We start from the raw sequence: 72,089 nt of genomic DNA on the forward strand, positions 1-72,089 counted from the left end.
CATTCAAAAGGGAATTAGACAGCTATCTATGAAGGAAGAATATGTAGGGTTATGGGAAGAAGGTGGGAGAATGGCACTAAGCGAATTGCTCAGTCACAGAGTTCGTGAAGGCATGATGAGCCAAATGGCCTCATTCTGCACTGTAACATTTCTGTGTGTCGGATAAAGAGGTTTCTCCTGAATTCCCTGTTGGATATATTAGTGCCTATCTTATACATATGATCTCTGGTTTTGGAAAATGGAAACATTTTCTCTATATTTCCCCTTCCATAACCTTAAACACCTCGATCAAGTCACTTTTAAGCCTTTTCTTTTCTAGCGAAAAGAACTCCAGTTTGTGCAGCCTTTCCAGAGAAGTATATCCTCTCAGCTCTGGTATCACCCCTTGTGAATCCTTTTTGCACCTTCTCAAATGCCTCTATCTTCTTTTTACAATATGGAAACCATAGCTGTGCACAATATAACAACAGAAAGTTGCTGGAAAAGCTCAGCAGGATCTGGCAGCATCAGTGGGGAGAGAAACAGAATTAACGTTTCGAGTCCATACTTCTCTCTCCACCAATGCTGCCAGACCAGCTGAGTTTTTCCAGAATTTTCTGTTTTTTATTTCAGATTTCCAGTATTTTGCTTTTATCACTGTGCACTGGTGTGGTCTAACCTAGGTTATACAAGTTTAGCTTAACTTCTTTGCTTTTCAACTCCATCCCTCTAAAATTAATCCCAGTGCGAGGTTTCCTGTTTTTGTGGTCTTGTTAACCTGTGTTGTTATTTTTATTGATTTGTGTAACTGTGCTCCTGTAATCATTTGCTCTTCAGATTCTTATTCAAAGTTTAGTAGTAGAAGTTGGTTTAAAGAAGCCACACTTAGTCTATTTCACCAAGTTCCACTGTTCAGTCTATTGAAGGTGGTAGCAGGAGCAAAGAGCAGTAATCAGAAGAAACAGCTAAATGTGAAAATGTGATGGAAGTATAGAAACCAACCTGCATGGGGGTGGGGGTGGGGGTGAGTTGGAATAACTGCAATTAATCTGAAGCACAACAAACTTAATAATAAGATTAGCAAAAATAAAAGTCCTCAGCTTTAATTTCTTGGATGAGTGCATGCAAATATCTAAATGTTTTTAATCGAAAAACACTGACAAGGTGGAATGTTTGAGGTTTCTTCTTGTTTTAAAAAGCTATTAATGTGATAATATAAATTCAATGTAAATATGTGTTTTAAGATGCACTTCAATGCATCTATTTCATTAGCGATAATAATAAGCACTGGGTTGCATTAATAAATTGTCGAAATTAAATCCATCCATGCTCCAAATGTGGATGTGAATAAACAATGTTTAACTGAGTAAAATGCGGTGAATTGCATCAAGTTCATTTTTTATACTCAGGCTGTCAGTTTTAGCTTCATCATTCCTCTAAGTTTGTGTTTAAGTTTTATCAGAAGATTACCAGGAACTTGAATGCATAATTTGAGCTGATGGTCTACGGCAAGACTAACCCAGTTGTATGTTGTCACAGGTGCCACCCTCTGGTTGAGGTATTAAGCCATGATTAGTCTGCATTTTATGTGAATGTAATGCGTCATAGCGCTATTCAAAGAGTAGGAAGCTTCTCCTATTGACCAAGGCAACAGTCATTTCACAAGTATTGCCGCCAAAGCACATTAATGGGTCTGCCCTGATTTTATTTGCATTTTGCAGTGTACCATTGCAGCATTTTGCTAATTTTGAAGTGCATTTCGAGACAAAACCCACTTCTGTGAAATTTCCACCCCATAATTGCTGCTTTTCTTATTCAAGTCAGGGATCTTCTATTTGTGTTTTTTTTTTAATTCATTCATGGGGTGTGGGCTTGTCTGGCTGGGCCAGCATTTTATTGCCCATCCCTAGTTGCCCTTGAGAAGGTGGTGGTACTAACAGAGGCACTGCGCTTCAGAACTGAGTTTTCGGAGGGGAAAATTACTGGAAAGCACCTTTTCACATCTGAGCGAAAGGAAGAGATCATCAGAAGTGCAATTGATCGTGCAGGCAACCTTATTGGTACAGGTGCCTTCTTGAACCGCTGCAGTCCATGTGGTATAGGTACACCCACAGTGCTTTTAGGGAGAGAGTTCCAGCATTTTGACCCAGCGACAGTGAAGGAAAAGTGATATATTTCCAAGTCGGGCTGGTGAGTGACTTGGAGGGGAACTTCCAGGTGGTGGTGTTCCCATGTGTCTACTTCCCTTGTCTCATGACACCGGGTCAAACATGGGCAAGGAAACCTCCTGCTGATTACCACGGACTGTCCTCCCTCAGCTGATGAATCAGTGCTCTTCCATATTGAGCACCACTTGGAGGAAGCACTGAGGATGGCAAAGGTGCGGAATGTACTCTGGGTAGGGGACATCAATATCCAACACCACGGGTGGCTCAGTAGCACCACTACTGGCTGAGCTGGCCGAGTTCTAAATGACATAGCTGCTAGACTGGGTCTGTGGCAGTTGGTGAGGGCACTAGCAAGAGGGAAAAACATACTTGACGTAATCCTCACCAACCTGCCTGCCGCAGGTGCATCTGTCCATGTCAGTATCGGTAGGAGTGACCACTGCACAGTCGTTGTGGAGATGAAGTCCCGAAGTCCCATCTTCACCTTAAGGATGCTCTCCAATATGTTGTGTGGCACTACCACTGTACTAAATGGGATAGATTTTGAACAGATCTAGGAATTCAAGACTGGGCATCCATGAGGCGCTGTGGGCCATCAGCAGCAGCAGAATTGTATTCGAACACAATCTGTAACCTCATGGCCCAGCATATCCCCCACTCTACCATTACCATCAAGCCAGCGGATCAACCCTGGCTCAATGAAGAGTGCAGGAGGGCATGATAGGAGCAGCACCAGGAATACCTAAAAATGGGGTGTCAACCTGGTGAAGCTATAACACAGGACTACTTGCATGCCAAACAGCATAAGCAGCAAGTGATAGAAAGAGCTAAGCGATCCCACAACCAACGGATCAGATCTAAGCAGTCCTGCCACATCCAGTCGTGAATGGTGGTGGACAATTAAACAACTCACTGGAGGAGGAGGCTTCACAAATATCCCCATCCTCAATGATGGGGGAGCCCAACACGTCAGTGCAAAAGATAAGTGTGAAGCATTTGCTACAATCTTCAGTCAGAAATGTCGAGTGGATGGTCCATCTCAACCTCCTCTGGAGGTTGCAGATGCCAGTTTTCAGCCAATTCAATTCACTCCATTTGATATCAAGAAACGGCTGAAGGCACTGGATAGCGCAAAGGCTATGGGCCCTGACAATATTCCAGCAATAGTACTGAAGACTTGTGCTTCAGGACTTGCCACACCCCAAGCCAAGCTGTTCCAGTACATCTACAACACAGGCGTTCTCCTGGCTATGTAGAAAATTGCCCAGGTGTGTCCTGTACACAAAAAACAGGACAAATCCAACTGGGCCAATTACCACCCCATCAGTTTACTCTCGGTCATTAGTAGAGTATTGGAAGGGGTCATCAACAGTGCTATCAAGTGGCACTTGCTTAGCAATAACCTGCTCACTGACACTCAGTTTGGGCTCCATCAGGGCCACTCAGCTCCTGACTTCATTACAGCCTTAGTTCAAACATGGACAAAAGAGCTCAACTCCAGAGGTGAGGTGAGAGTGACTACCCTTGACATCAAGGCCGCATTTGACCCGAGTGAGGCATCAAGGAGCCCGAGCAAAACTGGAATCAGTAGGAATCAGGGGGAAATCTCTTTGCTGGTTGGAGTCATACTTAGCACAAAGGAAGATGGTTGTGGTTGTTGTAGTCAGTCAGCTCAGTTCCAGGACATCGCTGCAGGAGTTCCTCAGGGTAGTGTCCTAGGCCCAACCATCTTCAGCTGCTTCATCAATGACTTTCCTTCCATCATAAGGTCAGAAGTGAGTATGTTCGCTGATGATTGCATAATATTCAGCACCATTCATGACTCCTCAGATACTGAAGCAGTCCATGTCCAAATGCAGAAGACCTGGACAATATCTAGATTTGGGCTGACAAGTAGCATGTAAGATTCGTGCCACACAAATGCCAGGCAATGACCATCTCCAACAAGAGAGAACTTAACCATCGCTCCTTGACGTTCAATGGCATTGCCATCACTGAATCCTCCACTATCAACATCCTGGGGGTTACCATTGACCAGAAACTGAACTGGAATAGCCATATAAATACTGTGGCTACAAGAGCAGATTAGAAGCTAGGAATCCTGCAATGAGTAACTCACCTCCTGACTCCCCATAGCCTGTCCACCATCTACAAGGCACAAGCCAGGAGACTGCTGGTATATTCCTCACTTGCCTGGATGAGTGCAGCTCCCACAACACTCAAGAAGCTTGACATCATCCAGGACAAAGCAGCCCACTTGACTGGCACCACATCCATAAACATTCATTCCCTTCACCACCGACGCACAGTAGCAGCAGTGTGCACCATCTACAAGCTGCATTACAGGAATTCACCAAGGCTCATTAGACAGCACCTTCCAAGGACAACATTTAGATGAGAACACCACCACCTGGAAACTTCCCTCTAAGTCATTCACCATCCTGACTAGGAAATACATCACCGTTCCTTCACTGTCGTTGGGTCAAAATCCTGGCACTCCCTTCCTAACAGCACGTGGGCTACAAGCAGTTCAAGAAGGAGCTCACCACCACATTCTCAAGGGCAACTCGGGCTGGGCTATAAATGCAGGCCCAACCAGTGAAGCCCACATCCCATGAATGAAAAAAAAAGGAAGAGCAAGGCAACTCAACCGGTTAGACCCGGCAGCAGTCTAATAGAGCCATTCAGCTTTACTCCAATGCTGGGCTTCCCACAGGGCTGGGTACAATAGATGGCATGCATGATAGAATGAGGGCTTTCACAGGTAACCTCCTCAACTTGTGGAAAAGGGCTATCTAGTTGAATTTCTAGTTATGTGCAACCAGATGCAAAGTTTTAGGGATGTCCTCAAAAGCATCCCTGAAGAGTTCAAGCATCCCTGCCAACTCATAGGAGTCCATGACTTGTTACAGACCAAAGTGGAGGAGGTTTATTTGGGAAGACACTGAACACATCAAAAGACTTTGTCTAGAGCATGCAGAGGCAAAGCTGATGGGCCAAAAAGAGCACACAAACCTCCAAACACCTCATCAGCCAACCCTTCAAGCACCAAATGGTGCTGAACATTATGCAATCATCAGCGAACATCCCCACTTCTGACCTTATGATGGAAGGAAAGTCATTGTGGCAGAGTCTGCAGATCATGCATTGGACATATCAGCTATTTCAGAACCCATCAAGTCGGTGTGGAAGCAAGTCATCCTCAAACCTGAGGGACTGCCTTTGGAGAAAAAGATACATCCTTTTAAAACAACAATCTAATTCTCTTTTAAATTAATGGAAAGGCTCCACTTCTCTCTTGAAACTCTCATGTTCCTGTTGTACCTATACCCTGCACTTGTCAAAGTATTCTCCTCAGTGCATGGACTACCAGTGGTACCTCTATATTGAATTTTAGTCACCTGGCATGGAATCAAAACCACCATTCACATCACTATAGTCTGTGAATATGTCTATAGGTGAAGTATTGGTAGCTCAATCTATATTTACATTTCTGGTTACAAGGCTAGTCCCATACAAATATTCTAAAGAGTCACTTTAATGTTAGGATTCACCATTTGGAATTTCAAAACATATATTTCCTCTAAAGATAACAGGCAATTTTTCTTGTCCATTGTTTTTGTGTTTGGTGAAAGATGCCACTTTAATAGATAATGGTTCTACTCTTTGTTGGTCTGCATTTTGCTGTAATAGGAGGAAGACATTGGAACATAGGACAGGAGTAGGCCATTCAGTCCACTGAGCCACATGCTCTGCTATTCAATTAGATCATAGCTGATCATCTAATCCAACATCACTTTCCCGTGCCAATGCCTTATCCCTTGATGTCATTTGTACCCAGAAATCTATCATTTTCTGTTTTGAAAATGCTCAATGATTGAGCTTCCACAGCCCTTTGGGGCAGAGAAGTCCAAAGAGTCACAACCCTCTGAGTGAAGAAATTCCTCCTCATCTCAGTCTTTAATGGCCCATTCCTTATCCTGAGATTATATCCCTTGATTTTAGATTCACCAGCCAGGGGAAACATCTTATTTACATCCACCCTGTCACGCCTTGTAAGAATTTTGTAAGTTTCAATGAGGCCACCTCTCATTCTTTAAAACTCTAGGGAATACGGACACAGTCTCCCCAATCTCTCCTCATAAAACAATCCTGCCATCCCATGGATTAATCTAGTGAATCTCCATTGCACCCCCTCTATAGCAAGTATCCCTCCTTAGTTAAGGGGACCAAAACTGTATACAATATTCCAGGTGAGGCCTCAGCAAGGCTCTATACAACTGCAGTAAGACAACTTTACTCCTGTACTCAAAGCCCTTGTGAAGGCCAACATACCATTTGCCTTCCTAATTGCTCGCTGCATTTGCATGCTAGCTTTTAATGACTCATGAACAAGGACACTGAGGTCTCTTTGGACACCCGTATTTCCCAACCTCTCACCATTTAAGAAATATTCTGCCTTTCCGTTTTTTGTACCAAAGTTATTAACTTCACACTTATTCACATTATATTTCATCTGCCATGTTCTAGCCCGTTCACTTTGCCTGACCAAGTTCTCTTCATACCCGTTTGAAGCCTCCTTGCATCCTCCTCACAACTTACATTCCCATCCGGTTTGGTGTCATCAGAAAATTTGGAAATATTACAGATCCAAGTCATTCATATCGATTGTGAACATCTGTGGACCTAGCACTGATCCTTGTGGTACCCCAATAGTAACAGCCTGCCATCCTGAGAATTATCTGTTTATTCCTATTCTCTGTTTTCTGCCTGTTAACCAATTCTCAATCCATCCTAGTATATTTCCCCCAATCCCATGCGCTCTAATTTTATTTACTAACCTCCTGTATGGGACCTTATCAAAAACCTTCTGAAAATCCAAATACACCACATCGACTGGTTCTCTTTATCAATGCTACAAGTAACATCCTCAAACTATTCCAACAAGTTTGTCAAACATGATTTCCCTTTCATAAATCCGTGTTGACTCTGCCCAATTTTACCATTATTTTCTAAATGTCCAGTTATCGCATCCTTTATAATAGATTCTAACATTTTTCCTACTACTGACTTCAAACTAACAGGTCTGTAGTTCTCCATTCCCCCTCTTCCTTCCTTCTTAAATGGTAGGGTTACATTTGCTACTCTCCAGTCCACAGGAACCTTTTAAGAATCTGTTGAATTTTGAAAGATAACCACCAATGCATCCATTATCTCCCTAGTCACCTCCTTCAACACCTGCCTGGTTCTCTTGGACTGCGTAGTGTCATCCATTTCCTTTCTGTCTCCATGCTTCTATTCTGCAGTGTGACCACCTCTCTAAATGTGCTATCTCCCACGTAGATCTCAGCTTTATGGATGCACCACAGTGTCTCCAGCCGTCGCTCAAGTTCCGAAACCCTGAGCTCAAGTTTCTGCAGCTGGTGCCACTTCCTACACATGTGGTCGTCTAGGTCATTGGTAGCATCCAAAACTTCGCACATACTACAGGACATGCAATCCATGCGAGCGAGCTCCGCTGCCATGTCTTCACTTTACTTCACAGATGTTAATTTTATTTCCTTTTGGTTTACTTATATTAATGTTACTTGGCCTTAACTTAATAAATCTTACAACTATTGATAACCTTACTAGTACTGATAAATTCGACTAGTACTTAACACACTTTATGAGCCACTATAAAACTTACTTAAGCCACCTTTTTCCCTGTGCCCCTCTTGCGTCCCTTACTACCATGCGTTTTGCAAAGCCTGCCTCTTATATAGGCCCCCTGATGAGTCACTAGGTAGTTTAGCTTCCTGCTACAGTAATTAACACCCATTGAACCAACTACTTTCTAGTGATTGACAGATAACTGCCACAACCGGCAGTTCCCTGTTTAACATGGTAGTTTAATTTACTTGAAGGTTGTTAGTTCTATGTCAGAGCTTGACTCTTAATCTATGTTGGAAATTTTATGACCCCGTTGCGTTGGGAGTGGGGCCATAAAATGAGTTATGTCATTCAGAAGTCCATTGACTTCAGCGGGATGGTAAAATCCTGCCTGCGTAAAATTCCACCCTATATAAAAACCTGAAAAAGACTTACCAGAACTTACCACATGAACCTAATTCACTACTCCCTCAGTCTCTGTCTCACTCGGGCATAGTCTCCTGTCTCCTTGTGTGCCCCTTACTCAGCTGCTTCTAATGTCATGACATTGACATGCGCTGAGCTTAAAGTTGATGTTAGTATTACAGACCATAATATTCCCCACTTAATCATCATCATCATCTTCCATTAAAATACTAAAGAACTAATATACAGTTCATTTGGAGATACTTCCTCTTTGTCATAATAATTTTCGAGATTGTTTAGCATATGTAATCTTTGCTTTTCATATATGTACTTGTGAAACATCTGGTTCTCTCGCACATTAGATGGTAACAGGTGGGAAGTTCTCCCTGTTGTTACATTAGTGGACTTATTTAAATTCTTTGAATGCTAGCAATTATGTGTTTTGTCTGTATACTCGATTACATCGACAGGTACTATGACTTATGGTACACACAATGGATCACCTGTTTTGAGCAGTGACAATTTTTGCCTTGTTGCTTCTTTCTGCATCACTAGAAAGGCTACATCACTGTCTCTAACGTTAGATTTAGGTTTAATTGCAGGCATTCAATCAGATTGTCATCTAATATATCCATTGGTAGTTTGTCATTTATCATTTCTTCTTTGGGCACAACTTGTCAACACTTACTTGCAGCATTCTGCTAATCCATGAAGCTTAAAATTTCTACAAGCTCCCAATGCTGACATTTTACGTTAATGAATTTTAGCCACTTCATGAATCAAATGTTCCTTGATGGTAAAATACCCCATTGAACTTTCCCATCATTATCGTGCTTTTTACTCTCATCATCTGTTATAATGAATGATTCAAGAACACACAAAAATGGCAGTCTGTGAAAGGCCAGCAAGTCTTTCAAGCCTGCTCCACACTGATGATGGCTCAAGCATTATGACTCGACACTTACCATTCCACACAACCACAGGAGAAGTAAAAAACTAGGATAAAAATCCAAATCCAAAAATACTCCATAAAATGACTCCCCTCAGTTGATCCTCTGCTTTATTGCCTATTCAATTAGCGTTTTTACTTGTCTAATTTCAGCTTTATAGGTCAGTCCCTAGAATGAAACAATAGTGTTTCAAATGCTCTATCCAATCCAACCATTCCTCCAACATGGCAAAATTTCATTTTGTTAGAACATCTGTAACATGTACCAGCTTCTGCTTCATTTAATAAAAAAGCAAGATATTGTGAATGCTGGAAATCTGAAGTGCTGGAAATACCCAGCAGGTCAGGCAGCATCTGTGGAGAGGAAAACGGCTAACATTTCAGGTCTGTGACCTTTCATTGGAACTTATCTGCCTTGCTTAAGTTTGCTTGATTTTGACTTGACAGTACATTTTAGAATGTCATAAGTGTTTTCCCCAAATGCACAAGTCTTTTATGTTCCCATTTATTGCTTACCTTGGATTTTCTTTTGCTCTCCTTTTCCTCTCGCATACTGTGAATATTTCAATGGCTCAAATAAACAATTTTGTTTAAGGAAGATAAGATCCAACTTCTGACAGCATGTAAGCTTTTCAATAATTCAAACAGACAGACTCAAGATGACGAGCATCCATCAGGAAAATGTTCTGGCCTTTGTTATAAGGGAAACTAATGGATTATACAGGCACAAATTCACGTATATAGATCCAAGATGAAATTATGCAACTTCCTGCCATGAAATCAAATCAAACTGCAACAATTGAAAAAAAAAGTCAGGGCCAAAATGTTGTACTAATAATACTGCATTCTGAAATTACTGTTTTTCCTAAGCATTTATATTAAGAAAGAGACAAAAACAATATTAAATACTCTGTACAGTAATTATTAAATTGCTTTAATACATAACAGTATGTGTATTTTTAATGTAATTCTGTAATAATGCATTTTTGCAGAATGTTTATCAGTGTTTGAAATGAAATATTTGCATGCCATGAGCACACTGTAACCTGGGTTGAATTCAGCTTAAAACAAACTGTTATGATCGATGCAGTTGGTAAATCGGAGTTATTTTTTTAAAAATCCCAGAGAGAAACTTTAAACAACTGTTATAACCAATAATCTTAAGTGTTATGTTTGAGATGCGACTCTAAACTCAGGAATCAGACTACTAGTTCTCAAGATAAAAGCAAAAACTGTGGATGCTGGAAATCTGAAACAAAAACAAAAAATACCTGGAAAAACTCAGCAGGTCTGACAGCATCTGCGGAGAGGAATACAGTTGACATTTCGAGTCCATATGACTCTTCATAAGTACTAAGGAAATAGAGAAATGAGTTGAAATATAAGCTGGTAGAGGGGGGTGGGACAGGTAAAGTTGAATAGGGAGCCAGTGATAGATGGAGGCAAAGAAGAGATTGCCAAAGATGTCATAGACAAAAGGACAAAGGGGTGTTGACGGTGGTGATATTATCTAAGGAATGTGCTAATGGGGACATTAAGGGTAGCAAGCAGGTCAAGCTAGTGGCAGATGGCCCTAGTGGGGGTGGGGTGGGGGGAAGGAATCGAAATGGGCTAAAAGGTGGAGATAAAACAATAGATTGAAATAAATTTTAAAATAGGTGGGAAAAGAAAAATATATATACTTTTTAACTGGAGGAACAGCACCTCATCTTCCGACCAGGCACTTTGCAGCCTTCCGGACTTAATATTGAGTTCAACAATTTCAGATCATGAGCTCTCTCCTCCATCCCCACCCCCTTTCCGATCCCCCTTTTTCCAATAATTTATAATTTAAAAAAAAATTTTCTTTTCCCACCTATTTTAAATTTATTTTGATCTATTGTTTTATCTCCACCTTTTAGCCCATTTCGATCCCTTCCCCCCCACCCCACCCCCACTAGGGCCATCTGCCACTAGCTTGTCCTGCTTGCTACCCTTAATGTTCCCATTAGCACATTCCTTAGATAATATCACCACCGTCAACACCCTTTTGTCCTTTTGTCTATGACATCTTTGGCAATCTCTTCTTTGCCTCCATCTATCACTGGCCCCCTATTCAGCTCTACCTGTGTACCCCCCCACCCCCCCCCCACCTCAACCAGCTTATATTTCACCTCATTTCTCTATTTCCTTAGTTCTGATGAAGAGTCATACGGACTCGAAACATCAACTGTATTCCTCTTCGCAGATGCTGTCAGACCTGCTGAGCTTTTCCAGGTATTTTTGTTTTTGCACTAGTTTTACATTAAACTAAATGAAACATTTTATTAATTTACACAGGTTAAAATATATACACATGGCTACAAATTACTACGAGCATAACTTTTAACAAATTTCCAAACTAATCTCCATTAAGGCAACAGCAGCCCATAGACTTAACCAAACACCAGGCAAAACATTTTCACCTTACGAATTCAAAATGAGGTTTTTTTCACGATGGAGCCAGTTGGAGGCTTGCAGCTGCCTTTTGATCTTACATTGCCTCTGCCTGCACACCCGAAAACTACTGAAGTTATACTCACCAGCCCCATTGAATGTTAATTCTCATTGTATTAACAACCTCTTTGAACTTCACCTTTTAACAATAAAACCCCTTCCATAGTACCAATTTTATAAGTAATATAAACATATGGCTTGGTAGCTGCTAGAAAGGCACCAATTTTCACCCTGCTTCTTGAATGCTCTATTCAAAAAATGCAAATGCATGCTATCTTTCTTACATATCAAAGGTAGTACATATCAAAGCACCCAGACTAGCTGGCTTTAGTTCAATTAAGACATTCCTGCAGACTAAATTTCTATTTTAAAAGAAAAATATTTCCCAAAATATTATATACATTAATAGCTTCATGACACATACAAAAGGAAAGACTGTTCACTCTGCCATTATAATTGTGAGTTTAGGAGGCCCCTGTCCAGTACCTAATTTGTAGCAGGCAATAATATATTTTTGTCTATAATTTGGCTCCAAATGTGACTAGAGGTAGGCTTTTCCTGGGCCGATGGAGGTGAGAACAGAGGTGGGCGGATGCATAATTCTGCACTGCCAGCCAGAATGTCAGTTTATTGACAGCACAATCCCTCCCCGGGCCATTTTCTTGGCGGCAGAATTGGGGGTGGAAGGCCGGGCTACCCACCTGCAAGCAGTGGTTTGGCAAATAAGGTAAGTGAAAGGTCGAAGGCCAATTATCAGAGGTTGAGTGGAATTTTCCAGTCGGCGTGAGGGCTCTCCATAACATCAGGAACAGGCCAGCTGCTTGCATGCTGTCTCTCAGTGGCACACCATGGGGGGGCCTGTGCTCCAGGCAGGCTTTGAGGCCCTTGCCAGCAACCTGGCTGCAGCTGCAGTCCACCTTGTAGAGGGGTTCTCGCTCCACAATGGTAGGCTGGCAGCTATGGCCATTTTTTAGCTGGAAGTTGCTGAGAGGGTACAAAGGTGGAGGAGCCCTCTCTCTCCCTCACCTGCTACAGCCAGCTGAGGCTTCTTCTATGTTTGAAGACCTGCTACTGGCCCTCGAGCTTTGATAACCCACCCGCCATCCTTAGTTGTATGACTAACTCACCTTCCAGCCATTAGTTGGCCAATTCAGGAAAAATCATTGCCAGGTGACTGTTCCTAACATAGGGGTTGGGAACCCCATGGGACCCTAACCCAAAAGGGAAAATCCCGCCACAGGTTTTTAGTCTCAGGAGAGGGTCTAAAAGTGGCTGACATAGGAAGTGGAATTGTTATGGTGTTGTAAATGTTGATTTTCTGATTCACATTGTTTTGGGAGAGATCAATGGTTTTATCCTGTAACTAGCCCATGCTGTATATGGCCTTAAATGAAATGATCCTGCAATTTAATGCAATTAACATCCCTCATCATCACAAACAAAATAGAAAAGTCTATTAAACACTGACATGTCTGTGTTTCAAAATGTGACTACAAGATTGATTGTATCAGACAAAATCTGAGCAAAATCTCACTGCATAAGTAATTGCAGATCAAGATGCAGTACAGGGCAAACACTTACTTCTATCTACATCAATATTGAGTATGGAATCCCTTTATCCTTTCCACTCGGACTACTGCGTTCTCTGGGGTAGAACATGATAAGCATTTTTGCCCATTTTCAGACCCAACACCAGGCATAATGTCTGTGCATGAGGTCCTCCAGATGATATACAGTGGTGACATGGCCCTCGCCATATTGGACCACACTGCTTTCAGGCATCTCTAGTGGTCACCTGAAAGCAACGCTGGCCCAATTTAAATATACAAAGAGGAATCCTGTCCCAGTTGTAGAAATCTTCTGCCATATTAGGCAAAAAAACATTTAGAGATTGTACTGTTTCTATTGTGGCCTAACTATAGCAGGAGTGCTCCTCCTAGCTCCCCCATTTAAACTGGGCAGTTGCAGGGCTCCCTCCTGATCACCACCCTCATGATTCCAGATCTACTGAAAGTCCTATTATGAAAAGCATCTTCAGATTTCATATAAGCCTTTTTATCTATCAAATATGAATAAATTATGAAAATATTTTATATTTATATTTATATTAAATAGAGCACGATATTGTGAGTTTTCAATTTATGATTTATATTTCAAATATAAAGCCAATAAAGATTCAGCATTGATTGCTGGGGGTACTGACCAAATCATCAGCTCCAAATCACAGTACAATGAATGCAGAAAATTGGGGCAGATGTTTACGCCACATGGGCAGGCGCGCGCCCGAGTCAATTGGGCGTAAAATAGCACAAGAAGATGTCGGACAGAGCGTCTCGATGTCATCCCGCACACGTGCAACCTTCAGGTCGGCGGGCGCAAGCGGGTGTCAGAGCCGCGCCCACCACCAATTAAAAGGCCACGAAAGGCCATTAAAAACCGAAATGATCCAGATTTTACGCTGCCCATGAAATTTCACACTTGTTACATGGGCAAAACGGGCAGGTGGGAAGCCCACTTTTTGCAAAATCTCATCTGCAGGGCGGGATTAAAAGGGTTAGCAGCATTGTCATTGTGAGCAGTGAAGAGTTTAGGAGATAGTTTGCTGCTGGTTGCTTATTGGAACTTGACAGCTTCATCGCTGTTCTGAGCTTCATTCTTAGCATTTCCAGACTTCATTTCAGGACTTATAGTTGTCTCCAAGGCCCCTGGAAGATATTGACCGTGTGGACCCTTCCAGGTATCAGGCAGTCTTCTGTAACCCTGGTAATGGGGATTGTGGCCTGAGATCACCCCCAACTGTGTGGGTGGAAATCCCACGCCAGTGGCTCTGAAGGTCACAATGGCCCTCAACTTCTATGCCTCCAGCTCTTTCCATGGCTCAGTGGGGGATCTTTGTGGACTGTCCCAATCAGCTGTCCACAGTTGTGCCAAGCTGGTGACAGCAGCTCTGTTCAGGTGGGTAATGGCGTTTATTCATTTCCATACCAACTCTCCATGAGAGTCACCACTCTCTCAATGGAAGAGGCAGTGCACTCATCCATGAGGGTCAACGCAGTGCTTATGCTCCGCATGGACTCCTCCACAACAGAGACCTTGGCACGCAGCCCCTCATGGATCTCCACCAGATCCTCTTGCACATCCCGCTGGACATCCAGCATCTGCCACCTAATGGACGACTCCAGATGCTCATCATCTGCCTTGGACTCAGCATCGTCCTGGTCTCCAGCAGCCCTCCGACTGCCGGTGCTCTAGGAACTCTCTGCCTCTGCCTGCACCTCAAGCAAGTGTGAAATGCCCTCACTGCTGTGAAATGACAATCTAGCCGCCGATCTAATACCTCCCAAGGTGCTGGTGGTATCTGCGCTGGTGATTGGTTCAGAGTGTGGGTGTAACGCAGGTGCAGCTGAAGCCTGGCGGTCCTCTGGCGTCAGGGGTGGCTTTTCGAGTTCCTGAAAATGAGTGCCTACTGGCGAGTCTAAGGGGGAACAATGACATATCATTAGTTTAAGTCATCGTACTGTTACTGTGTATGCCAGGCACTCTGTTGTGACAATGCAAATCTGCATCATGGTGTCATTGTCTTTCAATGATCAGTGGGGACTCTAATTTTGAGGCTCCCATTAATTAAGAGACAAACTAAGAATGTTTACACCATCTGAAACTCTCACCTCTGTGCACTGCACTCTTACTTTCCTCCGATACCCGAGTCTCTCCACAACCGGCTTAGTGAGGCAAGGCCTCCTGCTCAAATATGGTCAATATTTGGAGGTTTGGGGGGCCTCTGCCTGCCCTTGACTTCTCAATATGGTTATGGCCTGTCTTCCCCTGAATGAACAGAGGAGCATTGATCAGTCCACTCTTTACCTGCAGCACCATTGCAGCCTGGCCAATCCCACCTGAGGAACACCTCACAGGGCACATATGAGTCGTGGCCCTTGAGCCGCAAGGCACTCAGTTCAAGTAGGCAGAGCTCACCCCCTTGGCCAGCTCCGGCGTCATTGACAGTTGGCACTCAGACTCTAACGCCCCTGAGCTTCACGGGGGGAGAGCCAGCCCTTAACACTTCCCCACACTGATTCATGCCAACACAGCACTCATCCTTGCCGAGCACAGCAGTTTGTTGGGCCTTTTGCGACACTGCACCCAAGTGTGTTGCACAACGTCATGTCTACTTACCTCGGTTGACACCTCCTCCCAAGCATTTTTTGTCTGCTGCGGAGGCCTCCTCCTTCCATCTCTGGGAACGAGAGTGTCCTTCTGGGCAGTCACCTCCTCTAAGGGCACCGTGAGGCACTTGTCCGATAAACGGGGAGGGAGGGGGGGTGGGGTGCGAGTGCCCACCAGACCTGCCCTCTTGCCTGGTGTCTTCAGCCACTGTTGAGGCTATAGCTTCACTCTCCAGAATGCAGAATACATGATTCTTCCCTGGAAGCCTTCAAGAAGCTGCCTGTGCCCTTTTTAAACTGGCTGTCGGGTCACTATTGGACCCGGCGCTCAACAGGCACCCGCCTCTGCCCACCACATCCTGACCATTGGGAAGACGTGTTTCATGCTGGACGGGCATTGGTTGGCCAGCCAGTGTGAAATCATGGTCGTGGGCCGAAGGTGGTTGGGGGCCTGTTTCCTGCCAGGTCGTGGGCCTGCTGATCACACGTGCCCACCAAGGGTAAAATTCAGGCCTTGGTAATTGTACCTTACTGGAAAGAACAAAAGCTTACACTTCTAGAATGCTTTTAGATTATAAGTATAACAGTGCATAGGGGCTTGTGCTTTGAACCAGGGGTAAATTGTTCAGTGTAAATCCAGAGCTTTTTTTGTGGTTTCTAATAGTTTTATCGTATGTACGGAAGTTACAGCAAAACCTAATCCCATGCCATGAGCTTTTGTTTTTTCAGCTTCTTCTAAAAGAAAACCTTTTTTCTTCTGAACAACTCCTCCTCTGGTTTCAAAACAATCTGCTCCTTCTCAGTAACGATCAGCTCCACGTGGCTGATACAACCGTGGACACTTATCTTATGAGCCTTGTACACTTGAATATACTCAATCACTAAGGACGCCACATCCAGTTCCAGAGTCAGGGTTTGACCTGGCTCCAGTAAAAGCAGAGCAAGGCTTCATCCTCCTTGGGTTTTCAATGGGCATGATTTTCCGGACCGCCTACTGCCAAGATTGTCCGGTCCCACCAAAAGTAAATGGACTTTTGGCTTGGCTGCCGAATCACCCACCACAACGGGGCTGGAAAATCCAAGCCAAAGAATTGAATGGTTACGGCACAAAAAGGCAATTAAGCCCTTCAAGCCCATGCCAGCCCTCTGGAAGAGCAATTTAGCTACTCCCACTTCCTGCCCTTTCCACATAACCATGTAATTTTTTCCTTCAGGTGTTTATCCAATTCCATTTTGAAACTTTCATTGAATCTGCCTTCAACCCCCTTTCTGGTAGTGCATTCCAGATACCAACCACTCACAGCGTGAAAAACATTTTTCTCATGTCACTTTTGATTCTTTTGACATTAAACCTGTGCCCTCTGATTTTTGACCCTTCCACCAATGGGTACAGCTTCTATTTATCTGCTCTGTCCAGATGCCACCCTACCCTGCCTCTCCTGTGATTTTGAACACTTCTGTTAATTCTCTTCTCAAACTTCTCTTCTCTAAGGAGTACAACCTCTGCTTCTCCAATCTATCCATGTAACTTAAGTCCCTCATCCCTGGAACCATTCTCGTAAATCTTTTCTGCACCCTTTTTAAAGCCTTCTCATCCCTTCTAAAGTATGCTGTCCAGAAATACACCTGTCGGGGCTGAGCCAGTGTTTTATAAAGGTTCATAATAATTTCCTTGCTGTAATGTACTCTGTGCCTCTATTTATGAAGCCCAGGATCCATTCTGCCTTTTTAACAACTTTTTCAACTAGTCTGCCATCTTCCTTGATTTGTACATATATATCCCCAGGTCCCTCTCTTTCAGAAACCTCTTTAGGATGTACGCTTTATTTTAAGTTGATTCTCCTCATTCTTCCTACCAAAATGTATCTCTGTGCTCTTCTCTGCATTAAATTTCACTTTGCTATCTGTCCACCCATTACACTAGCCTGCCTATGTCCTCTTGAAATCTATCATTATTCTCCTCACAGTTAACAATACTTCCAAGTTTTGTGCTCTCTGCAAATTTTGTAATTATGCTTTGTACACCTAAGTCATTAATATATATCAAGTAAAGCAGTGGTTCTAATATGGACATCAGGGATACTCCACTATATACCTCCTCCAGTCTGAAAAACAAACATTCACCTCAATTCTTTGTTCCCTGTCACTTATCCAACTTTGTATCCATGCTGCCACCATCCCTTTTATTCCATGGTTTCAATTTTGTTGGCAAGCTTATTATGTGACACTTTATCAAACGCCTTTTGGAAGTCCATATAAACCACATTAACCGTAGTATCTTCATCAACCATTTCTGTTACCTCATCAAAAAACCCAATCAAATTAGTTAAACACAGTTTGTCTTTAACAAGTCCATTCTAGATTTCCTTAGCTGATGCACACTTGTCCAAGTGACTCTCAATTTTGTCCCGGATTATTGATTCTAAACCACCAAGGTTGAAGTGATTGGCCTGTAATTGCTGGGTTTATCCTTACATCCTTTTTTGAACAAAGGTGTAACATTTGCAATTTTCCAGTCCTCTGTCATCTCTCCCATATATAAGGAAGGTCAGAAGATTATGGCAAGTACCTCCCCAATTTCTACCCTTACTTCCCTCGGAATCCATGGATGCATCCCATTTGGTCCTGGTGACTTATCATCTTTAAGTACAGCCAGTCTTTCTAATACTCCCATTTTGTCTAATTTTAGCCCATCCAGTACCTCTTCTTTCACTACGACTTTGAAAGCATCTTTTTCTTTGGTAAAGACAGATGCAAGTATTCACTTACCACCTCAGCCATGCCTGCCGTCTCAATATGTAGATCTCCATTTGCATCCCAAATCGACCTGACCACTCCTCTTACTGCCCTTTTACTATTTATATGGCTATCGAAGACTTTTGGATTCCCTTTCATTTTAGCTGCCAGTCCTTCCTCATACTCTCTCATTGCTCCTCTTAATTCCTTTTTCACTTCCCATCTGAACTTTTTTATATTCAGCCTGGTTTTTTCATTTGTATTACCAACCTCACAGCCATCATATGGACCCTTTTATTCTGATTCATCTTAATCTCTATTTCTTTCACTTGTTCTAGGTGCTTTAGTTGTTCTACATTTCCCCCTCATGGGAAAGTATCCTAATTGTATCTGAACCGCTTCTTCTTTAAAGACTAGCCTATTGTTCAATTACAGCTTTACCTGCTGACCTTTGATTCCAATTTACCTGTAATAGAGAACATTCCACTTTGTTCCTGACTCTGGGTATGAGCCAAATGTATAGAACTGTGTCTTTACACCAACATCAGTGTAAATGCACCCTTAACTCGCCCTTATTGAAACGCCAGGTTATGGTAAACGTGAAGATAAATGGTCACCCCTTCCTACTCCAATGCGCTTCTGCTCAATTTGTCTGGCTAAATGTTCTCAGGCTGTTTATGTGGCCAGAGTTCGAATTACATTAATGCAGAGCAGATTGAAATCTGTACCCTAGGGTGACAATCATTTTCCTTTAGCTTTACCACAACTTTGCACTGTGTATTTGGCCTTAACTTACTCAGTCTAACTGCTAATGCAGCACAAATAGAATTGGCAGTTTTTGTGTAAATTGAGTTTGTTTCTCCCTGAGGAGGTTAGACCATAATTTCTTTTTCAAATTTGTAAGCAAAAGAAGTTTTATATAACAGTTTAATTAAAGATATCAATCTATCTTCTCTATTTCTTTCATGCTCTAGCCTCAGAAACTGCAGCAACAACTGTTCACAATCCCAATAGAGGCCAGGACTGACCAAAAAAGAAAAGAGGGAGAGAACAATGACCCCTCCTACAGGATACTGCAAGTTATTACAGATGGATATGTGGTTATTATGTTCTAGTATCCCTTAGGCACCTGTAGACGTGCATGAATAAATGAAATGAAAGACTTCAAACTCTGGCCTGTATACTGCAGTCTTTCTGATGACATTGCTATGAATCCTTTGCTTTTATTACAATCCCATTAACCAAAATCCAACAAATTCAGCTATTGCCTTTTGGTCATATATCTGAAAACAGCAGCAGCAGACACTTTCAAAAATATTAGCCCTCAAGTTATAGTGCTTCTTTTTCTGTTATAACACCAACATATTCATTTAGATTACTTTGAATGTAATAATAAAAAAGGAAATCATACACCTAATAATAGTGGTAGATGGTGCAACTCTAAAGTTTGTTGTTTCTGTTCATCCCTCAGAAAGTTAAAAATCCCCAAATAAATATAATTTGTGTTTTGCAGATAAAGAGATAGTGGGCTGTAGGGCCTCAAGGGCACCTTTACTATTTTGCTGATCAGCATTTGTTGTAATCTTGCTCAATGCAATTTGTTGTAATATGCCATCAATTAAATATTGTGAAGACTGAAGCCATAAGCTATGGTCTCCAACACAATCTCCATTCCCTGACCACTGTTTCCATCTCTTGGCAGGTCTCCTAACCTGAATAAGATCATCCACAACTTGGTGTTGTGTTTGACCCCAAGGTGAGTTTTCAACCACATTTCTGCACAATCAACAAATTTGCCTAAATTCCACCTACACACCATCACTTGAATCCGACCCTACTTGAGCTCATCTCTCATTGATTGTTGTAAAAACCCAACTGGTTCATTGATGTCCTTTAGGGAAGGAAATCTGCCATCCTTACCTGGTCTGACCTAAGTGTGACTCCAGATCTACAGCAATGTGATTGACTCTTTACTGCCTTCTGAAATAGTCTAGTTGCACCAAACTGCTACAGAAAAGGCAAAAAGGAATAAAACCAGAGGGACTACTTAGCATCGACTTAGGCACTGGAAATGACAGCGGCATACCCAGACTGTTAACCTTCCAATGTCCTCCTTACTAACTTCTGGAGGTTTGTGCCAAAATTGGGAGAACTGCCCCACAGACTCATCAAGCAACAACCTGACATAGTCATCCACACCAAATCATTCCTTGCACCCAATGTTCCAGAAACCACCATCCCTATTTCTGTGTATGTCCTGCCCCACCAACAGGACAGACCCACCAGTGGTGGCAGCAAAGTGGCATACAGTTGGGAAGGAGTTGCCCCGGGAATCCCCAACATTAACTCCTGACCGCATAAAGTCTTGTGGCATCAGGTCAAACATGGACAAGAAAACTGCCTACTACCATCCATTGCCCTCCCTCAGCTGATCAATCATTACTCCACCATGTTGAACACAACTTGGAGGAAGAACTGAAGGTGGCATGGGCACAGAATGCACTCTGGGTGGTGGACTTCAATGTCCATCACCAAGACTGGCTTGGTAGCATCATTACTGACCAAGCTGGTTGAGTCCTTAAGGACATATCTGCCAGGCTGGGCCTGCAGCAGGAGATGAGGGAACTAACAAGAAGGAAAACCTACTAATCCTTGTCCTCACCAATTTACCTGTTGCAGATGCATCTGTCCATGACAGTATTGGTAGGAGTAACCACTGCATTGTCCTTGTGAAGATCAAGTCCCATCTTCACACTGAGTATACACTCCATTGTGCTGTGTGCCATTGCCAACATGCTAAATGGGATAGCTTCAGGACAAATCTAGCAGCTCAAAACTGGGCATCCATGAGGCACTGCGGACCATCAGCAGCAACAGAATTCAACCACAATCTGTAACTTCATTGCTACAACACAGGACGACTTGCAATTCAGCAGTGAAATAAGTATCCAATAGACAGTGCTAAGCGATCCCACAACCAACAGATCAAATCTAAGCTCTGCAGTCCTGCCACATCCAGTTGTGAATGATGGTGGGCCATTAAACAACTCACTGGAGGAGGAGGCTGCACAAACGTCCCCATCCTTAATGATGGGGGAGCCCAGCACATCAATGCACTCACTCATAGGAAAACTGGCACTATCAGGTGCCCAATTTTTCTCTCCATTGAAATCAATGGGAACAATATTAGGCGGGATGTGAAACTGGTGTACCACTGATCCTGTGCGTTTTCTGCACTGCAAGTTAAATTAAAATCACCCCCATTCATAATCTGCTCTACCGTTTCTTGTGGAATGGTAAGTTTTATTCAACAGTAACTTCTAGAATGGTATGGATTCTAAATCAGGAGGTATGGTTTAATTTGCTATGAAGACTTGGTCTCTTACTATAAGAATAACAGTTACTTTCTCTACAATACCCTCTGAAATTTTGTGTTAGCTGCTTAAGCCAAGGTTAAGCCCATACTAATTTTCCTTTCCCCAGGTTAATTTAATATTACTAACAGGGCCTTAACTGATATCCTCTTGGTATTCATGCCAGATTGCATGTCTTAGATGATAAACATTCTTATTAGGGAATGTGTTCTGATGCCTGATTTCCCAGGACAACACATGAATAATAACAAGCTGATGTAATCCCTATCAAATAATCTATCAAACCTTGGATGTTCTAAGTGGCTTGAATCCATTTTATATTCATCATATACAGATTTAGCTCTGAGGTTTCCTACCTGTAATGAGTAATTCTTCAACAAAATGCATGATTATATGATTATTCTACCATTTTGTATCTAAAGGTGTTTATTCTCCAGTGATCTGCAATCCATTTCATCCTTCACCTTTCCTTTGAAATCCATATTTGCATTTTGGATAGATTCAGACATGTCTTACCTAATGTTGTAATGTTACCTTACAAAAAAAATGACCTTGCATTTACATAGTGTGTTTCACATCCTAGAAGTCCAAAAGTGCTTTGCAGGCTATGCAGTGAATGGCAGCCAATTTGTGCACAGCAAGGTCCCATTAACAGGAATGGGATAAGTAACTAGATAATCTGTTTTAGTGCTTTTGGGTGAGGGATAAGGCTGTTGGAAGAACTCATCTGCTCTTCTTCAAATAGCACCATAGAAAGTTTTATGCCCACCTGAAAGGTCAGATGTGACTTTAGTTTGACATCTCGTCTGAAAAACCGCACCTTTAACAGTGTCAGCATATGGTAGGTGCGGAAGAGTGCTGGAGTGGGGCTTGGACCCACCATGGACAACCAGAGGTTTACATTGTTATTGAGCTGCCATGTAGTCATGGAACTGAAAGTATTTCCCCTTTTCAAGGGTCAGAGGCTAGGAATCATGCAGCGAATAACTCAGATCCTGACTCCCCAAAGCCTGTCCACCATCTACAAGGCACAAGTCAGGATTGTGATGGAATACTCTCCACTTTCCTGGATGAGTGCAGCTCCCACAACATTCAAGAAGCTTGACATGGTCCAGAACAAAGCAGCCCACTTGATTGGCACCACATCCACAAACATTCACTCCTTCTACCACCGTCGCACAGTGTGTACCATCTACAAGATGCACTGCAGGAATTCACCAAGGCTCCTGAGACTGCACCTTCCAAAGCCACGACCACTACCATCTCGAAGAATAAGGGCAGCGGATAGATGGGAACACCGCCACCTGGAAGTTCCCCTCCAAGTCACTGACCATCCTGACTTGGAAATATATCATCGTTCCTTCACTGTCATGGGGTCAAAATCCTGGAACTCCCTCCCTAACAGCACTGTGGGTGTACCTACACCACATGGACTGCAGTGGTTCAAGAAGGCAGCTCACCACCACCTTCTCAAGGGAAACTAGTGATGGGCAATAAATGCTGGCCTGGCCAGCGAAGCCCATACACCGTGAATGAATAAAAAAGAACTTTCTGCAACCTTGTACAATTAGTCCTATACACTGTTTCATAGTTATTGTGCTGCTGTTATATTTATAACAATCAGTATGTGGAAGCTAAATACATTAGAACATTATTGCAAATTCTGGGCACTCTTTTCTTACTCAGCAACACGCTTCACAATTTCACACCTGGTACAATACCTGCTGTCAAATAATAAGGAACTACCATTTACTACATCCTTACCTAAGGAAGGATATGCTTGCCATAGAGGGAGTGCAACAAAGGTTCACCAGACTGATCTCTGGATGGCGGGATTGTCCTTTGAGCAGAGATTGAGGAGACTGGGCCTATATTCTCTGCAGTTTAGAAGAATGAGAGGTGATCTCACTGATGCATACAAAATTCTTACAGGGCTTGACAGGGTAGATATAGGAAGGATGTTCTCCCTGGCTTGGGAGACGGTGGGGTGGTGGTGGGTCTAGAACCAGGGGACGCAGTCTCAGAATAAGAGGCAGGCCATTTAGGACTGAGATAAGGAGGCATTCCTTCACTCAGAGGGTGCTGAATCTTTGGAATTCCCTACCCCAGAGGGCTGTGGATCCTCAGACATTGAGATTTCTAGATATTGAAGATATTAAGGAATATGAGGATAGTGCAGAAAAAATAGCATTGAGGTAGAACATCAGCCATGATCTAGTTGAATGGCGGATCAAGCTCGAGGGGCCGAAAGGCCTACTCTTTCTCTTATTTCTTATGTTCCTATGTTCCTATTTGCATGTCATTGACATCTACTGAAATATTCTTATTAAGATGCACTGAAAGGTTAGTGAATGTGCTGCAGCGATGTTCAGCAAACTGGAAATGTTATGAACCCAATTACATTTAAGTTAAATATCTTTGCCTAAGGTTAACCCAGTTTTGACCCTTGGCAATATCTTTAAGGATCATGCCAGACCAAAAATTTTGGCTGAATATACTGGGTTCGATTTTCATGGAATTGTGGAGATCCCATGGAGCGGTGAAATGATAGGCAGGACCCAATTCAGTGATTCCCAACCCAATTCCTGGGCTTTCCGATTTTCAGCAGTGCTGTTTAAGGGCATGGGCTGGTTCGGGCCACCTGCTTGCACCCTGCGTTCCTGATCCGACTGACTCTATTGCAGGGATAGGCATGTCCTAGTCCCCCACAATTTTTATTGAGTCAGCCCAGCTTTTCAAAGAGTTGTGGTTTGTGGCATCTCAGAGGAGTTTTGAACCATAGCCTGGGTGATGGAACCTTTTGAAGAGTAATTTCAAAAGGGTCTTACCCATAGCCCTCACACTAAGCAATGCACCCTCCCCCAACTCACCCCCCTCCCCCACCATGGCCCTTCATTCCCTCCATGTCAATCCATGGCACTTGCATTGCCCATTCACCCACTGTACACTCTGTATAGAACCAATGAACCCTATCGTGACAATAGGATGTGTTAAAAAAAAGCTTTAAAAACATTCATTCATAAAAATTGCTTTTACCATAGTCAATAAAAGTCTCAATCATCCAGATCCTTAAATTATTAATAGCAGAAAGAGTAAACACTTGAACCTTCTTTATCTTATGTAAGTAAATATTGTGAAATTGGCATAAGAGATCAGAGAGTCAGATCGGTCATTCAAGCATTTTTCTTCTCTGGGGCATAACTGTTTCATTGGGCTGTCAGCCAAGAATGCATAATGAGGCTTGGCTGAGAGCCTAGATATCCATTAGAGTTATGACAAACCTGCTCCCCAGGAAAAGCATTGCTTTATTGACAGGTATGGCTCACCGATGTCTTCAGTCAATGGCACAATGTTATTTATTTACACAAGCTTAAGAGGTTTCAAGTGCTTTCAGTTTCTGTAATTGATACTTTAAAGGGTCTGGATGATGAACACTTTTATTGCCTGCAGCAAAAGCAATTTTTATGAATGAATGATTTTTTAAAAAAAAGCTATTTTAAAACATCCTATTGTCACTTGAGGATTCGATAGTTATATACAGAGTGTATGGTGGGTGAGGGACCATGGGGATGGGTGGAGGGCATGAGATGGCATGGGAAGTTTTCAAGGGTGAGAGGTTGCGAGGGCTGAGAGCTAGAGGGCCTTACTATTTTCATTACGACCAGGACAAAGTCCCAAAGCTCTGAGGCAGGCCTTTTAGACAAGCTGTTTCTGCACCTGGCAGGCCCTGTGGCTGCCTCCAAATTCTTTCCAGTGATGGCGGGCCTAGCTCCAGCATGTCCTTTCCCCTGGAATGAAAATGCAATCCTTGTGGGCACGCCAAGCTGGAAAATTTCCCAATCTCACCCCCCACCTCAAAGATAAAAATTTTGCCCATTATCCCAGTTCTTATTTAGTTTCATTTGGGAATTGTTAACATGAGTATCAGTAGCTGACACGCTTGATTAAAAAATTCTGTTAACTTGAGAGATATTTTCAGTGCATAAAAACACTGACTTAGCATCAACCAGAGAAAATTGGCAACTGAATTCCAAAAATATAATTAGCAAGTTATCAGATCAATTAAATGCTGCATGTACTTGTCATCTGTGAAAGATATGCTTTCCATGTTGTGGTGCATAAATATTGATGACTCATTGCTGAACTAGATGAGATCTATGTTAATAGATTATTTTTGTTGCTGAGGCAGTTGATGGCATGGTCAGCATTTGGCAATGTAGGAGTTTATCTGTATACAGAATTACATAGAAATTCCAATAGGGAAACATGCTGTCCAGCCCAGTCAAGCCACATTGATGTTTGTCCTTTGCATGAGTTGCTGTGTTCCCATATACCTTGTTTACTTTTTCTTCACCAAGTATCTAACCTATTCTTAAATGTTGACATCTCTGCTTCAATTGTGAACCATGGTTACACATTCCACTGCCTTACAACCTTCTGTGCCTTGGTGAACTTAGAGAATATATAAGATTTTACTTCACTACTTTTAAACTCTTGTTGCAATTCCAGCTGCTGTTAATACTGAACAAGTCAGATCCTAGAGTGAAACTTGGCTTAGTAGATCCTAACTTTTTTTTGAAACTGTGGAGCGAAGTTACTGAACAAACTCACAGGAGTCTGCTGATTAACCTTTCATACAAAGAATAAAATATTCATTAAAACAAGAAAAATGAACTATATTTCACCAGACAAAAAGGCTGGAAATATCTCAATACAAGCGGAAGAAGACAATTCAAATCCCCACTATTCCTTTACCCCAGCAATATCTTTACAGACACATAAACCAGTGAAGAGTTACCACTAGCTGGGGACAAAGGCTTCTCACTTGGGACTGGCACAGTGCAAATGGTTTTCATACGGTGAATGCCTGAGTATTCATTTGATACTTCTCATTTAACTCATATCTCTTCCTGGGACACCCAAAAAATGTACTCGAAACTAACTGTTGCTTCAACTGCAGAGCAAACAAATTAGTTTCTTAAACTTGATCTTCTACTGGCACCTCTGCTAAACTGATCACTTTACTAATTCCTATAACTGATTATTCAGTTAACTACTGTCCTACTAGCATTGTAGTTTTTCTTCTCAGAGAGCCTAAAATCCCTGTCTTATCTCTCTGACACATTGAACACTCCGTCTCCCAACTCCTGTCTTTTCTGTGTCTGTGTCACTGGATCACTGTTACTAGGCCCTCACAATTTCTAAGAAAACAAAAACAAACTGAGGTTTGGAAACCACAACTTCTGCCAAACTAAACCTATGTAAAAGAGATAATAGGATGCAGATCAATCCAAGCTGAGCAATAGTAGTTGATGAGTCCACTCGTGTAGTAGAAGCAAGTTGAAGAAGACTTAAGAAAACAGAGGCTAGATCCAGAAACTGAGAATAAGAAAAGATATAGGTCAGGATTTTCAAGTCTCACTCGCTGGTGGGATCTTCCATTGCTGCCAAAGTCAATGGACTTTTGGCTGGCTTACCACATCCACTGCAGTGAGCTGGAAAATCCTTGTCTTAGTTTCTGCAGCTGTTTCTGTTACTTCAATATAACATTGGTGGATCTACACCATCCAAACAGAGTTGGAGCAGGTTCTGCAGATGTGTGGCATTGGTAGTGAAGACTGTGTCTGTGGAACTCTGGTTGGTTGTACGCTGCCATCAGTTGGGGATCAGACTACCTCCTAGAAAGAGAGGAGCTGAAATTGTTTGTGAGGAAGACAGAGTTTGAAGGGCTTTGTGACTGACTATGATCACAAAAATCTGAATGGATTGCTGAACCAATTCGTAAGGTCTGACTTCGTTGTATCTGCTATTTAATGTGCAATTTATAGTTTATATGCAACCACATTTTGCTGATTAATTTATGTTCAACTCATGTTAATTTTGGATGTTAAAGTATAGAGTCGATGGTATTTAGTGTTTGCTTTGTTGACTCTTGTATAGTTTAAAAAAGTCTTCTGTTTTAAACCTTGGAATCTTGTGGCTTCACTCTTTTAGTAAATAACTGGGATTTTGAATTTCATCTACTTAAAAAAAAAAGTTTCTGGTCTCTACCGAGATCGGAACAATGATCAATTCATTGATTTTGAATGGTTAAGGAACATTCAGTTGTTTGCTTATATTTACACTGGTCCCACATGCCCTGCGCCATTTTTCTCACTCACTAACAACAACTTGCCATGCAAAAGCTCATGGGATATAAACAGTCAAAACCAAGTTGAATGAATGGTGGGTGTCATTTGCTCGTGCGCTCCAGTAAATTCTGATCTAATGCATACTTATTTGGCTGGTAATACTTACTGCAAGCATTGAAAGACAAGCAGCCTAATTTGTGTTCTTGTGCAAGTTCAACTCTCATCAGCATTTCATATTCTCCTATTCCATCTTTGCATTTGCCCAAAACAACACATTCAGTTTGTCGGACAAAAAATTACTACCATCATAATAAAACGGCACATTTTGATGTTGATTTCTGGAATTTGTCAGCTAATAAGGTTTTTTTTCTGATTACCCTGAATTTTGTTCTTTCCTCTAGCTACACCCCTGGCAGTGGCTTTTACTTTGAAGCTGGTGTGACTGGAACACCTGATGATGGAAGTGCAATGTCAAAACCTTAATTAAATGTCACTTAAACGATTGCACCCACTGAGCTGAAAATTCCGCTGAGGTGAGAAGCTGGTGTGCTGCAAGACAGGACAGATCCAACACATTCTGATTTCTGTTTGCACGATGCCTGGCAGCTTAACCAAGAGTGGCCGATAGTCATGACTGATAGTTTGACTGATAGATTTCAGTACAAGGCAGCCGTGGGTCTTGAACTAGTGGCCTGCAGAGTTGTGAGATAACTAATTAGATAATACACCGTTGAATCTGAATTTGTAGAAATGGTTTGTCTTATTAAAAAGGTGATACCGTTTAAAAAAGGTGCTATAGCCAGTCGGAATGGCAGCTCCATTCTTCTCTCAATAGCTGTGAGACTCCAGTTGTATGAGGCTCTATTGGCTTAATTTATACCAGGACTTTATTATAATGTCGGTGTAAAAATAATAGAAATATCAAGATGTTTAGGGAACTGCGGTCAAAAACAGAAAGCATCGGTTTTTTTTCAGTCACCAGCTATAAACTAGGTCTCTGCAAGAATTCCACAACATAATAGTCTGCCTTTTGGTAGAAAGCAGAACTTCCTAAAGTTAAACCAGGCAGAGAGAATATTTGAAGGAAAACATGAGCAGAATATCCAATGACCCGTCACGGAGTAGGAGCTGAAGAGAAAACAAGTTCTGGATGACTGGCTATGAATTGGAATGGGTGGACTTACTTTATGAGCACCATTTTCCAAAATATAGCCTCACAATAGGCAAGTGATCTGGGGGCCACTTTTAGCTAATGGATTGGACTTGAGATATTTGGAATTGCTGCTACCTGCCAATTTCCTGCCGGTGCTGCTGTGTGCACTTAGAAAACCTTTGCTGACCTTAAAGGAAAATAGATCAATCACCTTGTGAGAAATGAAATCAACAGGACTGTAACATGATGTTTGTAACTTGTGAATAAATAGCAGGAATTTGAAGTTTTTTTTTGTTCCTACACAAAGTGTCACTTTGCAACAGGGCAAAGTTGAATCAATAGCATAAGGATGCTGATTTGTAATTTGAATAATTAATAGTGCGATTGTGTTCATGCAATTTTGCAGTTCACAAGTAAGTAACATAGGCAAAACATTAGCAAACAGTAGTACACTAGTTTTATGCTACAATTAGTAACAATTTGGAGAGAAATGTATTTTGCCAATTACAAGAAAGAAATATATAAGGGAGGCTTTTCAATCCATCTTAGTTTATCTTTAGGGAAATAAAGGGCTAGTCTTCCCAGTAGAAGATCCAATGCCTCGTGAATAACCTGTATCACCTTATCTGAAAGTCTATTCCAAGTGTTGATTACTTTGTGTGGAGAAATTCTTCCCTATATCCGTTCTAAATTTATTTTTCACAAATTCAAACCAATGCCTTCTTGCCTTAAAGTCAAAGGTTATATTGAAATATATACACAAAAGGTTTGTGAACAGAGGCTTAATGAGCAGCATCTACAGACCTTGTTATTGTCTGCTATGACCTCAGTTTGTTCAGATATATTTTAAGTCTCACGTACTAGCCTGCTTTTGTTCACCGCCTTCAATAGTTCCTACATCAATGAACATCTTCTTTCCAAAAATATGCTTTATTCATAACATTTGTAAAAGCACATTCCAAAACATTTCAAATTAAATATTGAAAAATGCAATAAAATTCAACTTTTCTCCATTCAACATGTTGCCCTCTGAGGTACCTCAATACAATTGCAATGCACTTGAAATTTATGATATGCATTCCATGTTCAACATACAGCCCGAGGGATTCTACACAGTTTCCAGTCCTTTGGTACACAATGGCTGAAAGGCCTTAGACTGTGGCCTTTCTCCATTGTGTCTGCAGTGGCTACCTCAAGCTTTAGTGCGTCCCTTAGCACATAGTCCTGGACTGTGGAATGTGCCAGGCTGCAACACTCAGTTGTGGACAACTCTTCATACTAGAAGATCAGCAAGTTTTGGCCAGATCGAAGAACATCTTTCATGTGGTTGATGGCCCTCCACCCGGAATGAAGGGAGAGTGGGAGTTGTGAGCGGAGGAGAAATTTATGAGTATTTTGTTTGGGGGAATTACTTATGCTCCCCCTGGTTGTACAAGATTTTTGTCGATGTAATTTTAAGCATATCTTTTGCTGCCAGTCACTGCTTAGGCTGCAGTGAGTGCTGAAGAATCATTTGCGGAATCCAATTTACCCTGGGGACTGGGTCCTAAAAAAATGTCATTAGGTCCCTCATTTACATATGTAAGGTGGAGGTAAATTTAATAATTACTTTCAAAAGAGAGCTTGATATATACATGAAAAGGAAATATTTGCTGAACTATGGAGAAAGATCAATAGAGTAAAACAGAAGGGATTTGGTAGCATAGTGGTGTTGTCACTGGGCTAGTATTCCAGAGACCCAGGGGACCTGGGTTTGAATCTGGGCAGATGGTGAAATTTGGATTCAATAAAAATTTGGAATTAAAATTCTGATGATAACTATTGCTGATTGTTGTAAAAACCCAGCTGGTCCACCTGCGATCCTTACCTGGTCTGGCCCACATGTGACTCCAGACCCACAATAATGTCTTAAATGCCCTCTGAACAAGGGCAGTAAATCTTATTATCCATTTGACAAAACACCAATTAACTGGTAATTAGATCTCGCCCATAAACCTTTTAAAATTTTGTGGAATTGCGAAGAAGAACCTCTATTTTAAGCTGTTTATGCTGTAATAGTGTGGGGCAGAAAAAAAAAATGTAGCATTTTAGAACTAGTCAATAATCCACAAATAATCTATTGATGTAAACATAAATAGTCCTGTATGAGCTGATAATACAACAATCTGGTCAAACCAAGATCAGCTGCTCATTTCTTATCACAGAGCCAGCTTTCAAGCTAATTAACACTTTAATACTGGTTTTCCATAAATATAAACAGTATTCTGTAAAAATAGAATGCTGCATGTAACAAGATCTGTTGAAAATAAAGTCAGTAGACTTCAAGCCCTGATAATAATGGGGAGGTGCTGAAAAGAGTGGTGGGGGTAGGGGTGGGTTTAATGGTCGGGAGTTCCTGATGTTTTAACACCAAATCTTTGAATTAGTTTCTAGGTTGCGTCTAGACAAATTGAGAGGCTGGGTTTCTGTCAGGCAGTGAAACCTGAAGCATCAGATTGCATACAGGGATTGGACATTGGGGTGGAGACAGATATTGGAGGGTCTGATCACAGAATGTTTGTGTTCCTTGGGGGTCGCAAGTCTGATTGTAGAGATTGAAGCAGGTTAGCTTGGTGGGCCTCACGTCTCCTTTCAGCTGCCAGGCTTCCCAGATCTGGGAACAGAAATATGACCTAAGGCATGCAGCCTCATCCAAATATTTTAGTGACTGACCTTCTTCTGTAGAACAGGTTAGTAATCCCTTCCCCCAATCCCCTCTGTTAAAACCAGAAGCGGCCATGTTCAAGGTGGGTTGCGACTGAGTTTTCTTTTTTTAAAATCCCTCCCCTGCCTCCTTAGCTTTTTTAGATATTCTTATGGCTAATAATTAAATGAAACATGCTATAGGAATCTGGGGGACAAAAAGACAAAATGGACCCTGGAAAGCACTGAAGATCAGAGGGACCTTGGCGTGCATATCCCTGAAGGTAGCAGGGCAGGTAGATAAGGTGGTTAAGAAGGCAAATGGGATACTTGTCTTTATTAGCCAAGGCATAGAATACAAAAGCAGGGAGGTTATACTGGAACTGTATAAAATGCTGGTTATGCCACAACGGGAGTACTGTGTGCAGTTCTGGTCACCAGATTATAGGAAGGATGTGATTGCACTGGAGCGGGTGCAAAGGAGATTTACCAGGATGCTGCCTGGGCTGGAGGGTTTGAACTATGAGGCAAGATTGGATAGGCTGGGATTGTTTTCCTTGGAGCAGTGAAGGCTGAGAGGGGACCTGATAGAGGTGTATAAGATTATGAGGGGCATAGATAGGGTGGATAGGAAGGCGCTTTTTCCACTGGTAGAGTGGTCAGTAACCAGGGGGCATAGATTTAAGGTAAGAGGTAGAAGGCTAAGAGGGGAGTTGAGGAGAAATTTTTTCACCCGGAGGGTGGTGGGAGTCTGGAACTCACTGCCTGACAGGGTGATTGAGTCAGAAACTCTTGTAAATTTAAGAAGTATTTAGGTATTCGCTTGTGTTGCCATAGCCTCCAGTTCTATGGGCCAAGCGTTGGAAAATGGGATTAGTGTAGTCAGATATTTGTTGACCGGCATGGACATGATGAGCTGAATGGCCTCCTTCTGTGCTGTAAATATCTATGAGTCTATGAGTCTATGAATTAAAACACAAAATTACATTATCATAAACATGTTGTACTACTTTTTTTATTCCTTGATGGATGTGGGCATTACTGGCAAGGCCAGCATTTGTTGCCCATCCCTAATTGTCCTTGAACCAAATGGCTTACTAGGCTATTTCAGAGGGCATTTAAGAGTCAACCACATTGCTGTGGATCTGGAGTGACATGTAGGCTAGACCAGGTAAGGATGGCAGATTTCCTTCTCCAAAGTACATTAGTGAACCAGATGGGTTTGCAAAACTATTGATAATAGTTTCATGGCCATTATTACTGACGCTAGCATTCAATTGCAGATTGAACTTAAATTCTGTCAGCTACCATGGCAGGATTTGAACCTGCAGCCCCAGGGCAATAGTCTCTAACACTAGCACAGGGACATTACCATTACACCACCATCTTCCACTGGATTGTCTGCAGCTATTTGATATAAGATATTCTTCCATTTCACTGACAGTTAAAAATTGGGAATTGTCAAATTATTATTTTTTGTCCTGCACATCACTCTGTGGGATGCCTGGGTTATTGTGAGGTTCTCTTAGGTTCCAGCAATGTAACCATCTTACAAGCTCATGCAAAATTCACTTTTGCATTAATCCCCATCACCAAACAATTAAGTCTCCCTTTCACATCACCTCATTGTTTGGCTTTAGTTGTTCCCATTCATCATCAAACAACTGCAAAGGCCAATTGCCAACCAGCAACCAAGAATAGGCAACATGGAAAAGTGGTGCAAAATGATACTTATGTGCTTCAAATGAAGCAAAAAAATGCTTAACAATACAACAATGTGTAAGACACCTATATGCATACCCTTAAGCTACTACAAATCGTTACTCTTTCTTTTCCTAGTGCTTCTATGTGGTTCAACCCTCATAGCTTGAGCAAAGATGGAGGGAGATTCCTCAGATCCCTGCTCTGACTGCTGACATGCTCTTGGCTGATGTCCTCTGGGCTTTGGAACCCAAGAGGGCCCTGCCAATGACTGTTTGCTCTTGTGCAGAGGGGCAGACTCAGCTATCAGGACACCAGGCAGTATGTCCTGTACTGTCAGAACAGTAGGTGGGTAGCAGGCCAGAAAGCGAAATGCTTTGAACAGATAGTCTCCACTTCCATGTCCCCTTTTTGCCATCATTCATCTAATGGCCCAGCTGTGCTTACCTCTACCACTGGGCAGGTGATCATCACTGATGCTGTTTGGACAGGAAACCTGGAAATAAAATGGTAATGAAGTTGCAGTGTTAAAAAGCCACTGCCAGACATGTTTCATATATTTCTGGGTTTCCAACATGTTATTAGGCACCCCATTGCTACTGTGTCTGCACATTGAAATTCAGCCCAGAAACTCTAAAGATTTAGAGTTGAGAGCACCATTGTGTGGTGAATTCGGGCTCGAATACATTAGTGCTACATGGGGTTGTGGCATAAGTTCATGACCTCCTGTACCAGAGCTCCCAATCATAGCCAATTTGTCATGGGGAATTCCTAAGCAATGACCAAGCTAAGGGAACAAGTGAAGAAAATTAGGAGGGCCACCCTGGGCTGCGCTTACACACCCTCAAGCAGATGGCCATAAAATGACATATGTAGAAACCCTAAAGGAGTTATAACTATCTGCTAGCTCATCCATGGTAATCCAGTAAAGGAGAAACACAGAAAGATAAAAAGAACCCTCATATTTGCATTTTAGCCTAAATATTTTTAATTTGCATATGCTGCCTACGGCCAAAACTATCAGAAATTTCAATTTTACTCAGCGATCTACTCATGCAGTTTTATTCCTGATAAAATCAGAATAATATGAAAGGCACATTTACTGCAATAGGGATTTTTCAAGCAGACCAAGTCCCTGAAACAGGCAGCAGGCAACTAATCTGAAAGACCCCGCTAATATCTAGCATGTTGAGCACTGGTGCATTAGATGTTATGTCCACAACAGCATACATTTCTGATGTTTTTTCTCCTCTTGATGCTTGTATATAATCAAATACTGCAAATTTATTGCAGAAACTAACCACTGACCATACCACATTATCATTGTGGCCTAACTGGTTTTGTTGCTGCTCTCTATTTACAAAGCTGGTGTCTTGGAAAACCCCTTACCTCTTAAAATCACAGCTTCATTACAAAATAAATATTGTTAACCTCAGGGATTTGTTCTCCTTTTAAACACTAATTGTATTTTAGCTGCGCTCGCCACATTGGAATCATGTTTAACAAGTTGGATGAAGATTAATAGAACACTTACACTGCTGCCAAATAAAATCACAGCATTTTTCTATATTTATAAACTATGTGAAGAATGGTTTCTTTGACCCACAGTTTTAGCATATTATTTTAGAACAGAATTTTAATTTCTGATGAAAAATCTCACAACTAATCTCCAAGCCAAATGAATACAAATTCAGTAGCATCTGTGCTCCTGTCAGCAATGCCTTCCATGGAAAAAAAAAATCAGAAAAAAAATCACCATCTGTTTCTCTACCCCTGGTTGCGGAACACACATTCCCATTCCAGGCAATATTTACTAGGATCGGCACTATTCTCAGTTTCCTGTGTTCCCACAAGAACTCTTCTGTTACCATCATGACAATCAAGACTAGTTGCTAATACAATAGCCGTACAATTATCTCTCTCCACATCCAAGCAGTAGCTTAGTGTTAAGGAGAGTTGTAAAGGAGAGTTGGTTACCTTTGTCTGGGTTTGCAGAAGTTACAGTTGAAACTGTGACCCAAGAAGCAGTCTTTCCATAAAGAGAAGCCTGTTTGCTCACCTTCAGGACCAGCACAACGTTGCCCTGTTGCATCATATTATTTCAAAGCTTCGTAAACAGAAGAAGCTGACAGGATCAGAAATATTCCTGAGCAACTTCTTTGCTGTAGTAGTGCATGTATTTGCCTAATTAACGGTCAAGAATTTTATATGACCATGCTCCTCTTAAAAATATTTATTTTCTGTAATAGTGAGAAATCTAGACCTGTGATGTCAAATTTGACCAAAATGTATAGACAGCATCAAAAAAAATAGTATCGAGCATACATAAAGAAAATACTTCAAGCTCTGAAGAAGAATCATAAAGACTCGAAACTCTTTTTTCTCTCCGCAGATGCTGTTAGACCTGCTGAGTTTTTTCAGCATTTTCTGTTTTTGTTAAAGGAAATACTTTTTTAGTAGACCGCAATCTCCAATTAGGAACAAGTTTGACTTGAACTGTCGCTGGAATGCAATGGTAACTTATATTTTTGAACAGACTTCATGATGAATAAAGACAATGCTTGCTGTACAAGTAAGTCATTCAGACCAGGAGGTTCCAGGTTTAATTGCTGGACTGCTGAATTAGTTAATGTCAGCTTGGCTTTACAACTGACCACAATCTGGACTAGGGAGGAGTAAAATTATTCAGCGATCCCACATCTGTTTGCTATCTGGTGATCATTGAAAGCATACATATAGATGTTGTAATATTCAATTGCTTTGTTTATGTGAATCAATGTGAGCATTGATCGTGCTTGCAGTAGCAATTACTGCACTTGATTGGTTGAGCCTTGGTGCGCGCTCAGAGAAAAATAAACAAAACTGTAGAAAGAACTGGAAGCCAGAGCTGAAGCATGGAGTAGACATTTTAAAGCATTGCAAATAAAACCCGTTAGACCTGTAGAAACTAGTTTCACCTCTGCATAGATTTGAGATATAAAATATACAGTAAATGTCAGAGGAGAAGCAGGAATGGATTTGACTTTCCATAGATGAACAACCAACCGTAGACTCTCGGGTGACAAATGCCTGCTATGAAAAGGTACCAGAGGGTTGAAGACATTTATGGAATATGAGCACCATGGGCTGAATTTTTTGGTCAACAGTGAAGTGAGGCCTCTTGCTGCTAACCATGAGGTACGTCTCACTGTGCAATCTCGCAATATCTCAGGTAATAATTCCAACTCTATCGCCCTGCAGTGGTGATGGAACTGATTGCAGCGTCCTTTCCTGGTTATTCCCAGTGTGCAACTGGAGTGATGTCATTGGGCTCTTTAAGCAGCCAATCTCCTTAAAGGATTATCCACCTTCCACCCACAAACGGGAAATTAAAAGCATTAAAATAAAATGAAATTTTTTTTGCACAGAGCAAATTAAAGATTGGGACATACACATTGAACGAAGGTAAAAGCTAAAATACTCTGGAAAAGCTTTTTGTAAAAAAAATAATAAGTTGAGCTTAAAAATATCTACTAATTAATGATTTACCAGCACTCCATGATTATAAAATCATCTCTTCAGGGTCTGTTGTTCATAAAATTTTATGAAACACATCACCATTAAAAACCCAGTTATACCTGACTGAGGTTTCTAAAACCAATGTGGGGACAGTAAAGTTGAAGTTCAGATTTCCAGCATCCACAGTTTTTTGCCTTTTTCTTAGTAATTTCAGTGATTTTTGCCTCTGGGAAGAGCCACAATGCAGGGTGTGGTGGAGCCCTCAGTGAAAGACTGCAACTTCAGGATTTTCAGGCAAATCTGCATATACCCAGCATCTTAAAGTTGCAATCAGTTTCAGACCAGTAATGGAGGCTAATGCTGAAATTTAACCATCAATCTCTTCTTCTCTTCCCCACCCCGGCACCCCTGAAAAATCTGGCCTCATGTCTTTAAGAGAGGAAGAGGAGGACAAAAAGGAAAATAATGAAACAGTTTGTGAATAAAATAAAAATACTGCAGCTACTAAGTCTGTTTTTTCAAGAAGCTTGAAATGAACAACACTGCAACTTTTATTTTCCACATCATTTTAATGATAAATTGTTATTCTTAAAGGATTAGGAACTTCTAGCAATTTGCCTTATACATTCCAAAGCACTATAAAGAGATATTTCTGTGCATTTATTTCAGTCATATCTCGTTATCATTTTTGAATATTTGAAATGCTGCTTATACACAGTCTGGGAATATTGCCCACAACCTACTATTCCCATTAATGATGGCACATCAGGGGGGAGTTTTGTTCAAAATGACTGCCTCCAGTCTGCCTTTCAACATGGCAACACTGTAAGATAACAGAAAGTTAAAAGAATTATAAAGGTAAGAAAATAAATTATATTTCCTCATTAACTGTGAAATGAAATCTCAGACCAAAACTTACCATCCCTACAAACAAGAATTGATTGCAAAGCCACATGGACTTAAAATAAATTGCTTTTCAATGATTAGTTATTAAAGTTTGTTGCTGAAAATCTTAAGGTGGAACTAATTTTTTCCCAGTATGCCAATGCACTTGCAAATGCCAAATGGAAAGGCCAAATGAGATATGATATCGATGACTGAAGTGTCTTAAAGGTGAATTGCTTTCGCCTTGTGTTAATGCCTTTCGGAAAATTTTGTTTTTATTTTGACAGATTTTGCTAATTATACATGATGAAGATATTAAGATTGAACATTTTGCTATTGTTTATGTTTATGTTCAGCAGAGTAACCCTATGTTCCCATTAATGAAATTTAGTTGAAAAATACACAGTAATTAGCCATTTTTACCACCCAAACATTAATGTGTAATTTACTTGCTAATTCAAATTTCTTGTTAATGGTAATACCATCAAATCAAAATCCAATCAAAACAAATTTTAGCTCTTTCATTCAACAGTTACTGTTGGCTAATGCCAGCATTACATAACATTACATAGCATGTTTAGAAACCTATGAGTCTAGGTTCACGAAGGAGAAGATTTAAGAAGTGCTTCTTTGTAGGTTGTAAAGGTGAGTGCCATGGAGCCCTGTGTGCCATCTCTCAAGTTTAAATCAGTGTTTCCATTAATTTGGGTGTATTTCAAGCTCCTGATATTAATAGACGTTTGTTCTTTAGTTTAGGAGATATCCATCAATAAGACAAGAGTGCTATAAACAACCCTCTCCAAATCTCCAGATCAGCAAAAGTTCAACAGGACAGTAAGCAGGTAAAAGCAAACGGATTGAGTCACCAATGCTTTGAAAGCCATATTGGCAAGACCTAGGAATATGTGATCCACAAGTCACTACTCTACAACTGTAAGTATTCCTCAAAAGTACTTCATTGGCTGTAAGGCACTTTGGGGCACGCTGAAGTTGTGGAAGATGGTACGTAAATACATTTTTTTGTCCTTTCAGTTGCAGTTGGTCTAATTGACCTTGGGGCAGCTGAGCTTCCATCTTTAGTACTTCCATTAATTCACCAAATAACTCAAAAGGTATCATCTTAACAATATTTGGCCAATCTGTGAGGCTTGAAAGCGCTTAGTAGTAGCACATCATAAATATTTCACCAACTTTTGTGCAACATACTACAGATCACCTCAACCCAGCTAAAGAATATCGGTTTTTATATTAAGAATTACTTTTCAATAATGACTTTGTGGTTTTGAGTAACTTCTGTCCAACAATTCGTATATAGAATTCAGACAGAGTGAATGAGTTGATAGTTTTCAAATAGTGTATGTTATAACTTTAATGCATACATCTGTACAGGCTTTTTGAGTTCATTAATGTCAAATAGTATCACTTTGGTAAGCAAGACGCTGCCTATTTGTAATGGATTAGTGAATATAATGGCCATTGGAATGCATTCCAGGGGTTTTCTAACCTGGAGAGGCTGACTTGAAAATATTTCAATTTTGTTGTCATTTGACAGCATCCAAGAAATACCAAGAGAACTGGAGGAAAATTCCATAATGTTATTAATACAATCATTTTGGGGGTAGTTGAGCAAATAATGACGAAGGCAGCAATGAACGGAATTGTCCCAGATTTGCGCTAAGTGCGGTAGCAGGCGTGGAAATTGATCCTTTACCCGTTGGCCGCAATGGTGGGTTTTCGTGCCATGTCAGCCCCTTCCTGGCACGTCCTGTCTCATTAATAAAGCATTCACGGGAAGCACGTTGGATCACTAGCTCGGATTGCCTGCCACGCTGTGACCTCAGAACTTCCTCTCTCCGGGCGCCATATTTAAAGTGCACAAGAGCACAGCCCATTTCATGCCTACAGACCAGCACTGTTTCAGGTGAGAGATGGCCCTGAAAGCAAAGAAGACGGCAACGCCCAAATTTAGTGATGACTCTCTGGGGCACCTGCTGGACGCAGTGGAAGCCGCCGCGATGTCCTTTACCACCCGCTCTGGCTGAAGGAGGTACACCAGAGTCCCCAATCTGACCTGAGGGGCAGCAGCAGTGGCGTTCCCAGCACAGAGGATGTCAGCAATCCAGTGCAGGAAGAGGATGAATACTCTCATCCGTTCCACCAGGGTAAGTCAAGCAATTCATCACTCTCAATTCACACAATGCCAAGCCCATCATACATCCACAGCAATCTGTGACACCACCACAAACTCTCACACACACCTTCACATCTCCATCAGGCTCATATCCTCTGGAGCTCGGGTCCTCATCCCGTCCATGGCTCCGCTCCCCACACATACATTCTACACAGTGCCATGTGTCCTGCTCAGACACTCTCCATTTATTTTCCTGCAGGAGAAGCTGGTTCACAACAGCAGGGAGAGATCCCAGACCAGGGGTGGAGTGGCCCACATTAGGCCATTCACTCACTTTGAGAAGTGTGCGATCGCACTGACTGGTGAGGATGTGGACTGTGCCTGTGGCGACGGTGAGGTTGATGTCAAACACCCACGTGAGGATCCTGCACCACATCATCCTTCTATCAACACAACTGTGAGTGCTCTCTCTCCAGCTTTTAACTCTGCTGCCATGCACTAATTATCTCTACTTTGGTTCACAGGGAGCTCTGCCAAGTTACCGATACCCTCAGCCAGCCAGTCCCTCAGCTTCACCCACGTCCTCACCTCCAATGAAGAGAATACCTCCTCCATGAAGATCTGGAAATAAGCAGCCTGAAATGCTTACCCACACCCTCCACCAACGCAGAGACACACACCTCAGTGGGACCTAGATCTAGAGCAGGCTTGGGTTCACACTCTGGTGGTCACCACATGAACATGTATCCGCAGCAGGAGGAGGCACATTCGGCCGAGCTCCCCAGCCCATGGAGGACTTCTGGGGAAGGGGCACCTGTGAGGCCTGAGTCAGATGATGAGTCTCTCGTTTAGCCTTCCAATTCATTCTGGAGAATCAGCAGAGGGCAGGGGAACATCACGCAGAGCTGTTGAAAGCCCTCGATAGAGTGGCATGTGAGTCGGAGGAGTGCTCCAGCCTGCTCTCTGGTGAGGTGGTGCCCACATGTGCGCATATGGGGGTCTCCATGGGAAGGATGGCAGATGCCATAGAGACCCTAGTCCAGCAGAATGTGGAGACACGCGCAGCCCTGCACTCCATCATGGTAGCCATGGGTGAATTCCTGCAGTGGCAACACAAGAGGGAAACAGGGCACCTTGACGTCCCTCCAGGTGCTCCTTCCCCTCAAGGTGTCAGGCCGGGGCCCTTGGGCCCCCAAAGGGAGGAGGAGCTGAACACCCCTGGGTCATCCACTCAGGAATCTCAGAGGCTCTCCGCTCCCTCTTGATTCCCCTTTGCCTGTGACCCCCTCAACCTTGTCCTCTGTCACCGCAGAGGGAGCAGCTGGCCCACAGGAGGACAGGCAAAGCAAGCCAAGGCCTTCCAGAGAACACACACCAAAGTCATCAGAGGCAACAGGGCCAACCATTGCACAGGCTGTCTCTAACCCTGCTGTTGATGTCAGGGCAGCATCTAGAAGAAGTGAAAGGCCTAGAAAAGTTAAGGAATTCTGATTACAAGTGATTTCATGGGTGAACACATTTTGTCACTTTATAATCTGAAAGAATATTCACTTTCACTGAGTAATGTGTAATGTTGTCTTTCAGCGTCATTAACAGGCTTCACGAGTCTTCCCACTGCACCCCATCCCAGCTCCCCCCCACCCCACAACTAGCAGTTTAGCTGCACGCAGCCAGACCACGAGTGATTCTGGAGGGAGAAATTTGTGTGTGGCAGGGCCTTTCTGAGGCATGTGCCAACACCCTCCCACACACACGGAGCCTTCATCCATCACACTCTTCTTACTTACCTGAGAATTTTCAATGCTGCCTGCTGGGGTTCTCTTTCAGGTGTCCATCTGAGCTGACCTGCATCTCCGCTCACCCACTGACCACACTCCCATGCAGCTCCGCTCACTTTCGATTTCAACAACATTGGTCATGGTCAAGTATATTGTCAACTCCCCCATCCTTTACCCTCCCCCAGTCACGCATGCCCTTTCCCCCATCACTATCGACCCCCTTGGTATCACCTTCCATCTCCCCAACGTCACCTATGAACCTGAACCCTTGTCATTCTAGGATGTCCAGGTGAACATACACATTCCCTACCTTCCTGAGAATCCCATCCCATTCACATTGACCTCCCCAACCTCTTCCTTCCCACCCCAATGGTCCGTGCCTGCCTCCACGTCCCCACCAACCACCCTCGCCAATCCTTCTACTGCTACTGATGCACCCTCACCCTCCCGCCCTACCGGCTCCCTCTGTCCCCTTTCATAGTCACCATTCCCTTCTACCATGTTCAATCTCAGTTTGCTCCTCCAATAGATTATTAGCGCCTGGTTTCTGTAAGCCTTTGCCTTTCCCAGTGCTACTCCATTGGCAGCAGCATGGCTGTAGAAAGCTTTTAACTTTCAATGGGAGACTGCAGATGGTCTTGGAGGATGGTCTCAAGCAGCTCTGGGCCTCAGGCGCCTGGCTTTGGACAGTACCATCTCAGCATGGACAGCGGCTGTCTGGGCTGTCAGGAGGACAGGCAACAGCAAGCCCATTGGCGGATTGGGAGGAGGATGAATGCTGCCATCCTGAGAGATGACATCAGATTCATATTCCACAGACCCTCTATCACTCACCGGGACTGTGCCGCAGCAATTCTAATAACCTATTGGAGGACAGATTGCTGGACTGCTGATGGACCTTGTAAGCCACTCTAAACACTGTAATCCTCAGCCATGACTGCAGCAGCCTGAGATTGCATTACTGCAAATTATTCTTGCATGATGGAGGTCTGATCTTCCAATGTATCACCCAGACATTGGAAGGCTTCCGCTTTGATCTGCTGCAATGAAAGCTGAGACAATCACTACATCATTGTTGGGTCTGCATGTGTGCTAATAGAGTTCACCACCACTTCCATGCTGGCAAGGATGGGCTCCAAGTTCTGTGCAAGTCCTTGTGCCTAGTTGGTGCAGGGCACTTCCATCCTGCTTGACGTTGTACATACCCTGTCTGTCAGGCTTGCCAATGCACCAAGCATTTCATTGTGCGTATCCATCAGCCTTTCTCTGTCGGCTGCCCTATTGATGTACTCATCTGAGTTCTCTGCAGCAAAGCTTATGTGTAATCTTGCCCTCCGCGAGCTGGCACCTGGGCACCCCTTGCCCCCTGGCCTGGCTGCAGGCACTCCTGGTGTCTCGCCATATGCATATCCCATCTTAAACTATCTTTTAAGTTACGTGCAGTGTCAGTAGCTGGGTTGGAGGCTGTGAGTGTGAAATTGAATAATGATGTTTCTTCATCATCACTGCCTTCTTGCTCTTCTACCATTGCTTGGTCCGGTGATATTTCTTCGGTGCGTGAAAGGAAAAAAGGGCATAAAGTATTAAAGACATGTCACAATCAAGTCTCTGCTGTTTTCCCCATGTGTCCTGCCAATCTTGTGCTGAGGTTACAACAAGATGTGGAACCCTCAAGGACACGCTGTCTGTAGCTGCTAAGATTGTGATCTGTGCAATATGTATGCAATGTTGGTCTTTGATGTACAGATTACTGGTTATCTTATTTGTCAGGTCTCCAGCTTGCTGATTTTCTCCTAGGGTGGTAATGCATTATGCCTGTGATTAACTGATAATGTGACCGTGTGATAATCACACCAAAAGTAGGGCCAAAACCAAAATAAACACCCCATTAACTGCTGAGGAGCTGGTAATATTACCACAGAAAGGACCAATGACTGATCATTTTAGGCTGCTTTATTGAATCATATATGTTTTAGTAAATGAAGGGGAAAAACAGATCACTCTGACATGCAGAATTTCCAAATAAATAATTCTTGGCGAATAGTTATTCGTTTATGCTATTTGAGCATCTTGATTAATTCTGATTTGTTGTCATTGAAAATACCCCTATTCAGTTATGGAATATAAAACTACATTAAGCAACTATTTAATTTTAGTTGTGTAAGAGTATTAAAGAATAACAATAATCAATCCACATGATGAACAGCTCCATTAACAGTTAGTATGTGAGCTGATTAATGACTTTAAGGAAATAAGTGGCTCAGAACTTATTGTAAAACGTGTACTTTGTCCTACATTTGGGAATTTTCTTATTTCAGCACAAGGAGCCACAGACGTCTGTGTTATTTCCATGTCCTTATATGGACATGTTCAGCTTTGCAAACTACGATTGAGCTGCTGGTTGGAGTGACTTTCTACAATGCAAATGCCAATCCTGGAAATGTTCTAAAGCCAGCTATGTTTGATAGCGAATAGTATTCTAAATGTTTGCACAGGTTGCACAGTAATTGCAGTTAGCAAGAGCAGCTATGGATCATTAACGCTCTGGTCAGTAGTTTGCTAACAGCTCATTTTCAGACTGCCATGATTAAGGACCCAGCAGATTAGGTTATGTGTTGCTGCTGAAATAAATTTGGGTATGCAAGAGAAAAGGCATTGGTTTTTCACATTACAGTATCCAGACTTCATTAGCCACTGCTTGGCTATGCAGACAAACAACAGGTCCTGAAACTAAAGAGGTGGCAGTAAACTTGGGAGTACAGTGGACAGTGTATTTGAGCTCTGCTTTGCTCATGTTGCAAGAGACAATTCCACACCTGGTGAGTTTTCACCTTTTAGCCATGCCCTTCCCAGGAGTGGTTCAGAGCAGACCTGAAGTAGGATGGAAAATAAAAATTGGAAAGTTACTCAAGATTGCTCCTATAGAACCCTGAGCAGACAGCTAGTGGGCTGGATTTTCACCGAGCTGGCTCTATTGCAGGGATAGGCTTTTTTTTTCATTCTTTGACGGTATGTGGATTTCGCTGGCTAGGTCAGCATTTATTGTCCATGTCTAATTGTGCTTGAGAAGGTGGTGGTGAGCTGCCTTCTTGAACCGCTGTAGTCCATGTGGTGTAGGTCCACCCACAGTGCTGTTAGGAAGGGCGCATGTCCTAGTCCTCCACGACCTTCATGGAGTTGACCCAGGCTTTCAATGAGTTATGGTTCACAGCACCTCAGTGGTGCTGTGAACCATAGCATGCCTGAGCAAACTTTTGAAAGGTTAGTTCAAAAGGTCTGTCCCATGTCCCCCATGTTAAGATATAACCCCACCCACTCCCTATGGCCCTTCGTGCCTCCGATGTCAAGGTATGGCTCCCACCCAGACACTGGCCCCTTACATCTCCCCCATCCCAAGATATGCTTTGCCAACCACCTCCTATGGCCTCTCATACCCCCATGCCAATGTATGCCCCTTGAAACAAACTCCATGGCCCCTCAGGCCCCCCCTCACTACCATGCCCATTCATCAACTACACACTGTAAGGAACAAATGAATCCTATGGTGACACTAGAATGTATTTTAAAAAAGCACTAAAATGCTTTAATTAATAACTTTCCACTTTCTTTAAAAGAAACCCCATTCTATTACAGCCCAATAAAAGTATCAATCATCCAGACATTTTGAAGTGCCAAGAAGAAGAGGATAAGAGCACAAGAAATAGAAGCAGGAGGAGACCATATGGTCCACTGAGCCTGCTCCGCCATTCAATACAATCATGGTCTTGGGATTCAACTCCATTTTACGGTGTTTTAATACACAAGTGGGTGTTTGAGCTCTCAACCAAGAATACATAATAAGGCTTGGCTGAGAGCCCAGGAATCCATTAGCCTATTGAAACACCTGAGCCCTACGGAAAAAATGGCTTTATCGACAGCTTTAGCTCTCTGATCTATGCTGCCAATTTCATCATCAACACCTCCTCCCATTTGGAAATCATACAGATACCTGTACGTGACACAGGCAAATGAACATCTAAACATCAATGCTGCCCAATGGGACAGAAAGATAATGAAGTGCTCCCTGGTGCAAACAGGAAGATTGTTACTAGTGTCACAATAGGGCTATAGTTTACCATTGGTGTTTCATATTTTCAGATTTTATTACATTTAATCCTAATTTTATAATTCATATTTCAGGAAGTAATTTTAATCAGCTTTCACCCTAGAAGCAGATGGCTTGAGAATACAGAGACTGGAAATCATCAGCCATCCTCAGTAAGTGTCTGTGAAGGGCATGAAATTGGTTGGCATTCCAATACAATGAAAGTTCTGACCTGAGAGCAAAGATTACTCAGGTCCTTGCAAAGGGTTGGATCACGGCCTGCTGCTTACAAGGGCACTGGTGTAGGAAGAGTCAGGGAATCGCAATGTCATTGACTCTGAAAGACTCAGCATTGAATTGGTGGTGGTGAGACTGGCCTTAGCCTTAGACACATGTGGGTCCTAAGTATGCATTCCAGGCTGATCTCAGAAGAAATTGTCAAGATTTTGTTTATAATTTAATTTGGACATATATTGTTGTTCCTTTATTGTTGTTGGGTCAAAACACTGGAACTCCCTACATAACAGCACTGTGACAACACTCACCACATAGTCTGCAGTGGTTCAAGAAGGTGGCTTACTGCCACATTCTCAACGGCAACTAGGAATGGTCAATAAATGCTGGCGTTGCTACTGATGCCCATTAACCCAAGAATAAGTTAAAAAAAACTTTGTTATTTACATGTGACCCTCTTAAAAAATGAGAGCTACCAGGGATCTAACTATGTTCTTTCTGGAGAAGAGCTGGCACCCACATCCCCTATACCTTAGTGATCGTTGGATGCGTAGGCTGGTTGGGGCAGGTGGGCCATCTACTTGGAAATTCTACCATGGTCAACAACAAGAGATTCCCAGTGAACTTGATTCCAGCTAGTATTCCGGAATCATGCATTTTCAAGGTCATTTTATTTAAGCATGTGTGGTTTCTGAGGTGTGGTGCTGACTTCTTTCAAATAGAATAATGATAAATGGAATACAAGACATCAAAGCTTGGAAAATGGGACTCTATCTTTCTCTTACTATCATGAACTTAATAGCAGCCATTGAGTATAGTATTAATGCATAATAAACTAAGTTAGTTTTAATTGTGAAGAGACAGTACCCATTGGCAATTAAGTATTCCATATCTATAAATGATTCCTTTCCTGTATCATTCATCAGTGCTATTAACTGACAATTATACAAAAAAAATTCTGTGGGCTGTCACTGGCATATGTGCCAATGTTGTATTATGTAGCCTTCAGCATGAGCAGTAAGTCAACAACAACTAGAACTTGCATTTATATACTGTCTTTAACTTATGAAAATATCCCAGAGTGCTTCACAAGTTTGGGATCAAATAATGGGCTGCAGTGCTTTGGATGAGCTCAGGTTTATTTAGAATAAAAGGTGGGAGACTGGCCAGGATGGCACTGGAATAGTTGAGTGCAGAGCTAACAAAGGCATGGATGAGAGTTTCAGCAGGAGATGGACTGAGGTAGTTGTAGAGATGGATGTTGCTGCAAATGTGCAAGTAACCAGTCCTGATGGCGCAGTAGATACGGGATTGGAAGCCCTATGGATCGAATAGGATAGCAAGGTTGCAAATAATCTAATTCAGCCTCAGTGGCCAGGGAGAGGAATAGAATCAGCACCTTTTTTAGCCCTTACCACTACAATTAACACTCCCTTTGTCCTTTTGTTCATGACATCTTTGGCAATCTCTCTTTTGCCCCCACCCATCGCTGGCCTTCTATCTAGCTTCAGCTGCTCCACCCCCCCCCACCCCCCCCAACCTTAAACGGTATAAATTTAATCACATTTCTACTTCTCTTTAGCTCTGACGAAGAGTCATATGGACTCGAAACGTTAACTATTTCCCTCCCCACAGGTGCTGTCAGACCTGCTGAGTTTTTCCAGCATTTTCTGTTTCTGTTTCAGACTTCCATCATCCACAGTATTTTGCTTTTATCTTAGAGGGATAGAGTCAGTGGCTAGGAAACAGAGTTTGTTGCCAGGACCGAAAGCAATGGCTTTTGTCCTTCACAATATACATGTCTCCTTCTTAAAATATATGTGAGTGCACTCCAATTAAATATAGACCCTACTTAAAGAAGGTGGTGATATGGTGTTCTGGGCCACCAACGAGCCATGACTGACACAAACTTGATCCTATATGACACTAGGCTCTTAATCTTAGTCTTAATGACCTTACTGTAGACAGGCCATGTATTTCTCCACAGCAGAAAGGAAAATCAGCCCAGTCATTATCAGAAATCATTCACCCAACTCCTATCAATGGCTTTGGATTAACATTGGCACAGGTCTGGGAACAGCCCGCCCACCCTCTCAGGCACAGATGGTTTGTGGTACTAGAGAAGAAATAGGAAACAAATGCTCATTGGAACATGTCAGTTTTATAACTTGAAGGTGTCTAATATTTAACAAGCATGAGATGTTGATATACTTTGTACCTCTCCCTAATACCACTTAAGCTACTCTAAAATGTTCTTTTATAAAGTTTATTTCAAATATTTATAAAGATTGCAACAAATCAGCCTGAGTTTGCCACTTATCACCATAAAATAATAACTCTTGGCATAATTTGAAATGCAACCAACTTTCATCCATAGGCAAATTTGTCACCTGGGGAAAAACAAAAATTCAAATGATATGTTAATCAGACAATGCTGCATTCATCATGCATCAGCAATTTTCCTTTGCAAATACCAAGCTTACGCCTGCCCAAAATTATATATTTGTAATTGTTATGATCTAGCTTAAAGTTCATGCATTAACATTACCGAGTGTAGTGCATGGATTCAGATTGCCTTCATCCTTCCATCCTCCTGGCCCAAACTGAGCTGTCATGAGTCCAATGCTAGTCCCAGAGGAGCAAGGAATGTTTTATGGTTCACTTGCCATCAACTATGATAACAGAAAGCTAACAATGAAATATGGGAAACAGCATTGAACATGTGTGAGGAGCCATTTTGTTCCTCAGTCTGTCTGCACAGGCAAAAGCTAGAAAGAATCTAATTTGGGCCAGTTGGGGTACTTGTGAATAAACTTTAGGTTATGATTTCTGTAGGACACCTGTTCATAATAATTACTCTGACTGTGAAACATAAAATTATTCATAGACTTATCCACCAAAGGACTGGCTTGTCCACCTTACTTTAAATAACATAGTTTTGCTGTTTTCTTCCCTATCATCCATCTACATCTACTCACCTGTCCTGTACCTATGTACGTGTCTATATAATCATGTTTCATTCATAGCCTTTTCCAGCCTCGATTGAATTCACATCGACCTCTGGCATTCGGCTGTTACTCTATTCTGTCTCAGATGGATAAGACCAAATATGAAATGTGACATGCGGTGTAAACTCATCAGTTTGACTGAGTGATGAGAATTAACCAGGTCAGGATTCAGACATGCCGATCACTGTACTTATTTTTTCAAGAAATGTGGTTGTAACCTATCAAAATCATTTTTTTATTTTATTTTTGCAGAATTTCCAGAAGAGATATACAAGGTCACTGATGACAGGAAATGCAGTCTCAAATTGTATAGATTACTTTGACATGCAGAATTCAGCAGTTCAATCCTCCTCACTACTAGCAACTTGAATTAATTGTGCACTTTATTCCAATGGCAAAAATCCGTGCAACTTAGAATGAAATGTTCTGATCAGAAATTCACTACGCTTCTTATTTATCCGTTCACCATATGTGGACATTGCTGGCAAGACCAGCCTTTATTGACATTGCTAATTGCCCTTGAGAAAGTGGTGGTGAGCTGCTATAGCCCATGTGATATAGGTACATCCATAGTACTGTGAGGTGGGAAGTTCCAGGATTTTGATCCAGGGACAGCAATGCGGCTCAGGATGATGTGCGACATGAAGGGGAACTTGTAGGTGGTGATGTTCCCATGTGTCTGCTGTTCTTGTTCTCCCTGGTGATAGAGATTGCAGAAGAAGTATTGATGAATTGCTGTAGATGGTACACATGTTGTCACAATGTGCTGGTGCTGCTAGGAGTGAATGTTTAAGGTAGGCTGGAGTGCCAATAAAATGTGCTGCTTTTTCCTGGATGGCATTGAGCTTCTTTTTATTTATTCTTTCAAATGATGTGGGCATCGCTGGCTAGGCCAGCATTTGTTGCCCTAATTTCCCTTGAGGAGGTGGAGGTGGGTCCCCTCCTTGAACTGTTTTGCAGTCCTTGTGGTGTGGGCACACCCACAGTGCAGTTAGGAAGGGAGTTCCAGGATTTTGACCCAGTGACAGTGAAGGAACAACGATGTAGTTCAAAGTCAGGGTGGTGTGTGGCTTGGAGGGGAACTTGCAGTTCGTGGTTTTCCTTTGGTCTTCCAGATGGTAGAGGCTGTGGGTTTGGAAGATGCTGTTGAAGGGGTTTTGGTGAGGTGCTCCAGTGCATCTTATAGTTGGTACACGCTGTTGCCACTGTGCATCAGTGGTGAAGGGAGTGAATGTTGAAAGTGGTGGATGTGATGCCATCAAAGCAGGCTGCTTTGTCCTGGATGGTGTCAAGCTTCTTGAGTGTTGTTGGAGCTGCACTCATCCAGGCAAGTGGAGAATATTCCATTACACTCCTGACTTATGCCTTGTAGATGGTGGACAGGCTTTGAGGAGTCAGGAGGTGAGTTACTCGCTGCAGAATTCCTAGCCTCTGACCCGCTCTTGTAGCCACAGTATTTATATGGCTAGTCCAGTTCAGTTTCTGGTCAACAGTAACCCCCAGGATGCTGATAGTGGGGGATTCACCGATGGTAATGCCATTGAACGTCAAGGGGAGATGGTTAGATTCTCTCTTGTCGGAGATGGTCATTGCCTGGCACTTGTGTTGTGCAAATGTTACTTGCCACTTATCAGCCTAAGCTTGAATGTTGTCCAGGTCTTGCTGCATGTGGACATCGATTACTTCAGTGAGTAGTCTCAAATGGTGCTGGACATTGTACAATTATCAGCAAACATGCCCGCTTCTGACCTCAGGATGGGGGGAAGCTCATTGATGAAGCAGCTGAAGATGGTTGGGCCTAGGACACTACCCTGAGGAACTCCTGCAGCGATGTCCTGGAAGTAAGATGATTGACCTTCAACAGCCACAGGCATCATCCTTTGTGTTAGATATGACTCCAACCAGTGGAGAGTTTTCCCCCGATTCTTAGTGACTCCAGTTGTGCTTGGGCTCCTTGATGCCACACTCAATCGAATGCTGCCTTGATGTCAAGGGCAGTCACCTCACTTCATCCCTTTTGCCCATGTTTGGGCCAAGGCTGGAATGAAGTCAGGAGCTGAATGCACCTCTTTCAACTAAATAAAAGCTTGGAGGACAATCATTCCGCTGCTGCATTCTCCATGGCAATGCTTCAAACAATCAAAGTCAACTTGCCTGGTTTTACCTAAACAAAAGCTTGGGGGATAATTGTTCCCTAGTGCAATAACCATGGCATGCCTCTACCAATCAGAGTCCACTTGCCAACCAATCAGCATGCTTGGTTCACGTAGTATAGAACCATAGAAAGGTTACAGCACAGAAGGAGGCCATTTGGCCAATCTTGTCCATGCCAGTCCGAGGACACCCAGGTGCCCTTTCTAATCCCACCTTCCTGCACCCGGCCCATAGCCCTGCAGCTTACAGCACTTTAAGTGCAGGTCCAAGTACTTTTTAAAAGAGTTTAAAGTTTCTGCCTCTACCACCAACTTGGGCAGCAAATTCCAGACACCCACTACCCCCTGCATGTCCTCATGTCCCCCCTACACCTTCTGCCACTTATCTTGAATCTATGTCCCCTGGTTCTAGAATTCTCCATCAAGGAAAACAATTTTATCCTGTCCACTCTATCTATTCTGCTCATAATTTTGAACACCTCAATCTGGTCACCTCTCAGCCTTCTTTGTTCTAAGGAAAATAACCCCAACCTATCCAATCTCTCCTCGTAGCTACACTTTTCTAACCCTGGCAACATTCTTGTAAACCTCCTCTGCACTCTCTCCAGAGCTATTACGTCCTTCCTGTAATGTGGTGACCAGAACTGCACACAATACTCCAGTTGTGGCCCCAACAGTGTTTTATACAATTCCAACATTATATCCTTACTTTTATATTCTATACCTCTGCCAATGAAGGAGAGCATTCCATATGCCTTCTTTACAAACCTTGTCTACTTGAACTGCTGCCTTCAGGGACCTGTGTACTTGTATGCCAAGACCTCTCACTTCATCTACCCCTCTTAGTATATTCCCATTTATTTTATAATCCCTATAACTATTTGACCTCCCTAAATGTATGACCTCACACTTCTCTATGTTAAATTCCATCTGCCACTTTACCGCCCAATCCACCAATCCATCTATATCATTTTGGAGATTATGGCTATCCTCTACACTATCCACTACTCAGCCAATCTTTGTGCCATCTGTAAATTTCTCAATCGTGCCCCCCACATTCACGTCCAAATCATTAATATATAACACAAACAGCAAGGGTCCCAACACCGAGCCCTGTGGAACACCACTTGAGACAACTTTCCATTCGCAAGGGCATCCATCGACCATTACCCTTTGTTTCCTGTTACAAAGCCAACCTTTTATCCAGTTTGCCACATTACCCTGAATCCCATGGGCTTTTACTTTCCTGACCAATCTGCCATGTGGGACCTTGTCAAATGCCTTGCTAAAATCCATGTACACAACATCCACTGCACTACCATCATCAACCCTTCTTGTCACTTCCTCAAAGAATTTAATCAAATTTGTGAGGCAAAACCTTCCTTTAACAAATCCATGCTGACCATCCCTGACTAGTCCATGCCTTTCCACATGATAGTTAATCCTATCTCTCAGGATTGATTTTACTAATTTGCTCACCACCGATGTAAGACTAACTGGCCTATAATTGTTTGGCATTTCCTTTGATCCCTTTTTAAACAATGGAACAACATTTGGATTTCTCCAGTCCTCCGGTACCTCCCCTGTATCTAGTGAAGTTTGGAAAATCATCCTCAGAGCATCTGCTATCTCCTCCCTGACTTCCTTCAGCAGCCTCGAAAACAATCCATCTGGCCCTGGTGACTTATCAACTTCCAAAGATTTCAACCCTTCGAGTACTTTCTCTCTCTTTATGACTATCCCGTCCAATATCTCGCACTGTTCCTCCTGAACTACTATATCTACATCCTCCCTTTCCTTTGTAAACACGGAGACAAAATGTTCATTCAAAACCCTTCCCACAGCCTCTGCATCTACACACAAGTTTCCATCTTCATCTCTGATAGGTCCCACTTTTTCCTTAACTAACCTTTAGCATTAATTGTATTGGTAAAACATCTTTGGGTTATCTTTAAATTTACTTGCTAATTTTTTTTCATGCCCTCGCTTTGATTTCCTTATTTCCTTTTTTACTTCGTCCCTGCACTTCCTATATTTGTCTAGGCTATCTGCAGTGCTTAGTTCTTTGTGCCTATCGTATGCTTTCATTTTCTGTTTGATCTTCCCCTGTATTCCTCTAGACAACCAGGGAGGTCTAGATTTGGCAGTATCCAGTACCACCCTTATTTTTGTAGGGGACATGTCTACTTTGTACAATTAGGATCTCGCTTTTTAGTGCTTCCCACTGGTTTTCCATTGTTTTATCCTCCAGCAGTGCTGTCCAGTCCACCTCAGCCAAGTCCCTTCTCATTTCTGCAAAATTTGCTTTCCCCCAGTTCAAGACTTTTACTCCTGCCTTATCTCTGGCTTTTCCATGGTAATGCTAAATCTAACTGAATTGTGATCACCGTCCCCGATATGGTCGCCAACTGTCACTTCACCCACTTGCCCTTCTTCGTTCCCCAACACTAGGTGTAGAATTGCATCTCCTCTCGTTGGGTTTGTCACCAATTGGTTGAAAAAATTTTCCTGGACACACTGCATGAATTTTTCTCCCTCAGTGCCCCTTATATTGTTTGAATCCCAGTTGATATTAGGATAGTTGAAGTCTCCTACTATTATTGCCCTCTTGTTCTTACAAGCAGAAAGTTGCTTACATATTTGTTCTTCTATCTCCCTTTCACTATTTGGGGGTCTGTAGTATACTCCCAGTAATGTGACTGCCCCTTTTTTATTTCTAAGCTCAATCCATAAAGCCTCGTTTTTTGACCCATTTAGTATATCATCCCTTCTCACAAGTGGAATTGATTCTTTAACCATTAGTGCTACCGACCCTCCTTTTTTATCTCCTACTCTATCGTGTCTGAAGACTCTATAACCAGGGATATTAAGCTGCCAGTTTTGTCCCTCCTTTAGCCAGATCTGTGTTATAGCAATGACATCCTGCTGCCATGTGTCTACCTGTGCCCTTAATCCATGTACCTTGTTTGTAGCACTCCTTGCATTGATGTATAAACAGTTTAACCCCGTCAATTTCCCTTGCTGGACACGTTTTAAACTTTGCTTCTCCTGTAACTCCATGTCTGTCTCAACATTCCTAGCTAATGTTCCATTTTTCTGATCTGAATCTGACCTATCTGATCCTACTCCTGGGATCCCAACCCCCTGCCACACTAGTTTAAATACTCCCCAACAGAACTAGCAAAAGCCCCCGCAAGGACACTGGTCCCAGCTCTGCCTGGGTGCAGCCCGTCCAGTTTGTACAGGTCCCACCTTCCCCAGAACTGGTCCCAGTGCCTCAAGAATCTGAATCCCTCCCGGCTACACCATCTCTCCAGCCACATGTTCATTTGGTCTATCCTCTTATTCCTGCTCTCGCTAGCACATGAAACTGGGAGTAATCCTGAGATTACTACATTTGAGGCCCTGCATTTTAATTTATCTCCTAACTCCCTGTACTGAGCTTGCAGGTCCTCATCCTTTAGTTTACCTATGTCGTTGGTACCAATATGTACCACGACCGCTGGCTGTTTACCTTCCCTCCCGAGAATGTCCTGCAGCTGCTCCGTGACATCCCAGACCCTGGCACCAAGGAGACAACATACCATCCTTGATTCACGTTTGCGGCCACAGAAGCGTCTGTCTGTGCCCCTAATTATTGAATCCCCTATCACTATAGCCCTGCCACTTGTTTTCCTCCCGCCCCTCTGAGCAGCAGAGCCACCCACGGTGCCGTGAACTTGGCTGTTGCTGATTTCCCCTGAGAGGCCATCCCCCCCAACAGTATCCAAAGCGGTATATCTGTTAGAGAGGGGGATGAACACAGGGGACTCCTGCACTACCTTCCTGAGTCTTTTACTGTTCCTGATGGTCACCCATTCCCTTTCTGCCTGTGTAATCTTCACCTGTGGTGTGACCACCTCGCTAAACGTGCTATCCAAAACTTGCTCAACATCGTGGATGCTCCCCAATGAGTCCACCCGCAGCTCCAGCCTCGAAATCCGGTTAGCTAATAGCTGCATTTGGACACACCTTCCACACACATGGTCAACAGGGACGCTGGAAGTGTCCCTCATTTCCCACATCCTGAAGGAGGAGCATATCACGGGTCCAAGATCTCCTGCCATGATGTCCTCCTTGATTTAACTAGTTACCCCTTTAAAAAAATACTAGCTCGGGGCCTTATTGTTGTTGTTTTCCTTGAAATTTGGTATTCTTGCAATTCTGTCGTGATAAGTGCAAGATGAAAAACTTTGACAGCATGTCTCTTATTTCAACAAGTTCTGTGCTACCAAGTGACTGTTTGTCACAGTTACAGGGCAGAACAATATGGGAGGAGTGGCAGGGGGGTGGGGTCGGATGTCTCGCCAACCCACCCCCACCAGAAGCAAAGTTGGCGTCGAGCTGACCCACCCTGCAGCCATAATATGTTGCGGGCAGGCTAGGTAGGGGTAGTGGGGGACTTCCACCCCTCACTGTGGAGAAAGTCCACCCTCAGGAGCTGGTGGACAATCCGATTGGTCGGCAGCTCCATCAGTCCCGTCAACGCCAAGGGCAAATTAGCGGGGGTTGCAGAGACTGCAACAAGTAAGACGAAGGCGACCCATGGATCCTGGGGGAAGGTAAGTCCAGGGTTTTGGGCAGGGAGAGTTTGGGCATGTTGGGGAGGTGGTGGGTGGGAGTGTTGGGCTTAAGGCAGAAGACAGTAGGAAGAAAGGGTGGGATCTATCTTAGGCAGGCTGCCACTGATCTGCAAAATGCAGCATCTGAAGATAGAAAGCCCCCCCTCTTCTTTTCCATCCTTTGAAGAATTTTTAATAGAAATTCCCACTCCCACCCGACAGCCCACACCAACCGTTTTATGGTGTGGACAACATATTATCAGGGTCAATCGGCTTGGTAACAAGCCCAATTGACCCTTGATTTCTATTTAAATTTGGCAGATGGCCTGCAAATTTCAGCGTTCCCCCCTCCCACTATGGGGGTGAGCAGGAAGCTGGTGAGGTGGGCACCCACCCTATTTTACGTGCCCCCCCCCGGTCAAAAACACACCCACCACGGGCATGTAAAATGCAGGCCACAGTGTGTTAAGAATAAGATACAGAGCTTCATTGCAAGACGCCTGTAATTCTACAACTTTCCTTTATATGGCACCTTTAACACAGAAGATTGTTTGACAGCAATCAGAAAAATGGACACCAAGGCCAGGATTTTACAATCGATGTACGGGGGCGGGCCCGACACCCCGGCACATAAAATGATGTGCGATGACGTCGGGCGTGAGTCCCAACATCATCGTGCGGACTCGCAATGTTTCTTTCGGCGGGTGCGCGTCGGAATGGCTGCGTGCCCGCTGATAATTAAAAGGCCTATTAAGGCCATTAGCAATCTCATTAAGTTGAAATGCACGCTGCCCGCCCAACCTAACCATTGGTGGGGGCAAAAAGGCCAAACGGCCTTTACATTTTTTAGGAAACCTCATCCACGAGCGGGATGAGGTTTCCTAAAGCTTTTACAAATTGAATGAAAGCTTTTTTCAAAAAATAAAAACATGCCCCATCTAATGTGACACAGTCACATGAGGGGACATGTTTCATTAAATTTTTAATGCTTTGAATAATTTATTTAAAAAGCGCTTCAAGCTCCCTGAGGCAGCTCTGTGCCTCAGGGTGATTGAAGCGCTCTTTTGCGCGCGTGCGCAGAAGAGCACTGGACCCATCTCTCCCTCCTCCCTCTGCCCGCACAGCGCTACCGCTCACACATTATGCTGGGTGGGCCTTCATTGGCCCGCCCGCATAAAATGGCGGTGTGGAGCTGATCGCGGGTGGCAGTCGGCTCCATGACCGCTCCCGCTCGCTCCCGCCGAACCCACCCGACGTTGGAAAAATTCAGGCCCCAGGAAACATTTTTATGTAGTTATCATATTTTCATAGCATATTTAAGTTGGAAGGCTTTTGTCTAAAATTCGCAGCTTCTGTTGATTTCAGGCACATTTACTAATGTGGCTTTAGTAAAAGGTGATAGCATTCAGAAGTCGCATGAAATTGGGAGAGGGGTCAGTGTTGTAAATTAATTTGAACTTGAAAGAAATAGGACAGTTATTGTGAGTGGAATTGGGTCTGAAAAAATTAAACCTCTACTTTCAGACTGTCGAAATAGAAAAGTTCTGATAATGGCTGAGAGTAGACGTAAACTGCACAGTGTGAACCACTTTTATTAATGAGAAAACAGGATCCTGACATTTTGCTATGGGACTCCAGTGTACAATTGTTTAATGTGTTTGTGTGAAATTCCTCTCTGCTGCTTTAACAATCACATTAAACCTATTTAAAATAAATGAGTTAACACCCATATTAAAATATCAAAGAAATTTTAGACGAGCACATAAACACTCATATGCAAATATCCTGTGGTGTTACTGGAAGGCTTAGTTTTATCAATGGAGATAATGAACAGCATTAAAGGACGTGATGTTATGTCAGAATTGAACATATATTCTGAATTTTACATCACAATTTTACCAAATTGTCTTCCTTAATTCCATTGCTTTTTTTTTCTCTTTCTATTTTCTGTTTTTAATTAGTTTATTGCATCTTTTTCTGTGTAATTTGTTTCCACTTAGCATTGTAAGGACTCAGGTTAATTAGGAGCAGTGAATTTCTGATTTTGATCATTTGATTGCTTGGTATGTGAGCTCTCAATGTAATAACATTGCCAGCAGTTCACTCTTCAAGTAGTTCATTCTTCAGGATAACTTATGCTTGCAGAAAGCACATAGCTTTTCTTATGCCATAAATCATAAATTAAAACCTGTTTGGAATGTATTTTGGACATAAACCAGAGTAAATGAGCATTTAAAGGTTACCATCTCAACATAGCTGTGAAGAAGCTACACCAGAATTATTCTGCCAATAGGTTTGCTTTGAATCTGTTTGCTTTGAATGTGTTGCACTCAGATGGAGTCAGAGAGGTACCAACAGTTCAACCAACCCAATTCCTCCAAAGCCCGCCCCAAATAATTATCACTACTCTGCCAGTAGTAGTAGCAGTTGCAGGAAGGTGTCCTTAAGGCAGATATTATGTTGAGTGATAATTTTGAGTGCCGTGACTGAAGGTTGGTGTTAGTTAACCTGCATATCCCTCTCTTTACTCAACTTTGTTTAAATGTAATGGCATTGTGCCCATTCTTTGGGTGCTAATCAGGTGACTAGCTCTCCAATATGATGTGTGTAACAACCGGTGAGGACACGTGTCAGTACTTGCCCTTTGTTTCCCACTCCTTGATTGATAATAACAGGTAATTCATAAGGAAAGTATTAATTCAACGTCTGTATTTAACCATTTACATGCTGACTACAAAGATACCAGTCTAATAGCCTTTCTTGAGTTTAAATAAAATGGGTTAGTTTGCATTGAGCGAAAAAAACATACCCAGGTAAAGATATAAAGATATTTAAAAAGGTACACACACATACGCAAAATTACAAATTCTACAGGAAGAGGTTACTCTTTGGCCAAACTAAAATTCATTGATAAAAGGCAAAAAAAAAGTAGAGTTCACTGTTTGTCAGTCCTTCACTGTGGCTGAGGCAGAATTTATCTACAGTGGTCTTGAAATTTCCAGTGGCGTTGAGGCTGATGTAAATAGCAATTTCTGGAGACAGCCTCTTTTACATCATAATCTGTCTTTTCCAAAAGTCAATTCAATTGTACCTGGGGTTCTTTTTGAGAGAATTTCTCTAGCTCTGCGGTGGCTTTCATAATGTATCAAAAATAGGGTCTTGAACTTGCGAGAGGCGGGAGAGAGATTGTGTTACTGCCCCATTGGCACATTTCTTCCAGCCTCTTCTTAGCAGTTTGGGTCTTGTACTAAAGGACATTTCACAATGGTTTTTCTGGTCACAGGATGTCTCTCCTCATTGTCATTTCAGAAGGTAATTGATTAGCTTATGTCTGGACAGGCCTCGGTTATTGTTATGGCCTAGGTGATTAGTTTCTTTAATGCTCCAGCCATTAACTCCTGAATGATCCATCCTCCATCTTGATGAGATATGAAGAACACCTATATAGCCATTGTCCCAGTAGATTTTCTGCCTCCGCTTGAATAGTAGCTTTATAGAAATGCAAATGGAGAGGGCCAGTGCAGTTCCAGTAAATATTTGAAGTAATTCTTGACATCAGCAGGTGCTAAATTCCATAGGAAGTGGCCTTGGCACGTTTTAATTGTAATCCCTGTTGGAACCCTCCAGAAACTGACCAACTTGGAATATCAGACATCAGGTGACCTGTGGCAACCATCTCAAGTCAGCATCTATGCTCGCTTTTTAAAAGCCCTTTTAAAGTATTTCAATATACATTTGATCAGCCGATGAAAGTAAAGATCAATATCACACATGCACACATCACTTCATCGTGACACATGTGGGATGCAAGTGTACATTAGATTCAGTGCATTGCCTGCCATATTGATGTGTGCTTGGAATAGTATCACTGCTTCTAACCTGCCACACATATTAAATGAGGGATCCAGGAGAAACTTACAGAGGGAGAATGGCGGAGTCATGTAGTTCTGCTCTGATTTTAACTGTCAGAGGAAAATCCAGCACATAATGTTTTGTAAACTGATTATTCCATGTAATTATTTTTAACCCTCTCTTACAATTTTTAATCTAGCACCAAATGATTTTTTTTAACTAAATAAGCATTATAATGCAGTTCCAATAAAAACCACTGCATAAATTTTTAGGTTAGTGGATTATATAATTGGTCTGAGACATGTGATGATAAACATATTCCACAATAAAGTCATATAGTGGCCTTAGTTTTCACGATGCATTTGAAAAAATATACATTAATATGTAATACGTAAAATGATTCTATTCTGGACTATTTTTGTAGTATAAACGGTTAATGATAAATGTGTAAATAGATAATCTACATCGTCAGTGATGTAAGATCACATGACAACAGAGTATTTGAGAGATAGTTCCATGGGAAGCTTTATGCCGGGTCTTACATGGTACATAGTTAGTAGAACGTTCAATAAAAAATAAAGTTTACCAACAGCCTTGTCTCCAACAGCATCTATAAACCCTGACCATGGAAAACCTAATTTAAAATCCACAATGATGAGAACAGGTTTTTAAAATGTGCTTTGGGGTTTCAGGCCCTCTGATCTTGGCTGTCACCTCTGCAATATTTATGGTAACCAGACGTCCCAGGACAGTCCCAGTTTTTCTTTAAATGTCCCAGTGCCTCAACGATTTATTCAAAATAACACAATGTTCCGGTTTGCAGCTTTTCCCTCTTTACATGAACCATATCAGAGATATCTTCAACATTTCAGCTTTTTGCACAGCATCAGCGTCTCTTCTCTTCATTTCTGCTCTGCACCCCTTTACCTTGGAATCCATTTACTGTTGGCAAATCCAGAAAGGAAACCTCTCAGCTGCACCCTGCAAATCGGAATGCCGCCCACACACCAACCATTAAGTGGCTGTGCCAAGGCTCTCCTGCATGTGCAGAAATTCTTCTCACTGGCATCAGCCAGCATTGGGTAAGGGTGAGGGGGGGGGAATTTTTTCCCCGCAAAATGGACTGGTTCTCAATGGGACAGTCTTTACGCTGCCCTGATTGCTTTGCCTTTCAGTGACCTGATTGGCCATTCCGTCAGAATGCTCCAATTGGCCAACCAGGGATTCCATGGAGGAGTCCAACGGGAGAGAGCAGGGGGCCAGTGGGAGAACGCAGAAGGCCAGTGGGAGAGAGCAGGAGGCCAGGGAGGGGAGAGCAGGAGGTCAGTGGGGGAGAGCAGGAGGCCAGCGGGGGAGAGCAGGAGGCCAGCGGGGGAGAGCAGGAGGCCAGCGGGGGAGAGCAGGAGGCCAGCGAGGGAGAGTAGGAGGCCAGCGAGGGACAGCAGGAGGCCAGCGGGGGAGAGCAGGAGGCCAGTGAGGGAGAGCAAACAGTCAACGGGAGAGAGCAGGAGACCAGTGGGGGAGAACAGGAGGCCAGTGGAGGAGGCACTGATTTATAGGTAATCTATAGGAGTCACTGGTGTAACTTATATGAGTTACTGGGGTTAATTTATAGAATGTCATCGGGATTATTTATAGGAGTTACTGGAGGTAAATTGTAGGAGGTCATGGGGGTAATTTACTCACATAACCCCTAGAAATTAACCCCATAACCACTGTGACCCAGGCGAGAATCAGTCTCTGGGTGACGACAGAAGATTGACAGTAGTGTCCGCCAACTGCAAGCTGCACTTGATGAGCTAGTCAGATGGCGCCCATCAGTAAACCACCAATCAGCGCTGAAGAAGATGGCAGTCAAGTTCAGTTGAGCCATGGCATGTTCAACCAGACTTCTCATTGAAAGGTCACATGCTTTCCTGTATGTGGCTCTGTGTGCAATCAAAATCTCCCACACTAGAGGTACATTTGAGATACACATGCTAGATCTAAAATATAGCTTCTGGCTGAAAGCGCCTATTGTTAGAACCCAGTGTGCAAATGAAAATAAACAAGGCTTCTAAATGAAGATTGGTTTTACTTTTGTGCATTGCACAATAAAGTTGAATGGAGGATTCTGGGACCTTGTGACAAATGAAGCCTTGGTTCAGTTTTTTTTAAGAAAATGAGGCAGAAATGTCAATGAAACAAATGTCTGTGGAGAGAATTTTTAGCTTGTCGGACGGGCGTGCACCCGACCCAACCGAGCGTAAAATGACACGCAATGTCATCGGGCGAGCGTCCTGATGTCATCGCGCACTCGTGCGATATTTCAGTCAGCGGGCGCGCATGAGAGTCGGCAGTGCGCCCTCCAACAATTAAGAGGTCTGTTAAGGGCCTTAATCAGTTAATTTAAACATATTTTTTGCTGCCTGTCCAACCTATACTTTTATGCTGCAATATTGCTGTTAAAAGCCTCTGAAAATGTCACTGCCTAGTATCGAGGAGCAACAGGGTTTTTAATGGCATACTAATTTATAACTACTGCTGAACGACCTCTCTGGCTCTGGAAATCTAATTTTATACTTGTGTAATGTCTAAACTTTCCATCATAATAAAAAGTACATAATTTGTATAATAAAAGTTATTTTTAATTTTATTTTATGATATTTCAGCTTCCAATGTGTATGGTCCAATCTTTATTTATCTCGCTGTAAAATTTAGAAAATGGGAAGGATAATTAGCGTACTTTACTTCCTAGTTTGCTGTCTGAGAATTCTTCTTCAATGTGATTGGCTTCTTACACTGCTTGATGACGCCGCTTTTGCTGGATTCCTGGGGGTCACTTTGACTTGGAGCCAGATTCAAACTGACATTGGGAAAAGGGGAAACACACACCCAGAGATAGCTAAATCTCAGCTTTCTTCAAAGTCAGTGGCAGATACCATTGCTTTGTCATTGACTGGAACATCTGGGCAATAATGTTTTTTGTGGTTCTGTAAATTTTTAAAAATTTAAACATACTTGTGTAATGGAATACCTAATGTATTCTTTTTGTGTACTGTCAAAACAATGCTTTTTAAAAAATAAGCAAACATTGAAATTGTGCCACTGTTTTGCTATATAAGTGCTATTTTTCAAGTGTTTCATATGTAGTTATTTATTATTCATTTACTTTGCAAAACACTATATTAAAATAGAGGCTGGGAATTTTGCGGCGAGTAACTCACCTCCTGACTCCCTAAAGCTTGTCCACCATTTACAGGGTACAAGTCAGGAATGTGATGGAATACTCTCCACTTGCCTGGATGAGTGCAGCACCAACAATACTCAAAAGACCCTACGTCATCCAGAACAAAGCAGCCTGCTTAATTGGTGCCCCATCCACCATCTTAACTGTTCACTCCCTCCCCCACTAACACACAGTGGCAGTAGTGTGTACCACTTACAAGACGCACTGCAACAACTTGTCAAGACTCCTTCGACAGCGCCTCCAAACTCATGACCTCCACCACCTAGAACGACAGGGTTAGCAGAGGCATGGGAACACCACCATCTGCAAGATTCCCTCAATGCCACACCCTATCCTGACTTGGAACTATGTCGCCATTCCTTCACTGTCGCTGGGTCAAAATCCTGGAACTCCCTCCCTAACAGCACTGTGGGTGTACCTACACCAAATGGACTGCAGCGGTTCAAGAAGGTGGCTCACCACCACCTTCTCCAGGGTAGTTAGGGGTTGGCGACAAATGCTGGCCTAGCCTGCGATGCCCACACCCTATGAAAATATAAAACGTCAGTTAAGTGCAAAAGAGCTGTAGTAAGATAAAAATAAATGTGAAGGGCTTTTGGCTGAGCCATGTTTCACTGTCTACCCAGCATGAGATGGATGGTTGGTTGTTATAACCCCTGCTCTTGCCCATCTAGAGGAAGGTAAGACCAGATATAGAAAACATACTCTAGGGCATTTCTTTCAGGTGCTTTCCTCAAGTTTTTGTTCCTTTATTCATCCTCCTTTGAACTGTAACTCCTGTTGGTTTTGTTGTTCCACCAGTCACAATCGCTCTTGAGCTGCCTTGCACAGATGAGCATTCTTCTTTTGTGGGTATGAATAAAATTAATCTTGACAAGACATTTAACAATGGTCAGTTATGCCCCCCAATAATTTCTACACCTATGCACATTGAACCGAGTTTCACTGGCTAGCCATCAGGAGCTGGGAACTTATTTCTCCCCATTCCTCTCTCAGGACATTACCGTTGTGCAATCCTACTGTTGCTCCATCCGAGGTTGATTAACTGAGCACAGATTCAGGTAGAGAAATGGGCCTGAGAGGGAACATCTGATTTCACTTTTCCCCTCCCCTTTTTATACAGCGATCTATTAAATAAAAGTAATTTTGTACACAATTAATATTAGAAAAATATAACTCTGCATTCACAAAGTGAAAGCGTTCCCGTCTCCTGTTGAGTTCTTTTTTTTTTCACTTATGTGTTTTCAGATGAATATCCAAAAATAGGTCCATTGTAGGGGAAGCGATCTCAGTGGAGAGGGATGGATTGGGTGCATTTAAAGCATGGTAAGAATTTCCCACCACTTTGCAAGTGCCACAGTCCTTTTTCTACCCTGTGATGCCAGTGAACGTCTAACCTAAGTTCTCTTCAGTAAGCCAATAAGTAATAAATCTTTTTACAGAGTAGGGGGATCGAAAGTCTATTGAAACTAAATGCTCAAAATAACTTTTTCCAGATAACAGTGCATAAATTCAGTTTAAAATTGCCTACCAAGGTTTCAGTGAATAAATCCTAAGTATAAAAATTAATCACATGCTGTGGTTGACATTTGCTAAACAATAATGGCTATGACTTTTTATTAAGTAAAATAATGATTCCTATACTCCAAAGAAGTGTATTAGACATGCAGAATCATAAAATAATCCATTAGAACTAAAACATTCATCATATAATTTCTTGATTAAACTGAGTTGATGGGGCAATAACCTTATGGTTCAGCTGTTTCAGTTTATGATCGCATAGGAACTTCAAAACGACTGCCTTTTAATCACACCCTGGAGTTCATTATTTCCTCTGATATGTTTTTGTTTTACTAATAATATGGTTATATATGTATAACCTCACAATAGTTACAGTTCAGCTTTAGTCTTTCCTGCTGGAATTACCGAAAGGGAAAACACACAGTAAGCGGGGAGTGGAGAAGTGCTTTTAACTTAATTTACGCACTTCACAAAATATTCTTCAAATAATCTTGGAGATTTTTTCCCCAATTATTTGATGTGGAAATAGCTCCATGGAGACACACCATGTTGGAGATTGAATGACATACTGGACATCCAACTCTTGCCAGCTACCACAGGTCTCGGTAGGGGTTAATATTGTTCATGCTACTTACTATTGATTTACTCAGTAGATGCCAACCAAGCAGATAATCAAGACGTGAAACTACCATGCACCAGACTTCTTAAAGCCATCCCCTCTTCCATCTCCTGGATCTCTGGAACATTGAATGTCAAAGCATCAAACACCACTGATCAGAAACAGCCTAACACCAGGGGTCCCTGACAACTACCTACCAGTGACAGACAACATCTAGCAGACTAACACTCTCATCTGATGAACAGTAGGTGTTGAGCCCTGATCAATACACTATCCTCAGCCATTAATCCTCAACAAAAGGCCTGGACTCTCAACCATCCCATTTGCTGTTTCTGCTAATGGAACTCTACACCAGAAATGCTCCACTCCCTTCAATCACATGTGAACTGTTACTTCCCTGTAGGGTGCCTCCTTGTTCTTTCTCCTTCTCCTATCCTCTCCACTCTTTGTGATATATCTCTAGCCATGACTTCTTCCTCTCACCGAGAAACATCACCAGGAAATTTTATGATAGCCATACCTTCTCTTCCTCATTGCATCTACTGTTACCTCTCAATTATATTGTCTCTAGACTGGGTGTCACTGCCCATATGTATGCTGATTACATCCACCTTCACCTGTCCACATCACTTTCCTCAATCCCTCAACTGCCTTTGTGCAGTTAGACAGCCTGGCTGCCATTACATCATGGATGATCCAGAGGTTCTTCCAGTTAAACATTTTGCCCTGTCTTCCTACCACTGGTTACATTGTCTTCTTGGCTATTTGCTCTGGTTGAGACAAATCGTGTGCAAACCCTCTATCCCAGCTGTCACCATAATTGCTTACTTTTTACTCTGTAACATTATCCACATTTTCGTTTATATATTTATTCTACCAGTGCTATTAAAACCTTCATCCATGTTTTTGACACCTCTAGACTTCAATGTCTTCAAACTTCATCCATCCATAAATTTATTGAAAACCCCTACACCCTGAACCTTGTCTATCTCGCTGTCCTTTGATCAAGAATGGCTTTGTCCCCAATGCACCAAACTGAAAATACTTGACTCCATTTACAATTCACTCCATGCAATCACCCCAATATACATTTGAGAAGTACCCCAACCTTATATGCCCTCCTTTGAGGATCAAACAAATCCCTAGGGCCTGGGTCTCTTTCTTCTGACAGTGATTGAATGTCGGGGAGCATTCTCAGCCATGGCCTGCTGTTGCACTTGCCACTTGGCTCCACAGAGCCTGGGTTAACCCAAGAGTTGGGCCTGTGTTATGGACAGGGGAGGAGAAATAAACTGAAACCCCCATTTCCATTCCCTTACTGTCTGCAATCAGTGTGGTTGTTTTGGAAAGGTAGACACATGTATTTCCAAGTTCCCTTTAGCGTGTGGTCAATTTGAACAAGCAGCAGCAGACTTTTAAGGGTTTAAAAATGAAGAAGGTTATTTATTCACACTCACCCTGAAAATGTGTAAATGTTGTGTCATTCACATACCATTCAAGAGAGATACAATTAAAGAAGATAGTGCACTTGTACAAGTTTAAACCAAAAGAATAGTTAACAGTTCACATGTTTAGCTTGGAGGAGATCCTCCAATGTAACCTTGTTTAGGGGGACCCTTTTTCTACCTTTGAATTGTAGTTTAGATGCGTTCAAAAGGCTGGAGTCAAATATCAGGATTAAATCAGGACTTCCTTGAAGATCTGTCTTCTTAGCAGATTATGAAATCAGTTCCTTATGGCTTCCTGATCAGGAGGTCCAAATGCTTTATAGGTGGACTTGGAGTTTTGAAATTAGGCTGGGAGACTTTTAAAGACTTTACAGCTTCATATTTCTTAAAAGGCAAATATGACATGGCCTTTTACAGCTGTTGCTTATGGTGTCCTTCTGCAGACTGCTCAGGTCACTTCAGAGTCTTTAGGCAAAACTTGCTATCCCAAGCTGGTTTCAATCACATGACCTATACTGGCATTCTCCAGCCAGATAGGTTTGGAAATCTAAAGTCATCACTACACAAAAGGAGATAGATCATTGTCTTTCACACTTAACTGGTGGATAACTGGTTTTGCCAGCTTTCCTTTGTTGAATTGCAAACCTGGAGGCATAGGGCAGAATCCTTTGTCTGTTGGGCGGGCAGGTCAGGAGCAGACGCGGGTGGGCATGCAGCCATTCACCACCCACGATCGGCTGTACACTGCCATTTTACGTCTGCGGGCCAATTAAGCCCCGCCCAGCATGATGCATGCTCGGTAGCGCCCAGCGCCACCTGTGTAGACAGGGAGAGGAGGGAGAGTCAGGTCTTGCGCACGCCAAAGAGAAACTTATGCCCATAGACTCTAGAGGCAGGATTTTCCCCCTCTTGGGGTGAAGTTGAAGGGTGGGCGCGCAGAGGCGCGCTTCCGATCGGCACCCCCAATTGGGGGCGCGACACCGTTTTACGTGGCCGGACCCAGCGTGACGTCCGCACGGAAGCGCAATGCGCTCCCTGTGCAGGCGAGGGGGGGGGGTGGGGGGTGGTGATCCCAAAATCGAGAGTGTGCTCTTTCGCACATGAGCACGAAAGAGCGCACTCACCTCCCTGAGGCTAAGTGCTGCCTCAGGGAGATCGGCTCTAAATGTGAAAAAGCTAAAAATAAAAAATTAAAATTTCCCTGAAATGTCCCTTCATGTGACACTGTCACATGAGTTGGGACATGTCCATAATTTTTACAAAAACTTTATTAAATTTTTTTAAAACCTACATGAAACCTCATCCTGCCTGTGGATGAGGTTTCATGCTTTTTCTAATTCCTGCCAGGGCTCCCGGCCTGCCCGCCAGTCCATTAATTAGTTTAATGACTTTGTCAATGGCCTCAATTGGCCATTGACAGGTTGGTGGGCACACAGCTGATTTTGCTGCGCCCCCACCTACCAGAAAATTTAAATAGGGCGCGGTGACATCGGGACTTCCACCCGACATCACCGCATGTCACTTTACTGTCGGCGAGCGGGCCCCATCCCCTGCTTGCCCACTGGAAAATCCTGCCCAAGGAGTCCATTGGCTCTGTGTTTTGAGTAATCTTCGGAGAATGGCAGGCATGAATTCCACAGAAGGGTGCTGTCCAGATATGCCCAGTAAATGGGGAGGCCCCCATTAATGATTATTCAATTCGGAACTTTCCGGAAACTTGAGATGTTCGGTGTTGAAGTTGCAAAGGTCATCTTGGCAGTCAACTTAACAGTTCATTAGTGTCCATTTTAAACAAATAAAACACAGTTCCAGAAGCTTAATTGGAGCTCAGTCCATGTGTAAAGCTATGAATATAACATGCGTTTAGTGGGCATGACAGCCTGACTGATGCAAAATAAGACCTGGGAGGTAAAAAGACCTGGGACTTAGCCTGGAAAGCTGGGGAGAGCCTAACACTTACCCCACTGGCCCCTTACATGACTCAATTCATAAGTTAAGATCAAGGATATAGCAACTTCATTTTACCTAAATATCAATTAGGCTTTACAGAGATCCAAATAAAGTATTCAATATTTTAAAACATAATTCAATAATCATACAAAGCTTTATATTGGGTCACTTGTGTGGATTAGTACATGACTATTGGCCCAGATTGTTAATGGAGCAAATATGGGGTAAATATGTTTTAATTGGGAGGTGGGTGATGAGTGGTGGAGAGTGTAAGTGGCTGCAGGAAGGTCCCCATTTTAAATCCAAAGTATGCAATTTTGAACACCTAATGCAGCATATGTATTGCCTTCAATGAAATCAGGGTTTACCTCATAGCAGCTTTCAATTTTTATCAAGCTGGCCCTATAACTAGTGAGTCAAGAGGGGAAAAGTGATTTTTTTTCAGATAATCCAGTATTATTAAAGGGCTTAAATCTTAATTCGAAGTATTAGACCTAGTTCAAGGCTTTGAGAATGTTTGATACCAAATACAGATGAACAAGATTGAAAAAATATACAGCTTATTTTATGAATAACATAATTTCTTAAATAGAGACTGTCATTAATTAAGAAACAAAAGTCAAAGGGCTTAATTATACTCACATTACAATTGGTGAACCCAGGTGTGAATCTGAATGATTCTGAACATCTCAAGTCACAGAACACAAGATCAACAGGGAAAGAAAAGGAAAGTGTGAACAAATTTGCTCATTTTGTTTTAATGTCTCTTTCCACCTACTACAGAGCTAATTAAAGTTAATTATGTTACTTTATTTCATGCATGATGCAGTCAACCACCCGTCCAGACAAATAAACAATTGTAATATATTGGGGCCACAGAAACCTCTCAGGTGAATAATGGAAAAATCAGTAAGTCAATTCCAACTCATTATTCAACAAAGAAATTAAAAGCGGGATGAGCGATATAGACTTTCTCTTCTTGCTTAACTTTTCAATTGTGTGCTTTTGGTGTCCATATTGTGCCATTGCCTGTTTGCTCTGACTATACTGATCACTAAACATGCACAACTGCTTCTATAAAGGTTAATCACACAATTCAAGGAGAGCAGAGTCTTGAATCTATAGTTGTGGTGCTGTAAAATGATGTGTATTTAGCCTTCAGACTCATGATTTGTCCTGGGAGTGTCAGGCATCACTGATAAATGTATGATGATGGTCTAAACCGTTTTCTGCACAACATTTAATGCATGCCACAGGTCCCTTGAATAAGTGGGAGCAAAAGCAAAAATCAAGCATAAAGCATTACTTAGATGATGTTCTTTTCATGAGATGCTCCAATTTCACTGATCTTATTCAACATGACGAGGGGTTTGGAAGCATGATCACCCAATAAACATCTAAAATACTCGAAGCCTGGAAACCAAGATAACATTTACTTTTAGCTGATCTAAATTTATCATGACCGTTAACAGATACGTGAAGGGAAAGCCATTTTCTATTTGTTCTGTGTAATAAGATCAGGAATATATCCTTCGTGCCTTTACAACTTTGCTGAACCACAGGGAAGATCTTCCCCTATGGTGAGCTTACAGCTGAACTGTGGAAATAAAACTCACTCTAGAAAGGCAAGCATGAATGCTGGCATTCTTTTCACCTATACACTTGCTAGGTATTTTAATTGACCAATACCAGCTACAGATTCAATGGAAGATAAACTCAAAAGAAAGTCTTATTTTAAATGATTACAGTGCCTATAGAATATTCAGAAGATGCCTCTTAGGTCAGGACAAGTAAGTTAAAATCTTTTCGGATTATTACATATTTGTAACATTCATGAATGCATTTGAGGGACAGAGAAATACTGTATATCCTTATGACATGGGAACCTCAAAATACTTTCAACAGATTTTTCTAGGTTGGAAAAAATACAGAAGTGTTCATCAGAATTATTTTTTATGCCATAAGTCGAACCTAACAGCATTGACAGGTAAAGAATATCTCTGCTTATGAAGTTGACCATAGCACTCTTGTGAGTTGTTGGTCAGCCTTAATTGTGATGATATTTATCATGTCATACTGTTAGCCATGGCACATGCTTTATGCATAATGCATTAAGATAAAGGAAATTCACAACAAAGTGTTTAGCCAGTGACAGAGTGATGATCATGATGTTACCGAAAGCACAACTGAATTATGATATCACAAAGCAGCGCTCTTGTGGGAAGAGTAATGTTTTTCATTTGTTCTGGTTGGACACTTAAACCGAAGGGATTAACCATCAAAACTACATCACAGGAGTAGAATCAGACAATGGAAGCTTTTCAAGGCTAAAGTAAAAACTGTCTGACAAAGAAAGCTCAGAACCATGATTTTCAAGAAATTCTATAATTGGATTTTGATTTAAAAAAATGAATTTGTTCCAGTTGAGAGCCACACAAATGACTTTTATAATCACATTTTAAAACCATGAGATAGAAGATGTGATTGAGATAATCTACTGGAATAAACCTTGTGCTTCGCTCGGATAAGAAATTTATATAATCACAAAATATTTCATTCATAATGTTCTTATCATGAACTTGCACAATTGTAACATTGTTAGATCTGAATTCAGTGTAAACACTGGTCTCCATGCATTTCTTTAAAATTTGGCCATAGGACAAATGCCCTGGCAAGTTACTTTATCGGAGTGTCGCTATTACTCTAAGATAATGAAGGTGGTAAGAAGGACAGATTTCACTGCTTTTTCCACTTTAATGTTGCTGCGAATGTAAATAAAGGCATTTGGCTAGGGATGTGTCATTGGAGCTGCAAGCACTGCATTAGCAACAAGGACTGTGGTTTTGGGTTCAAGAGCCAAACTTTCTTGAACTGGTGTGGTTTGCTCACATGAGCTCAGATTTCTTGTAAAAAAAGGAACATTCGTATTCTTCGAGAAATGCAAACCCTCAGCCTACAAAAAATAATATTTTGGCACTGAACCAAATTTTCAATTGTACTTTTGACTTTGAAGCAGGTTCAGTGGTTTGTATTTGGTTTCAAATCGATGAAGCAAGGGTCAGCTCAGGTCAAATTGAAAGAAAAAGCCAAAATCAGTCTGGTCCACTGATAGCAACGCAAATGTTTCCTCACCTCGCAGAACTCTGACTATGAAATCATTTAAATTGGCAGCTTGTGGACAGTCCAAATAGCTGTAGCTTTGTAAGGAAAAATAGCAAGACTAATATTAAAATATTGCTTATTGCTTTGTCCTGCACATGACTGATTTAAAAGGTCTTTCCAATGAAATCTCTTATGCCTTTCCCAAACTTGTTCAAATAAATTAATAATTAACAAAAGAAACACATGGAAAAATGATACAAAAAAACCTACAGGATTTTTAAAAAATTCCCTATAGTAAACATAACCCTACTGAATAAAGAGCTAGTTGGTTGGTTGTACAGAACTTGAGTATTGCTGAAAAAAAGAGAATGATGTTGAAGCTTTTTATATTGTACTCATCAGGACAGAAGCATAAGAATGCCAAA

This window comes from Cetorhinus maximus, chromosome 8 (assembly GCF_964194155.1).
Source record: "Cetorhinus maximus chromosome 8, sCetMax3.hap1.1, whole genome shotgun sequence".
In the NCBI taxonomy this organism is placed as follows: Eukaryota; Metazoa; Chordata; class Chondrichthyes; order Lamniformes; family Cetorhinidae; genus Cetorhinus; species Cetorhinus maximus.